Raw genomic sequence first — 72089 nt, 5'->3', positions numbered from 1 at the left:
CTGTGTTTCTTTTTTGTTGTTGTTGCGTCATCTTGCTGTGTCAGCTCTCCTGTGTGTGCGGCGCCATTCCTGGGCAGGCTGCACTTTCTTTCACGCTGGGCGGCTCTCCTTACGGGCGCACTCCTTGCATGTGGGGCTCCCCTATGTGGGGGCACCCCTGCGTGGCAGGGCACTCCTTGCGCGCATCAGCACTGCGCATGGCCAGCTCCACACGGGTCAAGGAGGCCCGGGGTTTGAACCGTGGACCTCCCATGTGGTAGCTGGACACCCCAACCACTGGGCCAAGTCTGCTTCCCAAGTGTGCATAGTATTTCTCTAGCTCTGCAGCGTCTGAGAGTCACCTAGGGAATTGTGACCATGCTGTGCCCAAGGACCAACCTCAGACCCTCCGAATCAGCCCGAGGCAGCGTAGGGGTCCCTGGGAGTGTGTGCTGTTACCCGTCTCCCAAAGTGGTCTTAGGGCAGGAGGTGCGTGCTCCAGACTTAGAATGACGCTGCTGTGGAAACTGGAAGAGGATATGAAGAGGGAAAACGGGAAGAGTGGTGGTGGAACATGGAGTGAGGAAGGGGAGAGGGAAGGGTTGTGGAGGAAACAACAACCAGCCTACAGCCATCGCTGGGATGTAGAGGCTGAGCCAGAGAGGAAATCGTCACAGCTGAGCAGCCAGAGCCGCGCTCTGCAGAATGCCATGTACCAGAGGGCTTTTAACGGGATTTAATGGTGATGATGATGATGATGATGGCCGTGATGGAGGGCGGTCGGCTCTGTTAACCAGCCTTCCAGGGCTGGGAGGAAGGAGAGCCATCTGGTGCACATTCGGTACATTACAGAATCTATTTTGCTTTCACTCGGGCTGCTCAGCCAAATTTATATCTGTTTCTGGCTGCAAAACTTGCCTGGTATTGGACTAAGCCCTGAGCTCTGAGCAGGAAGAATTCCATGCCAAGGACGTGATCAGTTTTCCTGAGCCCAGGGCAAGGCTGAAGTTCTAAGCCTTTCTAGAATTCAAGCCTTTTGTTCTCTGGGGGGTGGGAACCTAGGAGTGTTTCCAAATTAATTTCCAAAGGAAGCTGCGTCCACATCACCAACCTTCTGTCTCCTCCCGCAGGAGAGGACAGCTGGGGCCCAGCCTCACAGCTCCTTGAGCCTCATTTCCAGCCGTCTCTGGCTTCTCAAAAGCAGGGCCTGGGTCTTGTTCACCGTTTCCGGCCCGGGCGCTGAATGAGTGTCTGGTAGGGGAATGGAAGGATGGTTGCCGGCAGGTGATGGCACGTTACAAGGACGGGGAGGTACCACGAGGGCGGCGGGCCAAGACAGGTACAGACAGATCGACCGGCGGTAGGTGAGGGATGACTGAAGATTAGAGATCATGACCTGAGATGTGCCCTTCCTGAGAAGGGACATGCGTCTGCCTAACGCTATGCAGCAAATTAATATCACCAATGATACATTTTTTATAGCTGATGGTCCTTCTGCCGCCATCACGCCAAAACCAGGCAAGCTAACTCCCAGGAAGCTTGGGGTGGGGAAGCTCCGTGCTACTGCAAGGGGCTCTTGGGACAGACCAGCAGGCAAATCTTATCGTTCACCTTGCTCCTCTCCCAACTCTCCGAAGGCACACCGGTTCCCTGAATCAGAACGCACACCACTAAACCTGCCTCTAGACTCTGGAACAATGCTTCGGTTTTCATGCCCCTGCCCTGACTTTCCCCACTTAAAATTCCTCATCAGAACGCCTTCCTTCCACCCTGACGTCCCAGACACGGCTCTCGGCTCCTCAGCCCTGCTCGCCTTGTGTCCCCACAGCTCAGCACAGACAGATGAAATGCAGGATAAAACCTCTTGGTCCGCGGGGCAGGGACCTTGTCTTTTGTGCTTCATAAAATGCTGTGTACACCTGCAGGGCTTTGTAAATAATAAATGGCCATAATAAAGAAGCTGCCTCTTTGGGGTCAAGGGCCCATGTTTGCAGAAACACAGACTCTGCCACCGGATCTGGCTCCACCTGGCGCAGCTGTTGCTGGAGCCTGAGGATGCATTGCAGGGAGATCGCCAAAGGGAAGGTGGCCTGAAAATTCAGGGTTTCAGATAGAATGGAAGGTATGACTCCAGGTTTTCTTGGCCAAGGGAGGTCAGAGGGCAGCCTGCTGACGTCCTACATACTTGAAAAATAAATGCACCGTGGAAATGCAAGATGTCATTACGAATACTTCAAGCTTTGTTGTTCTGTCTAATCTGGCCTTTACAAATAGCACCAGCACAGGTCCTTTTAGCCAAACACATAAATAATAATTTACTATTGGAAGAGAGATTGACTGGTAATAACAGGTATTATTACTGCAATAATGACTTGCGCACTTAGTATAAAAGAGAGGGGAGACCTCTTTCAAATGAGTGAACAAGCTGAAATCGACAAAGGGGGATTCATTGTAGGAAACAGGAGAAGGGCAGGGACCTGCCACTGATGCTGAGAACAGGTAGGGTAAAGCTCTGGTACATTCTGCTGATGTCTCAGTACAAGAAGAGACGGCAGTTCATCTTTTTGAAAAGACGCTGTAAAATTGCCCCTTCTTGTTTCCTGCTGCAGAGCACTCTCAGAGCAGGAAAAACCAGCCCATTTACCAGGCTGCAGGAACGTCGAGTCCATTCTTAATAATAGTAGCCACCATTTATCTAGCCTTGCGCTGCGTCAGGCACTGAGCAGCAGCTCATTCAAATCTCTCCACCTGCTCCACGAAGTGCATCTTGGTGTTATCCACCTTTACACATGGGAGAATTTAGGTGCAGGGTCTATGACCCGCGATGTGGCCAGGATGGAAACAAGACTATTTGAAACCCCAGCCCAAGATCGCCAGCATTACCATCTACCATCTCTACTGCCCCTAGGAAAATTTCCAATGGCTGAAATAATCCATTAGTATCAGTGACTCAAATTTGACACCCTAGTCAAGAGGGAATAATTTTCAATAATCTGATAGCAGTGGCAGGGGTAATCCCAACGCATGGAGACCGGGAAGTTATTTAAATTTGTCTCTGGACTGCCTAATGGGGTTGCTTGCAGCAGATTTTCTTTCTGAATGGTGTTTTTCCAAAAAGGTATTAAAAATAGCCCACAGGCTCTAGACTACTCTGGCTGGGTGGGGAAGATGACTGAATCTTGAAGGAAGGTTGGAGAAAGGGGAACTACTGTGGCATGAAGATTTTACCACGGATACTCTGTAGATCCAAGTTGATTGGATTTGCTCTTTCCAATTAGCAGAGCTAAGTGTGGCAGTGGCTTCTTCATACCTCTGAGAATTTCTTCTTATTTTCAATCTCTTTAGCTTTAAATGAGGAAAGTGGAGGAAAATCAGAAGGGCAGATGCTTTGAGGTTCTTACTCTCTAGCCCTGACCGCCTGCCCCAGGCTTGATATATTCCAGATTGCGAGCTCCACGAGCCATATTAATGAGCAAGCAGTGAGAAGATCCCAGAGCAAGGCTCTGGACAAAAGATACTGCCTCACAAACCACTCACTCAGTTTTTTGTTTTTTGGGTTTTTTAAAATTTATTTCTCTCCTCTTCTGCGTCCCCCTCCCCTGAGTTGTCTGTGCTCTATGTCCATTTGCTGTGTGTTCCTCTGTGTCCGCTTGTATTTTTGTTAGCGGCACCGGGAATCTGTGACTTGTTTTGTTGCGTCATCTTGCTGTGTCAGCTCTCCGTGTGTGCAGCACCATTCCTGGGCAGGCTGCACTTTCTTTCATGCTGGGCGGCTCTCCTTACGGGGTGCACTCCTTGCGCGTGGGGCTCCCCTACGCGGGGACACCCCTGCGTGGCAGGGCACTCCTTGCGAGCATCAGCACTGCGCATGGGCCAGCTGCACACGGGTCAAGGAGGCCTGGGGCTTGAATCGCAGACCTCCCGTGTGGTAGACGGATGCTCTATCCATTGGACCAAATCCGCTTCCCACTCACTCAGTCTTAATTAGTTCTCTGATCCATCCCAGAGCCCTGGGCTGAGCATATTTTGTTGCTTCCCTTCCCTCTTCACAAGCAGGGAGCAAGACGGTTGGAGCAGCTTACAGGAAGTGCAACCAGCGCCGCGAGCTCCCCTTTCATCCTTTGGGTAGCCACGGAACCACACATGTTTTTAAAGTTTAAGGGGCCTAAGGGAGATTGGAGAAGGGGGAAGGATGGAGGGAGAAAGGATACGAGTGTGTGTGTCTGTGGGGCCATGCATGTGGTGGTGCTTACGGTGGCAGTGTGTGTGTACACGGTGTGTGCCACGGGCAAGGTGGTACGTGTGTGATGTGGTGTAAGTGTGTGTGCTCTGTCGGGCAAGTGTATGTTGTGTGTATTTGTGTGGTGGTGTATGTATGTGTGTGCAGTGTGGAACGTGTGGTGGTGTCAGAGTGGGGGTGTGGACGTGGCGGTGGTGGAGGGGTGTGTTTGGTGGGTTTATGTGAGGGGTGGTACACGTGTGTGTTGTGTAGGTCAAGGGTGCTATGTGCACGTCAGTGTGCGTGCACATGTGTTGTGTTGTGTGTGATGTGGTATAAGTGTGAGTGTGGCGTTGGTCAAGTGTGTAGTGTGCATGCAGTTTAGAGCGGCGACGTGGGAGGAATGGCTGTGTGGAAGTGGGTGTAATACAGTGATAGAGGTGTGTGTGCATGCATGTGCACTTGTGAAATGCAAGACAGTGAGAGGGAAGGCATCTCTAATAAAATAAGCTCCTCGAAAAGGGAGTTTTTCTATTCCTTAGTTTTTTGCCAGAAAAACTTCCTTTTTGGCGACGCCTCTGTTGAGAGGATCTCTGACGCTCTGGATGGGAATGGACAAGTTTGGTCACAGCCAAATAGCACATATAGGATATTTTGGGGAGGAGTTTTAAAAAACCAGTGTTAAAAATGCGGTGGTTTTAGCTCCCTTTCATAGGGTGGGAAGGAATATTTAATTTTAAAACACCCCGAGTTTCCAACACTACCCAGCAAGGAGAATGAGACAAGCACACGCCACACTCTTTGTAGATGCACCTCTGCTCCAGCCATGCTTCGTACCTGCCACAAATGTGATGGGATTCTCTTTGTGCCATATTGAAAAGGACTTCTGGTCTACCAGGGTTTAGAAGCTGCCAAAGTTGCCCCTGAGATGGAGGTGCCACCTAGGGGCAGGATGGGACTGGAGAAGCTTCCCAGGAGCCAGGAAATGAATAAGCACAGCTGCAGAGTGTGTCAAGCCCGGCACAGGCTGGAGGAGCTGGGGTCCTAGGCCAGGAAAGCGTCATGAAAAAGGATGGACAACTCCAGCTGCTTCAAAAATATTTCCATTGAGATGCTTTCCCTCAAGCCAAACCCCCCTGCACAGAGGCGTTCCAGAGAAAGGCGATAAACTGATCGTATGAAAAGAAGTTTAACTTCACAAGTCATCAAGGAAATGCAAATTAAAACAATAAGTCAATACCGGCTTGGCAAACGTTTCTAAAATAGTCATGCCAGGGCACTCTCATATGCTGCTGCAAGAAATGTAAATTGGTAGAACCTTTCTGGAAGGCAGTTTGGCAATCTGTAGAGCAAGAATCTTAAAAATGTTCCTACCCTTTGACCCAGGAATTCCATTTCGGAGAATTTAGGACTTATCAGAGCGTAGAGATTTCTTTGCGGGAATGTCCGCTGGGGTGGTATTTGTGAATGTGAAAAATTGGTATTAATTTAAACGTCTAAAATAGGGGACTCTTAAAAGAAATGGTGGTACGTACACAGGATAGAAGGTCATGTAATCATTAAACGTAACATTTTTGGACTAATGGCATGGGTAAGTAGTCACAGACAATGTTAAGGGAAACCAGCCATATACAAAAACTGTATGCATAATGTATATTCCTAGAAAAATGGGCTGGAAGGATATACATTAAAATATTAATAGCTGTTTTCTTGGGAGAAAGATATTATCAGTGATTTTTTTTTCTGTATATTTTTCCATATTGTGCATAATTTTCCATATTGAACATGAAGTTTGTTATAATAATAAAAACAATATATGCAATTAAAAATAAAATGGCTGTGAACAACAATCCCAAAGGCAGTAGAAGAATTCCTTCCAGTAAGAGGGAAGGAACGAACATTGATAAGCATCTTCTATGTGCCAGGTCCTGTACTTGTGTTCTCACCTCCTCCCCGCAGCAGCCTTGGAAAGGAGGTCTCTTCTCATACCTGCAACACTGCTCTTCTCCCTTCATGTTCAGCCCATGGCCTCCCTTCCGATGTCACCTAGAAAACTGAAGCAATGAGGAGAAAAGGTCTGCACCGCCACACCTGTGCCCACTGGCATCTGTGCCATCTGTGTTTTCCCCCACCCTTAGAGATGACTTTCCTGTGCTCCCATCCAGAGGCAACCTCTCCACTTGTACTCTGAGTCTAATCAGCCTTTTGTCTATTCAAGGACATTTCTCCAGCAATTCTCTCCTCCCTATCTTGCATAATCAATTTTCCTTCTCTGCTGGATTATTCCATTAGCATATAAACATGCTGTAATATCTCCCACATAAAAAAACCTCTCTTGACTGACAGCCCCCTCTAGTGACACCCCTTTTTGCAGCAAAACACCTCAAAAATTGTCTATGTTCGCTGATTACGATTCCTCCTTTTTTCTCTTAAACCTCAGCAGTGTCAAGCTGTCACCCCATTCCGCTGACACTGTTACCAAGCTCTCAGCTGAATTCCATGTGGCTAAGTTTAGTGGTCAATTCTCAGTCCTCCGTTGTATGTCCTCCCATGGCCCACTGGGTGGAATGTAGGAGAGTGTGGGCTATGATGTGGACCATTGACCATGAGGTGCAGCGGTGCTCAGAAATGTATTCACCAAGTGCGATGAATGTCTCATGATGATGGAGGAGGTTGTTGTTATGGGGGGAGGAGTGAGGTAAGCGGGGTTCTGTGTAATCTGGGCCCCCATTTCCTCCTCTAATCTCAATTTATCTCTCTCTCACTCTCTGCTCCTGCCACAGCTGTCTCCTGGCTGCTTCCAGCACACATCACAGATGTCCACCTCGGACATCTGCCTGGCTGGCTTCTTCATATCCTCAGGCTTTTGCTCAACCATCATCTTCTCAATGACTATTTCCCTGATCATTCTGCTAAAAACAGCAATTTCTCCCCGATGCCTCTGCTAGCCTTCCCTGCCTCACTTTCCCTGCCTCGTCTCTAGAGCACTTCCCACCAACTACACACGAGGTTGGTTACCTTTTAATTTATTTGTTGTTTACCGCCCTCAGTAGCTCCATGAGGGTGGGGTCTTTCCTCTGTTATATCCCCAACACTGAGACTAATTAAAATGTGTTGAACAAATGAATGAAGGAACTAATAGTGATTGAAAGGACTTACCCTACTCAATGCTTTTAAAATGTGCCACCAATTACGGGAACACAAAGGAAATTGGCCATGAGTATTTCTTTTCTGTTCCCTTTAGATCCTCTAATGAGATTGCACGGTTGTGTTATTATTCCAAAAGCAACAGCTTTCCAGTGTTTAACAATGTGCTAAATGCCTTTGCTGTTTGTTTCCATTCTTTTTTCCCAATTGGATAGGGGATTCACTTGCTGATTCCCCCACCCCAAGTCGACATCGGGAGGCTAATTTTGTCCTTTCGCATTTGGCTTCTCTTCTTGGATTCAGCCAGCCACTCTGTCAGTTGAGCACCTACTGTGTGCATAAGTCCAATGTATACCACAGAGCATAAACCAAACATCTGTACTACAATCTTCTGTTATCTCCACTCCTAGGAATTTGTGTGCCCAGAATCCCAGTGGTAAAGGATGCTCCATCTCTGCCAGGAAGCCCTTGATGTAGCTCGGTGGCTCTTGAACTCATTTGTAGGAGACCTTTATACCTGCGGCAAAACCTTCTCTGCCCCTTTCTCATGACAGTGGTTATATATCCATGGGTTGAAGCTACAGACGGCACTTAGTGTACATCTGGACCACAAACCCCCTATGATAACTCCGAAGCTGCCAGGGGTCCCCAGGCTCCGAGACCCTGGAGTCGCCAGAAGGAACCTTGATCTTAGCCATCGCAGACCTGGGTCTCACTCTTGACTCTGCTCCCTACTGGCTGTGCCTTCCTGAGCAAGTTCAAAGCCAATTTACTTGCCCATAAAATGGAAACATGAAACCTGCCTGGCTACTGTGCTGAGGTTGTGGTGGGGATCTGGAGACAGATGGGTTGTGAAGAGGCTTGTAAAAGGATAGAGGATGCAGTATTGTCAGCCCACAAGTCTTCAACCTCTTTTCTCAACACTCACCGACACAGTTCACAGCCATTCAATCCCCCCTTGGTCTACCTCTTTAGAAATTTTAGCTGAGGTTGTGGTACGGTTGTTGTTGTTTTTTTCTGTCTGCTTCTCTTTATTTTCCAATTTCATTAAACGTATGTTGAGAATAAATTGACTATTTGGCTGTGGATTTCTTTAGGGCAGGGACGGCGCCGTCTCGTCCCACCGTCCCAGGAAGCGCCCCACCATGCAGGCTGGTCCCAGCGCACACCCCCCTCAGAGGAGCCCCGGGGGCTTGGGATCAGAGGGGAGCACCGAGGGAAGGCACCCAAAAGAGGGTCCGCGGGCTAGGTTCCTTCTCAACTCACAGTCTAAGAGGAGTTTTTCCCCTTGGCTTCTCCAAGCCTCACTTCCTCACTGAACATTTTTCGCCAGCTGCTTTCAATCCTAATATTTTGGCAGCCAAACAGCATGCTGTTCTGTGAAAGAGTTGGGAAGCCGCTAATGATCTGATATTAACAGCCTCTCCGCTCTCCCGCGTTCCTGCTCTGGAACCCAAGGTTGGTAATAGGACACGGTGTCTCCTGCTGATCTGCTTTTTGACCCAGACAAGAAGGGCCCCTGCCTTGGGTCCCACGACTTAGAGACCTGCCTCCACATCACAGGCAGAAAGAAACTAGGTCTATGAAGGAAAAGCCCTGTCCCTTGGGGTCTGCTGCTCGACTCTGGCACAGCCTCTCTAGGAATCAACAGCCTTCAGGCCCCCGATGCTTCTCCACATCGCTTCTGTCCCTGGAACAAGAGGCGACTGTGTCTGAAGGAGAATAGGGTGTGTGGGTTGTATTGCTTCTGCCACAGAGATGGGCCTTACTTTAGAATATGTGTCGGCTGGGGAGGGAGTGAGGGGGGTGCTTGCATGGCAGAAGCGCCCTGGTGAAAGAAAAGACAATTTAATTAACGTGCCAAATACTCCCTCTCCGAAAGCAAGAGCCATACTGCTTTCCCGTTGTGATGAATGCCCATTTTCTTGCTTCTCTTTATGCTCCAATTTGAGATTCTGGAGTAACTCACAAATTAGTGTGATAGTCACAATGATTGCACATGGCAGCTGAGGAGCACTTTGCAGTATTAAGCAATTTGTATTACTCTCAAGATACACGTATATTATACAGGTACTTACACGTACACATGTAAATACATATACATTTAAATATACATATACATGCATATGTATGTGATGACCAGGACTTCTCAACTTTTGCACCCCTGACATTTTGGTCAGGTTATTTCTTTGTTGCAGCAGACTGTCTATGTATTATTGGGGAGTTAGCAGCCCCCCTGGCCTCTACCTGCTAGACACAAATAGGACTCCTCACCAAGCTGTGTCAACCCAGAATGTCCCTAGACATTATCAAATGTCTCCCAGTTAAGAAGCACTAGTCTAGACACAAGACATGAAACATGTGAGTGAGTCTTTCCGTGGGCAACTCTATGGATACTGAATACTAGCTTTGTGGGAATAGTTCTATCCAGCTTTAATTAAATAATCTTGATTTAAACATTTTTCATTAATTATAATTTTTCATTTCCCCTTACCTTTAATGGATAATTTTGAATATATTAAAAGAAAAATTACTTTTTGGAAAGCACCCAAGGTATGTACAAATGCTTTATCTTTGCTTAATTATCCTTTATGATGAAAACACATTGAAACTTTGGACGCTTCTAATATAATTACATTTTGTTTTTAATCCAGATCTCCACCATCAATAGAACACAAATGATGTGACTACCTTGATCGTGTAACAACATCGCAATTTTGCTGAAATGAAAGCATGAAAAATCAAATTATGGAATAAATATGAATAATTTGTGAATTATGCATTTTCATTATTTTCCCTAATATCCCTGATCCATCAACAGAACACCAAGGCATCCATGCACGAGAATAATTTAATTCAGTCACCTTTGATATCTGGCTGAATTTTGGTTATATAAAAACCGTAGCTTCAAAGCAACTTTTTAAAAAACTTGGTTGATTTGAAGGTATATTTGTCAAAGTATGAGGCTAGAATATATTATATTGAACAGCTTATTAGCTTGATTTATAACATTAAAACATTCAGACACTTGGTCCTTGGGCCTCCACTGGCCTTTTGCTAGGAGTCTAGCCCTGCGAGGGACAGACCTGGTCTCATCCCCTGACCTCAAGCCCCTGTCCAGTGCTGAAATGACACTGTGCAGAGGCTGCGGCGGGGGCTGGGGAGTGGGGTGGAAAGGGCTGCGACGGTCCGAGATGCCTACAGGGCCCTGGGAGAAATGAGTGAGTGACACAGTTGATTATTTCCTCCCTGGTGGCTTCTCTGTCCCACTTAGATTCCAGGTTCCTCATGCTTTCCCCAGTCAGTGCTCAGAATTCAACCATGAAGCCCAGCCTGACCACCTTCCATTTATTCAATCAACAAGCATTTACTCATCAATTCCTATGTTCCAGGCACTGGGCTAGGCCATGGGAAATAAAACAGTTCCTGCTCTTAAGGAGCTCATCAGGAGAGGCAGAGAGACTTTCTCAGTCCCAGCTTCTTCTACTGCCTTCCTTGTTTCCAGCTCTTTCTGTACTCATGAGCCATAATATGGGACAAAAAGGCATACTTAGGAGTCATTGTACTTACTAATTAAGTTCCATTTTCATGGGCGGTGGACTTGGCCCAGTGGTTAGGACGTCTGTCTACCACATGGGAGGTCCGCGGTTCAAACCCCGGGCCTCCTTGACCCGTGTGGAGCTGGCCCATGCGCAGTGCTGATGTGCGCAAGGAGTGCCCTGCCACGCAGGGGTGTCCCCGCGCAGGGGAGCCCCATGGGCAAGGAGTGCGCCCATAAGGAGAGCCGCCCAGCGCGAAAGAAAGTGCAGCCTGCCCAGGAATTGCGCCTCACACACAGAGAGCTGACACAGCAAAAAGACACAAAAAAAAGAAACTCAGATTCTCATGCCGCTGACAACAACAGAAGCAGACAAAGAAGACGCAGCAAATAGACACAGAGAACAGACAACTGGGGGGAAGAGGAGAGAAATAAATAAATAAATCTTAAAAAAAAAAAGTTCCATTTTCACTTTTTCAGAATCTTGCTTTCTTTGTCCAAAGCAACAATTAGTCTGATGAAGTAATTAGTGAGTGCTGTCAGAGCAGTTTTATTGAAGAGGCATTTATTGAGCTCCAATTACCTGACAGGCATGTCCTCAAAGAACCCAAAGATCTAGAAAAAAAAAAATAGTGCCTGGCCTTAAGGAACTCTCTTCTCCAGTAGAGACGGAATCAGATGAATAATGAGCTCTCTTGTGCTGGGCTTGGGCCAGGTAAAAGGTTTGCACGAAGGAAAAAGACAGTCTAGAGAAGAGGGAAAACATTTCCTGGTGGACTCAGGTGATGCTTCCCCAAGAAGTGCTACGTGAGCTTAATGGTTCAGGATACAGAACACCCCAGAACCTCTCCAGGCAGAGAGGATGGGGTGGGACAGGCAGAGGAATCAGCACTGACAAATGCACCATTGAAAGGAACGTGCGTCTAAGGCAGGCAACCAGGACTTGGTCCAGTGGTAGGTGCTCTCCGGGTTCTAGATTCCTTCACTTGTACCCCCAGTGGTGTGATGGTGCCTTGCTTGTTCATTTTAGAGCTTAGGTTGTTCCTGGAGACATTATGCCCTAGACCAAAAGCAATTGTTCCTGGGAATTCCTGGCCCCAGATGCCGGAGCTGTGCCTTTCAGCACCCTGTAATGTGCTCAGAGACACCCGCCATCTCTGCAAGTGGGGGGGCCCCTGGGGGGACACCCTGGCTAATTAGTTGGTCGGCAGCACCTCCCAGGGTGTTGGAGATCAGAATGTGGGGGCAGGGCGGGCTCATTCCTAGAGATGCCAAAGAATTAGAAGACGTCACTCTTGTCAAGGAGCTCCCACCCTTGTTTGGAGAGAGAAACATGCCTTATGAAATGCGTAAGAAGTTGACGTAGGAACTTGGAAAGTTTGCAAGCAAAGCACCAGCAGGCCAGTCACACAGGGAGAAATCCCAAGGGCGAGAGGGTTGGGGGATGAGGGGAATGGCACGTTAGGGGTGGGAGTAACCCACTCCCATCTCGTAGAGAAGATGTGCGTGGTCTGGTGAGAAGGAAACCACCCTGTCCTGGGTAAGTGTTACAGTTAGGCTATTGTGTCAACTTGGCCAGGTTGTAACTGTGACCACTTGTTTGGTCGAGCAAGCCCTGGGCTAACTGTAATCCAAGGGCATTTATGGGCTTCAGTCACCATTGACTTAACTGCAGAGGTAAATCATAGATAGCTGGTTATAGTTACAACAGTCAGGGAGATTGCCATCAGCAAGAGTGACGCTTAACCCAGTCAGCTGAATGCCTTAAAAGGGAAGTGGTTCCAGCATTGAGAGAGAATTTCCCAGCTCGCCTTTGGACAGCCAACATCTCCCAGAACCCACCAAGAACCTTCACTGGACTTTCATTGCAGCCCCTGGCTGCAGCCTGCCTGCGGAACCTGGACTTGTGCATCCCCACACCTGCATGAGAGACTCTTACAGAATCACATACTATTGACAGATATCTCTTGTTGATTCGGTTTCTCTAGAGAACCCTGACTAATGCAGCAAGCAACACACAAAGTATGGGAGAAGGATATCAGCAGATGTGTCTGGAGAGGCAGTGGGCCAGGAAATGGGGGAAAAGGCTGAAGAAATGAAATTAGGGTTGTGAGGAGGTTTAAATGGCAATCTGAGGGCTTTCCAAAGAAAGGTTGGACTGGCTGCCTTTTCAAGACTGCTCCAATCCTGACCCCCTCCTTGGAGGCAGAACCCCACTCTCCTGGGTGCCCACCTGCCCTGGACCCAACCCCCAGCTTCAAGGGGGATATCTTGATTGGTTTAAATTAATCTCAGTAATGCCAAAGCCCTCGGTTTAGGGAAGGTCAGCGGTCAGGCCCTGGCCAATGAGCCATGCAGGCGACGTGCTGGAGGTCCTGGGAAGAGAGACTCAAGCAAGAAGCAGCTCACCTTCCTGCACAAGACGTTCTGTCTGGATGTAAGCCTGAAACTGCTGTAAGCGAGACCCTGCCCCGGTGGGCCCCTCCCTCCCCCACTTCAGGGTTTCTCATTATGTGAGATGATAACGCTTCCTGTTGCTTGCACCATTTCGAGGGTGGCTTTCTCTTACTTGCAGTCAAGAGCATCATCAAATCGATCTATGAGATCTGTGTATTTTCAATTATCCATGTCAAAAGAGCTGGAAAAAAGGTATTATTCTGGAAAGAGAGCTCCATCACAGAAGCACGATATATGCCAGCGACTACGGTTATTTCAGCGTTTTTGGTGAATAGAGGCCAGGCCGCCCTGTGGATAGGGGGTGGACCGGAGTGTAGTGAGGGCCAGGTCTTGCAGGTGCTTTTACACTCTTGGGATATTTGGCATTCACTGATGGGAAGGTTAAGTTACCCTGGATATAAAGGTAGCAACCCTAGGATTACCAAAGGGGGAATAGTTAGGTTAGTGCAAACAGGGGCTCCGTGCTGCATAGAGATTTAGGTCAAGGGCTTTGGGAACAGACCAACCAAGGTTTGAATGACCGTCTTCCTTCAATGGGAACTTCTTCCTTCAATGGCTTTGAATGAACGTCTCTGAGCCTCAGGTTTCCGGGGGGTGAGCTGTCCTACGCCCCAGGGTGGCTGAGGAACTGATGTGAGCTCTCCCTCCGACGGCCCACTCCTCTCTTGGTCTCCTACCCACACTCACTGAGCACCTGCAAGGGCAGGACCCAGAGCCAGGGCTGGGCACCACACTGAGAAGGGCCACGTCTGCCGTCAGAGTGGCCACGGCCAGCCAGGGGGCTGCCTCAGGAGCAGGTCAATGCCAGGGTGATGTTTAAAGTGCAAAGTGGAGATCAACTCAGGCTGCAAAAGCGACTTTTAAAGAAGTGTTAATCCAGAGAGTATACATTAAACCCCTGCACCAACTACAGTACAAGTAAAAGTAAAAGGAGAGACCTGACCATGTGATAGCCAGGCCCTGAGCCTCAACAGACTTGCACCTCCTACCCTTTGGTTTTTTGGACTTACCCCACTGAGCTAACATGGAGGTGAAGGTCAACCACCACACCAGGGAGCCAAGACTGCCTGTAACTGAAAGCAGGAGAGTTGCATCCAGCATCCATCTGGAATCTAGGCCCCCTCTTGATATGGATGTGGAGTGGACACAGTTATTCTGGAGTCCACAGGATGGAGGAATGGAGTGTGGATTGGAGTGGACTTACTGATATTCTATTCATGAACTATTGTGATTAGTAATCGAAGAAAATGTGGTATTGGTGTGGAGAAAGTGGCCATGGTAGCTGCAGGGGGTAGGGAGTGGGAGGAAGAGATGAGATGTGGGGGCGTTTTTGGGACTTGGAGTTGTCCTGGGTGGTGCTGCAGGGACAGTTACCGGACATTGTATGTCCTCCCATGGCCCACTGGGTGGACTGTGGGAGAGTGTGGGCTATGGTGTGGACCATTGACCATGAGGTGCAGCGGTGCTCAGAGATGTATTCACCAAATGCAATGAATGTCTCATGATGATGGAGGAGATTGTTGTTATGGAAGGAGGAGTGGGGTGAAAGGGGTGGGGGGTATGTGGGGACCTCATATTTTTTTATTGTAATATTAAAAAAATAAAGACAAAAAATAAAATAAAATAAAGAAGTGTTAAGAACAAAAAGGGCTGTGAGTGCAGAAGCTCAGCAAGTTGGAGACTCGGCCGGGGCGTAGGGGACCCTCCCCTTGCTGCCTGGTCCCCAGAACTCGCCAGCTCTCCCTCCATGCTGAGCTGGAGCTGCCACGTCCCCTCAGCTCCTCTGGAGGCAAGCTGGAGGGTCCCAGCATCCCTGCGCCTCCCCAACCCAGCCGTCCTCCAAGGCCTCTTTCTGGTCCACCCAGCAAGGTCATTTCTCAGGGACGGTTTCCCAGCTTGCTTCTGAGGACGTCTGGGCACCTGTCCCAGGTCTTTTGGCCTCCTGTCCCCATGCCGGTCCTGATCCCAAATTTCAGGGAAGCTTCCCCAGAGAACACCTCACGCTCTGCTAAGAGCGGCACCAAGCCCGTGCCTAAGCAACCTTCATCCAAAACGTCTTTTTTCTTGCATGGGAACTGGGCCAGGATTAATTCTCTCCGCTCTCCCCCAAACCGTACCAAACCGTAACCTTTTGTGAAGGACCTAGAGGGCTCTTCGACTCCTCATTACCTGGCACTCTGCAGACACACAGCTCCATCCATCAGACAGTCCAGAAGTCGGCCGCACTGGCCAGTCATTGAAATTAGCTCATTATTCTACTAGTCCAGCTTCAGAGCTGCCACAAGGCTCAGGGGCCCTCTTCAGGAGCCCCCCAAATGCCCTTTCCCTGGTATTCAAAGCCCTTCCTGACCCTCACCTTGGAAAGCACAGGAGGCTGCTATTAAACCCTGAAGCACCTTTTAGACTGTTTCTAGGTAGCTACCATGCATACAGAAACGTTCACACATCTTAAGGGTACATTTAATAAGTTATCACAGTATGACCAGCCATGTAGCCACCACCCAGGGAGGAACTAGGACCTGTTAACTCCCCAAAAGCCTCCCTTACGTCCTTCCCTGTCACCACCCACATGCTCCTCCTCACAGGTGGCTTCTATTCTGATTTTGAATGCCATAGAAGTTTTTTAACTTTCTGTAAATGCAACCGACCTGTGTATTCTTCTGCATCTGGCTTCTTTTGCCCAACATCATGTTTATGAGATTCGCCCATGTCATTAGACGTAGCTATAGCTTATTCATTTTCACTGATGTATAATATTCCACTATGTTACTAGACCCCAATTTACTTCTCTTGGCTGCTGTTAAAGAACAGGTGCTCGAGGAGCTACAGGGAGGGCTAAGTCAATCGGCAATTATAATAGTGCGATGGGAGCTACGAGACTATTTGCAGTACTGTGTAACCTAGTATTGGGGTTCATGAGATTTCCTGGGAGGAAGCGATGTCTGAGATGAGACCTGAAGGCTGCGTGGGAGTGGTGCAGGGGAAAGGGAAGGAGCGGGAGCAGAAGGTAAAGAGATGAAGGTATTGAGGGGGTTGATAGAGGGTTCCAGGCATGGGAAGAGCCCTGTAACAACCTCGATGAGAGCGTGAGGAATGACTCCATCCTGGAGCTGCAAGTAATTCACTGTTCCTGGAGCTAAGAGACAAAGCGGAAGGAGTGGGGAGATGGGTACGAGCCTGACCATGAAGAAGGACCTGGGAGCCTCCTTAGGAAGTTTAGAGTCTATCCAGGGAGGAATTACAATCGCATTTGTCCTTTGGAAAGTGCTACCTGACTGCTGTATGGAGACTAGCAAGAGCAGGCAGGGAGGGGAGATGAGAGCCTGCTGTCGAGGTGGTGGTGGCTGGGGCCAGAAAAGGGCCAGTGAGGGTGGAAGGAAGGCAGGCAACAGGGCTGGGATCAGGGGGTCATGGCCCCAACTTCCGGCCAACTTGTCAGCTCTCTTTGTTGTGCTCTCTCTGGGGCCTGCAAATTCATTAAATGACCTTAAAAGCCTCCAACCCCCAACCCTGAAAGTCTTTTATTCAAACGAGTCAACCGGAAAGTAAGCCTCCCACTGGTGCTTAATTCACTCAAGGAAAGATTAGAAGAAACTGATTGCCACAGTTTGAAAAGTTGCTCATAAAATTCAGCAGGGAGACTGCAATCCTCAGAGACTTCTATTTTTACCAAAAACACACACAGAGAAGTAGAGAATTTTCAAATGAATTAGACATGAGATTGATTTTCTTTATACAAAAGACAAGAAAAAAGCCACAGTGGTGCTGAGTTTGAACACTAACCCTCACTCCAATTTCACCAAGTGGTCTCATCTTGATGGCTCAAGTCAGGTCTGACCTCTAGCCTTGACCCAGGCAGACCCCAGAGCTGGAGCTGGTAGCCAAAAACACCCTATGGTTTCATCAAGATGATGAACAGAGTACACAACCACCAGCCAGGATGTACTCCACTCAGAGAGGAGCTGGCCAAAATGGTTGCCCCAGCCCCACCTGAATACAGAGAACGACTTCCACTAAGAGGGACAATTGATGTCCAGGAGACTTAAAACAGGAGATGCTCAGGCAAGATTGCTGTGCTCTGCCCTGGCCATCCAGCTGGTGGGGCAGAGCTCTGAGCTCAGCAGTGATTTCACACCCATCCTGTTTTGAATTCGTCAAGCGGTGGTCTTTCTCAACTGTCACCTACCACCCCTACCTTTGGCAGGAGTCAACGAAGGATTCCAGGGTTTCCTCGTATAAGCTTCACATCTCTAGCTCTTAGCTGGTGCTCTGTGGAGCCCCAGGGCTTTCTAGAACATAGCTCAAGAGCCACTGAGCAAACAGTACTCTGAACCTCTGTACACTTCAACCAGAGAAGCTCCACTTCTTAAACTCTAATATGAAATAACTTCACACAGTAAATTTGCAGAAATGCAGAGATACCCAAATTTACCAACCATTAGTATTTTGCTACATATGTTATATCATTCTATCTATCTATCATCTATCTTCTAAATCTTTGAAAGTAGGTCACATGTGTCATTCTCCTCTAATGCTTAACACTTCCATGTACAATTCCAAGAACAAGGACACCCACTTAGGCAACAACCTTACATATAATTACCAAGTTCAAGAAATTTAACATTGTTATAAAGCATATAGTCCATATTCTAATTTTTCCAGTCATCCCAATTATGTCCAAGAGAAGCTCTACTTTTTAAAAGATTTATTTACTCTATTTTGTTTTTTTTAATTTATCCCTCACCCCCCACCCCCCTGATAGTTCTCTTGCCTGACTGCTCTTTGTTTGCTTGCCTCCTCCTCCTGGAGGCACTGGGAGCCAAACCCGGGACCTCCCACATGAGAGGCAAGTACCCAACGATCTGAGCCACATTCACTCCCCATAGGCTGCAGTGTCAAGCTTGTGGCATCTGCTTGTTTAGGTGTCTGCTCGTTGCGGCAGGTGAGGCATCTAGCTCATTGCAGCAGGTGTGGCATCTGCTCATCTTCTTTAGGAGGCACCGGGGACCCGAACCTGGGACCTTCCATGTAGTAGGTGGGTGCCCAACTGGTTGAGCCACATCCTCTTCCCAGCACCACTTTGAATTGAACTTGAGACAACACTGCAATCCTTCAGTAAAATTTTGTCACACGAACTTGTTTCTGTCTTATTGGCCACATTACATTTTATTTTATTTTATTTTATTTTTTTAAAGATTTATTTATTTTTATTTAATTCCCCCCCTCCCCTGGTTGTCTGTTCTCTGTGTCTATTTGCTGCGTCTTGTTTCTTTGTCCGCTTCTGTTGTCGTCAGCAGCACAGGAAGTGTGGGTGGCGCCATTCCTGGGCAGGCTGCTCCCTCCTTCGCGCTGGGCGGCTCTCCTTATGGGATGCACTACTTGCGCGTGGGGCTCCCCTACGCGGGGGACACCCCTGCGTGGCAGGGCACTCCATGCGCGCATCAGCACTGCGCATGGCCAGCTCCACACGGGTCAAGGAGGCCCGGGACTTGAACCGCGGACCTCCCATGTGGTAGACGGACGTCCTAACCACTGGACCAAGTCCGTTTCCCACACATTTTAATCATACCTGGAGTTATGATTAAAAAATTACTTCATGTATGGTTCACCAGGTAGGAGAAGATAACCTTTTGAAAACCTTTGTGAAAAAGTAAATGGGGGACTGTGGAAAGATGACAGAGTAAGGATCTCCAGGAATCAGTCTCTCTAACCAAACAAACTGGCAAGAACTGTCTGAATTGACCACTTTGAAACCCCAGAGTCTAGTGGAACACTACGCAGCGTCCAAGGAAGGGCTGGAAGAAAAGGCTGGTAAGTTGTGTGAATGCAGGTGATTTTCACCTTGCCGGCAGCAGCTACCACGCCCCTTCCCCCAGCTTCCTGGCCGGCAGCCTGGGCTCCTAGGGCAGCTTGCCAGTGCCAGGCTGGGATATAAAGACCTAGTCCTCCAAATTCTGGCTATGTGCGGTCTGATCATTGGCTACTGCTTTCCATCCGTGACTTCAGATTGCCAGGCAGCGATTGTTTCAATGCGCCAGGAAAAAGCAGCAGAGGAATCTAAAAGACAGCACCCTTCCTTGAAACCATGGAAAACAGTTAAAGGGCTGCAGTAATGGGCAAGTACCAAATCAGGAAAACACAGCTTCAACAGCCATAGGAGAAATTCCTGGAGCCTTACCGGCCCCTCCCCGACTGTCTCCCAGCACGGTGTAGAATCAGACTGCACTCCAATTGTGGGTCCCTCCCATGTTCCAGAGGGAACAGAGTAGCCCTGATGCACATACTAAGGTGTGTGTATGTCAGTGTCTATCTATTGGGTGTAAGTCTAAAGACTGAAACAGGAAACTGGTCTTGGGCTCATCTTGCAGAATTTGATCTGCAAAAGGAGAAGCAGCTTGCAGACAGCTAAAGTAGTGTAAGAAACTATTGGGTCAAGGTAGCTGGGGGCAAAGGACTATCTACCTTGAGTCATACAGTAACACCAAGGAGGAGGTGAAGCTCAGTTTCAAGGGGAGTGGAAGGGGTGTTTGGACTCCTATTACTATAAAAGGGGAAATCCCTAGGGCCACAAGCAAGCACAAGCCCAGAAAAAAAAAGAGGCCCCATGCAGGCTAAGACAAGACAAAGAGGACCCTGCATTCGCATTCACCTTGCCTGATCTTCATTATAGGACGGCTAAGCTCTGAAGGAGACTGCTAGCCAATTTGCAGGTTGTGAAAGGTTATTTTTGCTTTGGTTTTTGTTAGCTCCTGGCATTCAAGAAAATCTCTGTCATATCACTAGCTTGATATATACTTAAGGAACAGACAGCTCAGGGACTAAATCCAGAGTTAGCACTTTGAAATATTAAAATGTGCAGTGTGCAACAAAAGATTACAAGACAAATAAAGAAACAGAAAATGATAGCACATCCAAAGGAACAAGATAAAAGTCTAGAAGCCATCAATGAAGAGGAATAGACTTTGGACTTACTGGAAGAAGATTAAAACAAAAAAAAAGATCCTTAATATGCTCAAAGATAAAAGGAAAACACGGAGAAGGAACTAAGAGATATAAGAAAAACAATGAATTAATAATATGCAAATCTCTTTGAGATTCTTTTTTTTTTTTAAGATTTATTTTTTATTTATTTTTCTCCCCTGCCCTGCCCTGCCCCCAGTTGTCTGCTCTCTGTGTTCGTTCACTGTCTGTTCTTCTGTGTTCGCTTATATTTTTGTCAGCGGCACCGGGAATCTGTGTCTCTTTTTGTTGCGTCATCTCTCGTGTTTTCAGTGCCACATCTGGGCAGGTTGTGCTTTTTTCGAGCTGGGCGGCTCACCTTACGGGGCGCACTCCTTGCGTGTGGAGCTCCCCTACGAGGGCGACACCCCCGTGTGGCACGACACTCCTTGCGCGCATCAGCACTGCGCGTGGGCCAGCTCACCACACAGGTCAGGAGGCCCTGGGTTTGAACCCTGGACCTCCTATGTGGTAGGTGAATACTCTATCCGTTGAGCCACATCTGCTTCCTTCTTTGAGATTCTTAATAGGAACCAAACAGAAACACAGAGTTGAAAATTCCCTGGAAGGTTACAACAGCAGGTTAGAACTGGCAGACTGAAAGGAAAGACATTAGACTGTGGATCAAAGAAGCATAAAGGAAGACCTCTGTTAAAAGTAAACATATGGGTAATTATAAATGTAGTACTATTGTCTTGTATTGGGGGGGGGGCTATGTAATCCTACTTCTTACTTGTCAAAGGTTCTAAACTGCTAATGTATAAAAGTAATGATAAATTGGTGGTTTTGAACATAAAATGCACAAACATATCATTTGCAACAAATCACATATCATTTGTAACAAATGCACAAAAAAGATAGGGAGTGAAGGGGTGGAGTAACAGTGTATATATATTCAATTGAAGTTAAGTTTTTGATATCAAATCAATATGATTATTATAGATTTAAAATGTTAAAATTTAACCCCCTGGTAATCCCAAGAAAATATATTCAAAAAAGAAATGAGACGGGACTGAAAATGGTACAATTAAAAATCAAATAAATATGAATTAATGGAAGAATTGAGGAAGAAGGAAGCCCTGCATTATCAGTAGTAATACTGATTTAAATGTAACTGGATTAAACTCTCCAGTCAAAAGGCAGAGATTGGTAGAATGGATACCAAATCATTACCCAACTATGTGCTGCTTATAAGAGACTCACCTTAAATTCAGAGACACAAGTAGATAAAAATGAGAAGATGGAAAAAATATACCATGCAAATAGTAACAAACAGAGAGCTAGGTTAGCTACACTAATACAGGTAAAGTAGATTTTAAGTCAAAAATTGTTAAGACTGACAAAGAAGGTCAACGTATACTGTCAAAGGAGTCAATTCAACAAGAAGACATAACACTTGTAAATATATGTGCACCTATTGGCAGGTCCCCAAAATATATAAAGAAAATATTGACAGATTTGAAGGGGAAAATAGAAGAGTCTATATTAATAGAAGGAGAGTTCAGTACACCACTTTCAGTAATAACACATCTAGACAGAAAATCAATAAGGAAATACAAGACTTGAATGATACTCTAAACCAACTAGACCTAATAGGCATATTTAGAATATTTTAATCAATAGCAGCAGAAAACACATTCTTCTCTATGGTACATGAAGCATTCTCCAGAAAGCCTCCTCAACGTTACAAAGGGTATATATGAAAAACCCATAGCTAACATCATACTCAAGGTGAAAGATTGAAAGCTCTCCCTCTAAAACCAGAAACAAGGCGAGGTTGCCCCCTGTCATCACTGTTATTCAACATTGTAGTGGAAGTTCTATCCAGAGCAATTAGGCAAGAGGAAGAAATAAAAGGCATCCAAACTGGAAAGGAAAAAGTGAAACTTTCCTTATTGGTAGATGGTATGTCCTATGCCCAGAAAATCCTGGAAAATTTACAACAAAACTACTAGAACTAGTAAACAAAACCAACAAAGTGGTGGGGTACAATCTCAATACACAAAAATTAGTAGTTTTCCTAAACACTAACAATGAGCAACTTGAAGAAGAAATCAAGGGGAAAATTCCATTTACAATAGTGACAAAAAGAATCAAATATCTAGGAATAAATCTAACCAAGGATGTAAAAGACTTTTACACACACACACTAAAACAAAAAGCCTACAAAATACTGCTAAAATAAGTCAAAGACTTTTAAAAAATGGAAGGATAATAACAAGCAAAACAAATGGAAAAAAAAAAAAAACCCAACTCAGGAGAGTCAATGTGGCTCAGTGGTTGAGCACCAACTTCCCCATTACAAGGGCCCTGAGTTCATTTTCCAGCCCTGGCACCTCAAAAAGAAAAAAGAAAAAAAAAAAAAAAACAAATGACCAACAACATGTGAAAGGATGCTCGACATCACTAGCCATTAGAGAAACGCAAATCAAAACCACAATGAGATACCATTTCATTCTCACTAGAATGGCGACTGCTTAAAAAAACAACAGAAAATTACAAGTCCTGAAGAGGATGCAGAGAAAATAGCAACACTTGCTCATTGTTGGTGGGAATGTAAAATGGTGCAGCCACTGTGGAAAACTGTCTGGCAGCTCCTCAGAAAGTGTAGAATTACCATATGACCTAGCAATTCCACGTCTAAGTATCTACTCAAAAGAATTGAAAGCAGGGTTTGCACGCCAGTACCCAGAGCAGCATTATTAACAATTGCCAGAAGATGGAGGCAACCCAAGTGCCCATCACCCAGTGAATGGATAAACAAAATGTGGTATAGACATACACGGAATATTATTCAGCCATAAAAAGGAATGACGTGCTGATACATGCCACACCACAGGTGAAGCTTGGAGACATCACATTGAGTGAAATAAGCCAGAAACAAAAGGACAAATACGGTAGGATCTTACACATATGAAATAATTAGAATAAGCACATTCATAGGACCAGAAACTAGAATATAGTTTACCAGGGGCCAGGGTTGGGTAGGGAATGGAGAGCTAGTGCTTAAATTGTAGAGTTTCTATTCAGGTTGATGGAAAAGTTTTGATGATGAAATGTGTGAAAGTAGCACAACATTGTGAACATAACAAATGGCACTTAATCATTTGCATTAAAGGGGAAATTTTAGGTTGTACATATATTCCTAGAATAAAAATTTTAGAAAATGAAAAAAAAATCCATAGCAGTGAATAATGAACAATATCGTGAATGCTAATGTAGATCATGGACTATAATAACTAGTGCAATTATAATAATGTGCTTTCATCAGTCATACCAAATGTACCACACAAATGCAAGCTGTTAATAATGGGGGAGGGGACAGTATATGGAAACTCAGGATTTTCTGCATGATTTTTCTATAAACGTACAACTTCTCTAATTTAAAAAGAAAAAGACCGTGATCTTCAAAAGGACTGGAGGGGGATGACAAATTCAAATCTTAATGAGACCAGGCTGGTCCGTAAATGCGTAAAGCAGGCTAGTGTAGGATAGCAGGGCTGGGAGGGTCTTGGGCCAAATGGAGTATGTATGCTTGGTCTAAAAGGGGCCACTGCTTCTCCCCTTCAGCCGCTTGTGGCCGTGGAGAAATAAATTAAGGCGTAAGTTTGCCAGGTCCTCTTTAAGAGAAGACAAATACCAGAATTTACTATGACTATCCTGATTTTTAGATATGGGCAATTAATTCAAAAATTTTTAAAAGACCAAAAGTGTTTGTAGTCAAACCTACGCACAAGCGTTGAGTGCAGCCTGGGGCCCGCAGACTTCTGGCCTGGAAGCATTGAGGGAATTAAGCCAGAAGCTGGGAAGAGGAGCCTTTTGACAGCTGGGGCTCCAGGCATTGAAGGGGGATGGCCCCATCCAGGGTGGTTTGACACACAGAACCTAGGAAGAGAGGAAGAGTTGCAGATTGCAGAGGGCTAAGGCCTGGGGCCAGCGCAGCCCCTCGCTGCAGGCAGGGCCTGGGAAGAGGGATCTGCCAGGACCGGGCACGAGCCCAGGGCCGGGGGCGCTGGAGCAGGTGCCATGCCCGGCTCGGCACTGGCGTGGTGGCGCCGGGAGCTGCGTCGCCGGCTTCTGGGTGGACCGCGACAGCCTGGGCAAGTGTCCTCCACCGTCAGGGGCCGAGGCCCGACCTATTTTCTGGGCCAAGGTGGTTGTCTGATCCGAGGGAGTGGGAGAGAATCCCAGAAAATTGAGCACAGTGGACTTCCTTGAGCCAGATTCAGATTTGTTTAGAAAATAAAGAAATGTGGCATTTCTTTCAACCCAAATGCTTCGCACGGTGGTTCTCAGAGTGTAGAGAACGGACCCCTGAGGCTCCCTGAGACCTTTTCAGGAGGTCCTTGGAGGCAAAAACTATTTTCATGATAATGGGAAGGTGTTATTTACCGTTTTTGGGCTGTGTTGACATTTGCCCTGATGGTGGAAAGCAACTTCGAGTGACACTGCTGGCACGGTAACGTGAGCCAAAGCACCAAACTGCCCTCGCAGTTCCCGTATTCACAGCCACACCCGGGCATAATTAAATGTGCGTTTCACGCTAGAATGTTCTTGACGAAGCAGTAAGAAGGATTAATTGCATTACTTGGACCCTCGAGTACATGTCATTGAATTCTGTGTGACAAATGGTATACATAAAGCATTCTCCTGCATACCAAAGTGTGATGTTTGTCTTGAAGAACTTCTGTTTGATGGTTTGAACTGTGAGCTAAACTAGCCCCGTCCCCTTTTTTTAAATGGAACAACATTTATACTTAGAAGAATCACTGAGAGATGAATGATGGTTATTCAGATCTGGGTATTTGGCAGAAATTTTCTTCAAAATGAACAAAGTAGGCCTGTCACATCAAAGAAAACAACTGACAGTATTTGTTTCCAATGACAACATTTGAGCTTTCAAGGAAAATTTAAGAATTTTTTAAAACCTCACATCCACCACATCGGACTTGACAGTTTCTGATGAGATTAGTGGTAAAATTAATGAAAGATTTTTTTTTGCTATCATATAATGAAATGTGTCAACATTTGGAAGACACGCAGAACTCATTGAACGAGTATTTTCCAAATTACCAATGTGTGATGTTACAAAATCATGCGTGCGTGAAAATCCATTCAAAGTGTAAGATAGACCAAACGATTTTAATGTTAGAGTATGAAAAACTCATTAATATGGTTTCAGATTCCACATCACTACTGATCTTTAAGTAACTACCACTTGTTGAGTGGGTGTGATATCAAATATTCCAAAACATCCACAATTATCTGAAAAGAATCTTAAGATACCTCCCTCTTTTCCAACTATACATATATGGAGGCAAGATTTTCTTTGCATACTTCAACCAAAACAGCATACCTCAACAGACTGAATGTATTAAGGCAGACATTAAAGAGATGTGTAAAAATATAAAACAATGCCACTTTTCTTAATATTTTTGGTTTTAGGAAATTCTGTTATTCTTTATGAATATTTGCTCTTTTTATTAAAGCTTCCTGGATTTCTTATTTTTAGAAATGAGTTACTAATTTTTTAAAATTCTCAGTTTTAACTTTGAGTAAGGTATTAAGTAACCATGACTTGCATAAACAACAGCTCCTGGGGGGCCCTCGATAATGTTTAAGGGTGTAAAAGGGTCGTGTGGCTATGAATTTCGAGAACTGCTTTGATCTAGAACAAGTCTTCCCCTCTGGAGAGCCTGGAAAGACCTCGGCCACTGAGTGGGGGCAAGGAGGGCGCTGCAGTTGTGGTTACGATTTCCAATTTAAAATTCACTTTTATGTGTCTGATATCATTTTATTCTCAACCCCTCTCTGGAAGGGCAGCAGGATCGTCTTTCATGGAAAGAGGATTTGAAACTCTGAGAGGTGAAAATACCTGGTCCCAGGTGAACCAGGCCAGGCTTGGAACCCAGGTCCCCTGACTCCAAGTCCAGAGCTCCTAAGACCACGTGTGCACTTTGCCTCTGTGCCTGAGAGGAGCCCTGGCTGTTGGCTCTTCCTTTCTTTTTTTTTTTTAATCTTTTTAAAAAAATATTCCTTTTATTTATTTATTTCTCCCTACCCCCTCATTGTTCTTTTGCACTTGCTGTGTCTGCTACTCTTCCTTGTTTCTTTTCAGGAGGCACCAGGAACTGAACCGGGGATCTCTTATGTGGGAGGGAGGCGCCCAATCACTTGTGCCACCTCCACTCCCTGCTTTGTTGTGTCCCTCATTACGTTCTCTCTGTGTGTCTCTCATTGCGTCATCTTGTTGCATCAGCTTGCCGTCTTGCTCATCTTCTTTTAGGAGGCACCAGGAACCTCCACTCCCTTTTTGTGTTGTATGTCTTGTTATGTTTTCCTTCTTGTGTCTCTGTTGCGTCAGCTTGCTGCACCTGCACATCACGCCAGTTGGCTGCGTTCTTTAGGAACCCAACCAAGGACCTCCCATGAACGGGAGCTCAATCACTTGAGCCACATCTGCTTCCCCTTCTTTTCTGATATTTCCCCGGACTTGGTCTCATGGGCAGTGTGAGGCTGGCTTAAAAGAGGAACAGAAATACTATTCCCAATCCAAATAGTCGGTGCTGGACTGGGGCTGCTCCACCTTTATGCCCCCAACTGCAGTGGCCCAAGCACCTGCTCTACTTGCCCGAGCAGAGTCTAGCCCCTCTCGAGGGTCCCTTGGGTGAATTCTGGGAGCCCCCCCGCCCCAGGAACACTGCACGTGGGGCCCCAGGCCAGCTCCCAGTTGCAGTAACGACACGGGGCTGCCCTGAGTGGCTCTTGCTCTGGCTTCCCGGGCCCATTAAGCGGCTGGAAGAAGCCTCCCCAAGCTGCCAGCCTCAGCACAGTACTAAGTCCTGTGAAGGCGGAGGAGGATGGCCTCTTCCCTCTCCCGGCCACTCTGTCACCTGGTACTAAAGCATCTCATGAATTCTGCCATGAAAATAATTTCCTGGGTTTCTATTCCGTACCCCTCTAGAGCAGGGGCTCTTAACCTTTTTTGTCCCACGGACCCCTTTGCCAGTCAGGCAGAAACCACAGACCCCGTACTAAGTCCACCCTCTACTTGTGTATTATTTAATGAATACATCACACCGCACCAACTCATCCCCACAAGAATAACGTTGTTGTTTGTTTTTTAATTTAAATTCAGGCTCATTGGCCCCTTGTTAAGAACCCCTGCTCTAGAGATCAAATGCAAGCCTTATGGGCTGGTGGAGAAGAGATTCACTGAAACCCCTTCCTCCTTTCTCCTCCAACTTATAAAACAAAGCCCTCAAGCCTGGGAATGGATGCCCAGAGAAGGAGAGGGATGGCAACCCTTGAAATAACTGGGCCCCCTTGAAATAACTGGGACCCGTTCGGTCCACAGTGCCCTGTGATGCACATAAATGGAAACCGACCCTGTGAGATGATCTGCGATGCCTGCCCCCTCTGTGTGGTTTTATCGCTCGCGTGCGCTGTGTCAAGAGGAACAGAGTGAGCGAAGCTTCGGCCTGGGTGGTGGGGGGGGAGAGTGGCGAGAGAAGGCCTGCAAGGTTTCTTCTTCCAAATACAAACACTTTGCTTCTGGGGTGCACCGCCTGTTCTTTTCTTTCCTGTTACCTGCTGGAAGGCGCGGCTCACTGACTGGCTGTCCCCTGAGCTGGCCCACTCTCAACGGCCCCTCGGGCAGAGCACTTAGCTCCTGCTTTGAGGCCCTCAAGGACTCTCGCCCAGGCCACACCGGCGCTGGGGAACAGTCTGCTGTGGATAACCCGCTCAGCTGTTCTCTCCGCCGGGGCCTAAACGGAAGCGCCAGCCTCAGTGGAGTCTGCCCGTTCCCGGAGTCAGCGCTGGGCCATGGACATGCCCAGCCAGGTCCTGTCAGATGGACAGTTCGTTTCAATCCCAAAATCCCTGGGAAGGCTTCGGGAGCTCATTTTCCTGTCCTTGGATATTCTGGTCCTGTGGCCCCAGAGGGGCCGGCCCGGTGGCTGCGGTCACCAAAAGCGGAGTGTGCGCCCAGGTGCCCAGCCCTGGGTCCCCTCCAGCCGCGCCGCCGCACTCCACCGGTGAGCCACCCCTGGCTGCCGTCCACGGAGGACAGATGGCCGAGAGACGGAGGTTTTTGGATTTTCCTGACCAGATTTCTCTCCCCTGCATCGCAAAGCAAGCCGAGACTTTAAGAGTCATCCCCAGAGTGACAGGCTGTCTCCAGGGCCTGCCTGGGTAGACAAAAACCGACCACAGCGGAATATCAGTCAGGGCCTGCCTTTTCAACGGCCAGTTTTTGTTTGCCAGGCTGTCCATAAGGAGAGGGGCAGGCTTGGATTTTCACCGCTGGTAGGAAATCAAGGAGAGAGGCCGCCAAGAAGGGGAGGTCAGGTAAGAGCTGAGACCAGCCCTGGGCACCGGACAGGATGGCTCCCTGGTGCCTGGGAGGGGGACCAGAAGGCCCTATGGTGCTGGGGGGAGGGGGGACCAGAAAGCCCCATGGTGCTGGGGGGAGGGGGGGGACCAGAAGGCCCCATGGTGCTGGGGGGAGGGGGACCAGAAGGCCCCATGGTGCCCAGGAGGGGGGCATAAGGCCCCAGCACCAACGCCCTCCCTGCAGTGTGCCGAGCGCCCACCGCGCGCTTGCATGTGATGGCTCACTCCTTCCTCGCAGCCCCACTTGACTGAGGACATTCCTCTCTTCGTGGACTAAGGGCTCTCTCCCTGGAAAACGCCTCTGCTCGCGTGGTTTCCGTTACCCTCCACGATCAGGCACTCCCGTCCTTCTGAGTCCCCAAAGGGCTTACGCATTGCCACAGGACCTCTTCAGCCTCCCACTCCCCACCCTCTCCAGCCCCCGCCGCCCGCGGCCGTCCTTGTCTCTGGGGATGGCACTGCCACCTGCCCAGAGGCCCGGGCAGAAGCTAGGAAATCGTCACTGGGGCCCTTTTCCCTTTCCCGAGCTTATCTCACAATCACCAAATCCAGCCGCCCCTCCCTGTGAAATACCTCTTGGCTGCATCCAACCACTCCATCCCCACTGCGGCCACACAGGTTCAGACCACCGCACCACGCGGCTACCTCCCGTGGATCCCTCCCCAGTCGGTTCTGGAGGGCAGCCAGAGGTCACTCTAAGCCATTTGGCTCTGCTGCTCTCCGGCTCCACACTGCAATGGCGCCCCATTGCTCTGAGCCTGCCTTAGACACGTCCCTTGGAGATTCAACTCCTGCTGCCTCTCCGAGTCACGCTGCCGCTCCAGTCCCCGCACACCACACTCCAGTTAAACTCGACTAGCTTCATTCCTAGTTTTTATTTCTTTCTCCAAACCTTTGGAGCCTGTTTCCTCTGTCTGGAAACCTCTTTCCCGTGCACACTGACCCCTGCTTCATCCCACTCTCACGGAGCCTGCCCGATTCCTACGGCTTTCTGATTTCTGCTGAGATGCCACTTCCACCAGGAAGCCCCCAACCCCCCTTCTAGGTGCACCCCTGTCACTCTGTCCTTCCGCTTATCCCAGCACTGCATTTTCCTCCACTGCACTGGAAACTCACCGAGGGCAGGAGCAATGCCTGGCTCACCGCTGGGTCCTCAGTGCCAGGCGCACACTCGGGCATACAGCAGGTACTCTTTCATTGGGTGAGTGGATGAAAGAACAAATGAACGAGTAACTTGCCCAAAGCTGCTCAGCAAATACATGGTGGACTTGGGATTTTAATCCAGTTCTGTTGGACCTCAAAGCCTATGGCTCTGCCTTCCTCCCTGATGATCTAAGTGCCATAATGTGGATTATTTAAAGCAAGGCTAGATGACCTCTGGAGCTAATAGAGTCTCATGTGAACAACTGCAGTGAACTTTTGAGAGTGCCTTGAATCTGACATTTTGAAATCATCTTTCAGTATGCATCATCAGAACTCGCTTACTATTCTGCTCTAGCAAACAGGTCTCCTCCTGCTCCATTTGCAAATTGCCCAATTTAGGCCTCCAAGGTTCCTCTCTCTCCTGAAAGCAATGCCTCAGCTATATCGCCATTTCCTTCCTTGTATAGGCGCGTGTAATATGCCCCAAAGAGCTGGAAAGAGACGAAGCCATTACGGTACTTTCTTAGGAAAGGAAATTGCTGTATTTCTGTCGGAAGATTGTGCCAACTTGTTGTTGATGCAATGCGGCCAACTAGTATTGCAAAATTCAATCAGCCTGGAAGATTTCAGCAGAGGCCAAAGAAGGCCAGCAGCAATTCCTGTAAACACAAATCACAATATTTGCACTTATGTGTGCCACAGATGGATTACATTATCTTTCTCTGCTTTATCTGGAGAAAGAATGGCATGTACCTGGGGAATACAGAGACTCAGAAGGTGGCCTCAAAACCCTCAGAAGTGGGCTGGATTAATCTCCTCCTGCAGGAAAACTGGCTCCAGTGGAGCAGGGAACGAGCCCGTTATACCACAGCGCTCCCCTGGGGTCTCCGTGTGCGGCAGCCAGGCCCTCCTCTAGGTGAGAGCCGCGTGTGATCCCAGGAGATTCCATGAGTTTCCCACCGAGACCTTGGGAAGGGACCCCCTCTGAAAGTGAGCCTTTCATTTGTCTTCTGAATCCTCAGCTGCTCAAATGAAAGCACATTGAAATTGTCCTCTTTGAATCTGATTCGAAATAATCTAGCCAAATGGGGGATCTGGAGATGAAGTAGCGTTGGCCATAAATCGATCACTGTTGAATCTGGGTGATGGTTACGTGGCAGGGGGTAAGGGGAGGGCTGTTCACTTTGCCATTCTGTATTCTTCTGTTTTGTTTTGAAAATTTTTCATAATAAAAGTTTTCTTAGCGCTACATTTGAATATAATCTGGTACAAATTTTCTGAGGAATAATTTGGTACTACGTAGTCAAAAGCTTTTAAAATGTACAAACCCTGTGACTGAGAAATTTTACCTCTAGGAATTTTCCTCAGGGAAAATCATGAATGTGCAACAAGATTTATCTACCGGAATAGTCTCTTCATGGCCGTCTTGTTTACAGTAGGGAAAAAGGAAATGACCTAAATGTTCACTGAGAAAGATTATGGCACATATTATGATGGACTATTGTGCGGTCATTAAAATAATGTTGGGTCTGGTGGCTGCGAGGAATAACAGGCATTTTATACAAATGATGATGGAAGTAAATTAAGTAACTTCTTTGGAGAGCAAATTGGTAATATCCACCATCATTTAAAATGTGAATATACTTTGACCCAGCAATTACATTTCAAATAACTTTCCCATTGTTAGATAAAAGTGTTTATATTAGTATAATTGCAGCATTCTTTATAGTAGGAAAATGGAAGCAACCTAAATGGTCAACAAATGAAGACTAGTTAAATATATTATAGTAGAGCAGAAAATGAAATTCTTTGCAGGCATTATTTGTATGGAATAATAATCATAGCTAATATTTTGGAAGCTTACTATGAATAAAACACTGTTCTAAGTCCTTTTTACATGTTAATTGATTTAATGTGCTGATATGAAAACATCTCTGTATAAGCTAGCCACTGCTGTGTAACAAACTGCTCCAAACACTTAATGGTATAAAACAATAAACATTTTTTATTTTTCAGTTGACCTTACTCCTGACCCTGTAGTTGACTGTAGGTGAATAGGCAGCTCTGCTGATCTTGGGTGGGCTCTTTCACATGTTGGTGGTCAGCCAGTATAGGCGCTGCTTTAAAATTGGCTTGGCTGGTACAATTGACCTCCGTGTGGACTTTCATCTTACAGGCTAGCCTTGGCTTGCTCATGTGGTAGAAGAGATACTAGAAGCATGCAAGAATTCTTGAGGCTGTTTGGTCTCCGTTGAAAATCTGTTGGTTAGTGTAGCCACCTGCATCAATTATCTGAGCTAAATCTTCTGCATAACTGGCAGTAGCTTCTGCATCAGCACTTGCTGCCTCACCTTGTACTTTGATGATTTGGAGATGGCTTCTTTCCTTTAATCTCATGAACCAACCTCTGCTTGCTTCAAACTTTCCTTCTGCAGCCTTCTCACCTCTCTCAGGCTTCGTAATATTGAAGAGAGGGCTTTGCTTTGGATTAGGTTTTGGTTTAAGGGAATGTTATGGGTGGTTTGATCTTCTATTTAGACCATTAAAACTTTCTCCATATCAGCAAAAAGGCTGTTTTGCTTTCTTATCAATCATGTGCTCACTGGAGTAAAACTTTTAATTTCCTTCAAGAACTTTTCCTTTGCCTTCACAACTTGGCTAACTGGTGCAAGAGGCCTAGCTTTTGGCCAGTCTTGGCTTTTGGCCTGCCTTTCTCACCGAGCTTAGTCATTTCTAGCTTTTGATTTAAAGTGAGAAACATGCAGCTCTTCCTTTCACTTGAACACTTAGAGGCCACTGTTGGGTTATTAACTGGCCTAATTTCTATATCGCTGTATCTCAGGGAATAAGGGGGAGTCGGGGCAATGGCTAGTCAGTGGAGCCATCAGAACACACATAACATTTATTGGTCAAGTTTACTATCTTATATGGGCACTATTAATGGCACACAAAAGAATTACAACCATAACATCAAAAATTGCTTTGATAGACTAGCTCAATGCAGGGTTTCCACAAACCTTCAATACAACCAGGAATGCCCATAGCATGAACTCTGACATGTAACTATTAATACAAAAAAGCCTGGATGACGCATGCCAAAATATTTATATTGGGTCATGAGATCACAGGCAGTTACTTTTCTTCGTGTGGTTATCTATACATCCTCATTTCCTTCTAATTTACATTTATTATTATTTTCTTCAATCAAAATATAGAAAAGATAATCCTAAAAACTGAAAGCTAAGCCCCAGGGCATCTCAGAAACAACTTCAGTTCTCACATTCTCGGCTATTTTTTCCCATAGGCTGCAGAACACATAGGCAAGGATGATAATTTCTACAATAGTTTGGCTGGTCATGGGGAATTTGTGTCCAAGTTCAAGCCCAACTTTTAATCATTCTCGCCTTTCCTCCTCCCAATACCGTGAGAACGGAATTATTAGCCCCATTTAACAGATAAGGAGCTGGAGCCCCACGGCAGGGCTGAAGTCGGGTGAGGCGCTCTGCAGTCCGGTGAGGCGCTCTGCAGTCCAAGTTCAGGCTACGCAGCTGTGTCCCACCCGCAAAAACCGTGCGGCGGGGCATAGGCTTCCCTGCGCTGACCAGCGCCCCCTTCTGGGTGTCTGGATTGTCTATTGGAAGCTGCTTCCTTCTGCATTTTAGCGAGAGAGAGACATTCAGCAATACGATGGCTACACTCTTGGTTGTAATTGTGCTGAGTGCTGCAAAGGAGAAGTACAGGCTCCACAGGAGCTCCTGACAGGGAGGAGACCTGGTCTGGCCTGGCCAGAACCAGGCGATTGTGGCCATCTGTGTAGTACCCTGAGTGTCCTGCATCACGTACAATTTTGAATGAACATCCTTGAGGCATTGCAGAGAGAGGGGCACCAGCCTAGCCTTAGAAGTTCCTGTTTGGGCTCAGCTTTACTGCTTGCTAGCTCTGCGACCTTGGGCAAGGCACTTCCGTCTCTGAGCCCCTGGTTTCTAATCAGTAAAAACGAAGGTGTTAGATAAGCCAGTGGTTTGCTAACTCTCTCTCTCTCTCCTCCCTCCCCGCTGTGTCTCTCCCCACCCCCCCCACACACACACAACCTGAGACACACATCAGAACTGAGCTGTTATAAAATTTGTCTGCTGGGAAGTGGACTTGGCCCAGTGGTTAGGGCGTCCGTCTACCACATGGGAGGTCCACAGTTCAAACCCCGGGCCTCCCCGACCTGTGTGGAGCTGGCCCATGCGCATGCTGATGTGCACAAGAAATGCCCTGCCATGCAGGGGTGTCCCCACGTAGGGGAGCCCCCCGCGCAAGGAGTGCGCCCCATAAGGAGAGCTGCCCAGCATGAAAGAAAGTGCAGCCTGCCCAGGAATGGCGCCGCCCACACGGAGAGTTGACACAACAAGATGACGCAACCAAAAGAAACACAGATTCCCGTGCTGCTGACAACAACAGAAGCAGCTAAAGAAGAAGACGCAGCAAATAGACACAGAGAGCAGACAACCGGGGTGGCGGGGGAAGGGAAGAGAAATAAATAATAAATCTTCAACAAAAAAATAAAAAATAAAACCTGTCTGCTTGCCCCTTCCCTCCCCACCTTCCTTCTTGACCTCTGTGGCAGTCCCTAAGTCCCCTCTAGGAACCCCAATGATCTGCAAGGATCCCCAAGGAGTTTGAAAACCTCCGAACTAGGTGATTTCTGAGATCGCTTCCAGTTGTAAATTGTGTAATAGTAACGTGGAATTTAGGACCCCACACCCATTTTCCATCGTACGTGAGTTTGGAAGGCAATAATAAGATTATGATGTGACAATGCCTCTGACTCGGGCATTCATGCCAACTCCAAACTCCTTCTAACGTGCCTTCCGGGACAAAAGAGGCTGAAAATCTAAAAATTATATGTCCCAGCTCCTTCGCAGCTAGGATGTGACCCAGGTCCTCCAAACCAAGACGCCCGCATGGACGTGGAAGGCAGAGGCGAGCAGTGTGGGTCAGCTGTCGTGGGCAGGGAGGCCAGGTCTTCTGGCCACGCCATAGCAGAGCAGTCTGGCTCTTCTGGGGCAGCAAAGGGGATAGATAGTTCTGTCCCTAGCATAGGTGCTGGGAGGGGGGCCAGCAATGGTAGGAGGGGGGTGGGAGGTTTCCTTTTTGAACAATGCAGGGGGTCTGCTTGGTCACTTCTGTTGGGTGCATTGATTCCTGGATTTGTAGCACCCAAGCTTCTGGGAATTCTACAAGCTAAACAATATCCTGTAACAAATCTCCTTCTGCCTAAACTAGTGAGGGCAGATGCTGTTGCCTGGATACAGCGGCCAAGAAACACCAAAGCAGATTCTTTAATAGCTCTTACCAAAAGGCCTGGCCCTTATCCTTCTCAGGTGCTTCCTCACCTCCGGCCTCTCTACACTCTTCCAATCTTTCCGGGCTTGACGCAGCACAGTCTCCTGCACACACCGTGCTGGTTACACCTTTGAAGGCACAGACTGCGATCCAGAGAGCCCTGAGTTTGAATTCCAGCTCTGTTGGGTCAGACAGGACAAATTCTTTAATCTATGATGCAGATTTCTCATTTGCAAACTGGAGCTAACACTGCTACCAACTGCAGAAAGTTGTAGTGACGCTCAAATGAGGCAAGGCTCGGGATGCTCATAGCAGAGCAGCTGGCCCTCGAGAAAGGCTTGGACCTTGGAGCTGTGGCTGATGTTGCAATTACCTTTGGCTTCAGCGAGCAGCACCCCTGGGGCGCGTCCATTCTGATCACGGGTGGTGGCAACTGCCTACATTTTATATGTGACACAAGATAGGAAGAAGGCTCTCTCTCTCTTTTAAACTTTATTTTTAAAGAAATTTTAGGTTACAGAAAAGTTATGTCAAAAATACAGGAGATTCCCACATACCCTCCTGTCTCCCCTTCTCACACTTCCCTTATTAATAATAACTTTAATTAGTGAGGTGCATTTGTTACAATTGATGAACACATATTGAAGCATTGCTACTTACCATGGTCGATGGTTTACATCAGGATTTACACTTTGCACTGTACAGTTTTTTAGATTTTGACAAATGTAATGGCCTGTATCTGTCATTGCGATGTCATGCAGAACAATTCCATGTCCCAATAATGCTCCATGTTATGCCTATTCTTCCCTCTCCCTCCCCTTAGAACCTCTGGTAACCATTGCTTTTATATCAGTGTTACAAGTTCTTTCATTACTAGAAAAATAATAAGTCTCCTTTAGTTGATAGTTGCATTCCCCCTTACATTTATTCACTCCTTAGTCTTGAGGATTTGAGGATGGCGATGCTCACTCTGTTTCTGATTGAGAGGGGGGCTTAGATCCCACGGGGAAGATGGATGGAACTGTCTTGCTTGCAGTTGTAGATACTCTCTGTTTTTTGAGGATAGGCTTTGTCCATCATCATCCTTGGTTAGTTTTCCTGGGCAAGTCTGATGAGCTGGAAAGTAGGTATTGGCTGTGACTCTTCTGAGATTCAGGGCTCAACTGGCAAAAAACAGCTGGAAGATTTAAGTGCCTGGGATGTACATTTAAAGAGTATAATGTTAATTATAGGTTCAAGTAAAAGAGACAAAAGAACAATTTGTAGGGAAATTACGATTGAGTCTAACTCTGTTTCATTAGGGAGATAGGTTATCATATATTCCAAGGTAAAGCCCACAGATGGGGTGACAATTTCCTGGGGTTGTCTGCCCTGCCTCTAGTGTCTAGATGTCTCAAGAGCTCTCAGGAGCCCTGCTTGAGGTGCTGTTTACTATGGCAGTCAGTAAGATCCTCCTGAGACATGCATAAGTATAACCTCTGGAATGACCTCCCAACTCACTTTGAAATCTCTTAGCCATAAAAATCTTTCATATTTAATATTTTCCTCTTTTAGTCAAGGTCTTTCCAGATACATCACTAGGTGTCACTTGGTAATAATCCCTCAGTGCCAGGGAGGCTCATCCTTGGGAGTCATGTCCCACATGGAGGAAGAAGGCAGTGAATTTATATGCTGAGTTTGACTTAGAGAGAGGTCACATCTGAGTAACAAGGAGGTTTTCAGGAGGTAAGTCTTAGGAAATATATATTACTAGACTAAGTTTTAATTCTACAAGAACAAGGTTCATAAATACAAACATCAATATCAAACACCTGGCATGTCAATCTGTCCTCTTTCGCAAGGCACTGCCTATGTACCCTAGAGATTTTTGCCACTCTATTAGAAAATGTAGCAGGACACCCCAGGCTGGGAACTGAGTATTTTGTTAGTTATTCTGTGGGGCTCCACCCACTGAAGAAGGGGCCCCTTGGTTGTAGTGTCCAACCTGAAAGTCAGGTCTCACCTCTGTATCAGTCAGGATTGTTGGCTGTAAGCAACAGAGACTGGCTTGTGGTCATTAGGAGAAATGGGCATCTATGAGAAAGATGTAGGTGACTTTGGGAATCTGTTGGTGGTGGAAGAACCAGGCTTAAGAAAATGTGAAGAATTTAAACATGTCCAGAGAGTCAAGACAACCATCCTTTAGCAGCCTCCCCTCTGCTGTCACTGGAAATGAGCTCTAGCTGTCCCTTCCTCTTGGCTCACCTCCTCCAGATCCAAGGTCCCAGCAGGTGTTTCTGAATGACCAGCCACATCATGTGCCAGCACCCTGAAGCCAGGGCACGGGGAGACAGACCACCTGACCCTTAGGTTCCTGATGCAAGAGAAGGGCTTCACCTTCCACCAAGATGATACTCTTTGGAAATTCCCAGAACCAGAAGGGGGAATTGGATGATGGCCAGGAAACAACAACAACAATCCCCTGCAATCCCCAAAGTCTGTTAGGATTCTTCAAGAGAACAGGAGTGTCTCACTGGAGTTATTGTGAAGGACACCAGGCCTCCCAGGCAGCATAGAGCTCTTGATTCTGCAGTGACCTTCGTGCCTCAGGACTAGTTGAGGTCATTGGAGAAACTGTTGCTCTGAAAAATAGACCCCAGACTGAGGAGGTCTGAGAACCCTGCTTATGAGAGAAATGCACAAATTCCTTTCCACCGGAAATGCCTCCTTTGGCCAGCTGCTTTTCCCTGGGATGGTGTGGAACATTTTCTGGCCTCACCACCAGTCTGATCAAGCTTTGTAATAACCCTATTTACCACGGAGCACCTGTCCCATTTGTCCCTCTTGTGACACATTTCAACTTGGGGGTCTTGTCACCCTAGGACCAACCTCTTTATAGGGTACACTGGGTCTTGTTATTCTCTAGACAACTGGTATTGAAGTCACCTGAAAGTACTGATGTGTGGACATATTTCCTCCTCTCAAAATCAACATTGAACGCAATGCCCCAAAGAGGCTCTCAAAATGCAATGTTTCCCATCTCAGGCTTTTCAGGAGGGATCAGTTTCATATTCGAGCAATTTATTGGAGAACCTATCACCTGAGCATCCTCAAATTAACCAATTACTGAAACAATTCACCTTCTTTTGTGAATGTTGTTTTCAGTTAACAAAAAAAGAAAAAAACGACAACTTCTAGAGGAGGCAAATTCCATAAAACTTGTTCAATCATTTGGTCACATTAAGTAGAAAATCTTATCCCCTAACAGAGACTGTAACAGTCAGTTTCATGGATTAAACAATTCGTCTGTAAAAGAACTTTTCTCCCTGGAGAATGAATAAACTCAATTGGGTATGAAGTTTTAAAGCTCTGCTTGAAATTTTCAGGAAAGTCATTTTTGCTACATATATACAATTTCAATTCTCCAGAATGAATCATAAATTTTTGAAAATTCAAGCTAAAAAGCCATGGCCTCTGTCTTGCATACCATGGCAGAATTATCTTTGAGGAGCTCGGAATCTTGCAAAACAGAGATTTAGAATAACTGTTTCAAAGGGCCACTCCCGATTTAGTAAGCATATTAACTAAATTTAGCACTTATTCAAGCTCTTTCTACCATCGAGGTTCAACTTTTCTGAATCTTGGCCATGTCAACATTTTTTCATGATGATGTCATTTGCTGGCACAATACCTGACACACATACCTGGACACAAGGAAATGGGTAATAATAAAGAAGAGTAAGTAGTAATGAAATAATGTCGCCTCTGAGCCTCACCGACCCAATCCCAGTGGCTCCACTCCCTCAGGTCTCTTCCTTCTCCTGCCCCCACTTTCTGCCCATCACCAGGCTTGCCCCCAGCATGGGTGGCGAGTCTTGTCATCCTGGTGGAAGTCATCCCCGGCAGGTATCATTGTCCACATCAATCCTTTCACCCACCTGTAACCCCGTCACACCTCTGTGCTCACAGTCGCCACGCTAAGATGGAGGAAGTTTCCTTCTTCATGCCAGGGGCATGAGTTGTTTAGGGTCCTTATGGGAGATTTCACTCTCATTTCTCACAGCTCCCCTAACCTTTTATATGATTTGCTCTTCCAAAGGGATGATGTGGAAAATATTGATAATCATCATCACCATGTGGTCAACCCTTTTTGTGTGCCCTGACACAGCGCTAAGCACTTTCCATGGCTTGTCTCCACTGAGCCTCCCCGCGGCTTGCTGTACGCTCTTGTTGGCTGTGGCTGTGGCTATGAGCAGGCACTTTGGAATCAGGCTGCCTGGGTTCCAATTCCAGCTCCATGATCTTGGGCAAGTTCAAAAGCCTCTCCAAGTCTTTGTTCATCACCTGTAAGGTGTAGATAAGCTTCTACCTCAAAGCACAGTTATGACCATTAAATGAAAGGGTACACAGGAAGCACCTAGCAGAGTTCCTAGCACAGTCAGTGTTCAATCAACTTACCAACGGTTCTCCTCTGATTGTCCCCACTATGTGTCCCTCAGATTCCCCAGACTCAGCAGTCTCCTGGGCTGAGGGCCACTACAGCACCGAGTCTTTCCCCTGTTCCAGCCCTCCCTGTCCAATTCCCAGGACTGAACTGTGACACTCAAAGTCTCTTCAACATCCAGATGAATTCCATTCTTACCCAGGAGGATGGAAGGGCAGCTGCGCCCCTCTGCTCTGCCCTAGTCACCATCCCCTGGCTCAGGGGAGCCCCTGTTGATCACCATGACCAACGCCCTGAGCCAGGCTCACAGAAAAGGTCCCTCTTCTCCTCTGGTCTGAGATTACCCAAAGTTCTTATGAAATTCTTATCAACATAAGATACTTGATTTCGGGACTGGATATAGCTCAAGCAGTTGAGCACCTGCTTCCCACATATGAGGTCCCAGGTTTGATCCCCGGTACCTCCTAAAAACAAACAAACCAACAAACAAAAAACCAACTGTCACTGGGGAGCAGATGTAGCTCAGTGGTTGGGCACCTGCTTCCCATGTATGAAGTCCTGGGTTCATTCCCCAGTATCTCCTTCAAAAAAACAAAAACAAAAGATAATTGATTTCACTTCATACTTTCTTTGTTCTTAAGAGAATGGACTGCTTTTCTTTTCATTCTTGGTTTGGGAAGAGCCAACTCATCCTGATACAGGACTGTGTTCCCAACTAGTGGTCATTAACTTTGGGAGGTCTCAGGGTTATGGTCCATTTGTGCACCAGGCTGAAAATATCACTCATCACTCTTAAACAGTACGTTTTTAGGGGAGCAGATGTGGCTTGAGAGGTTGAGCACCCGCTTCCTGCATGGGAGGTCCCAGGTTCGGTTCCTGGTGCCTCCCACTCTGTTTTCAGGTGTGTTCTAAAGAAGATGAGCAGACAGACAAGGGAGCCATCTCTTGAGCAGGGTGGGGGAACAAAATTTTTTTTAAAAATTTATGTGGATGCTGTTGTGATAAATACAATACAAAATACTTCATTCTAGCCTTTACGGGATTCAGAGCAGCTTTTTGTCATTGCTGAACAGAAATTTTGTAATCAGTGGATACTGAGGAGACAGCTCTGATCATGTGAGGGTGTTCAACATACTTCACATGAAAACAGGGGTCTTCTTACTTTAAAAAGCTGGAAACTGCTAATTTCGTGGAAAGAACACTAGAAGAGGAGTCGGGTACATTTTCTGGGAGTATGATTTTGCACAAAACATTTGCCCTCCCTAGACCTCAGTATACTCATCTGTAAAAGGATGGAGTTGGAAAACGTGGCCTCCAAGTCCCAGCACTAAAATTTTATGAGTCTAAAATCACATCCTATCTAAATGAGGATATTTTTTAAAATAGTAGACAGTTTAAAGGATGCAAACTATATAGGTATTCTCTACACCCACATAAACGAATGGCACGTCAGTATCTGTACCTCCTCCCCCCACGGCTCCCTCCTTGTCTGCTGTCTTCTTTAGGAGGCGCTGGGAACCCAACCTGGGACCTCGCACGGGGGTGGGCGGCACCCAAGCGCCTCTTAGCTTTTGTGTTATACTTCCCTTTGTCTGGGATCTGGGACCCTCCTCTAACGCCTTCACACGCCCCTTGGTCACTGGATGGGCTCAGAGAGCCCCCTCCACCTTCCTCCATCCGTCTTTGAAGATTTATTAATGTCGTATTTTCTCAGCGATTGCCAGGTGGCCGTGACTCCCCGCTCCGTTATTCTCCGTTTCCCTTGCTTCGTTTTCTCTTCGGTGTCCGTGCCCTCCCACACCTCTCCTTCAACACACCGCCTTCTAGTACCACGCTCTTAGCACTCTGTCCTGAGCCACGTGGGCCTCTGTCGCCCTTTCACCGCGTTAAGTTCATCAGTGGGAGGTGCAATTTGCAAACACGCCGGCTGCTGCTTAAATATTTGCCACTCTCCTACAAGCCTGTATCTCAAAAGACTGCGGCCCTCGCCGCGAAGCAGCGCTTCCACCTGCAGGCCGCGCCGCGCCCGCCTGACCCGCGCCCTGCTCCGCCTTCCCGTCCCTTCCGGCTCCGCCCCTCCCCTCCGCCCCTCCCGCCGGCTCTGCACCGGCCAATCAGGACGCCGCGCCACGTCAGGAGACCCAATCAGAAGCCGCCTCTTCCAGGCCTCATTGAGCCTCCGCGGGCGGGGGAAGGCGGCTCCCGCCGATCTCACAGCAGCTCGGGGTTTTCAGCTTCGGAAGGAGACTTTGTAGCCGGGAGAGCTGCGCACCCTACATCCTGCCTTCTCTTGGGTGAAGGTAGAGAGGGATGTCTTAACTCCCAAGGTGCTAGGGCACTTGAATTCCTCTCTGATTGGAAAAGATTCTTGCTGCCGTCAGCAAGACGCACGTGGCTTCCCTCTCAAAGCTCTGGCTCAGTTGTGAGCCCAAACTGCCTCCCCTGGATTATTTTAGAATAGCAGAGGCAGGCTGGAATTTTCCATTAGACTCGGCTAAATACTAAGGGATAATCAAAAGGAAACCTGCAAAGAAAATATCAGAAACATTTTTCGAATCAAGAGTACAAACTACAGAGTGCATATCCAGTCGTTGTTGTTTTATAGAACCCAGCCCATTTCCTATTCTAACTCAAGTGGTTACTCTCTAACCCCAAGAGAAACACAACCCTATACGTCCCTTACGTGCCGGTCTTGCTTCGCAGCCTCCGGTCTGCCTCTCCTCTTCTGGATAAGGCAGCCTTGAGAATCTAGCACCGTCTAAATCCACTGCTGGGTTGTGAGTGCAATGATGGGGATATGCACAGAAAAGTGCCTCCTCCACGAGATTGAGAGGTCAAGGGAGAATTTCAGGAGTATGCCATGGTTGAGCTGAGATGTGAAAGATGAGTGTGATCAGCTAGATTTTAAAAGAGAGAGAAAAAGAGATAAAAAGGTTGCTGCAGGCCGCAGGGACAACTTATACAAAAGCTTGGAGGTGTAAAATAGCATTATTCCTTGGGGAACCACAAGTGGCTCTATTTGGTTGGAACAAAAGATGTGCGGAAGAATCTCAGAAGAGGTGAGAGGGTTGGATCTTGAAGAGACTTGTGTACCAAGTGAAATAGTGTAAACTTTACCCTGATGAGTCTGGGGAGCCAGTGAAGAATTTTAAGCGCAGGATAGACATGATCAAATTCGTGATTTCAAAACTCTGGCAGCAATGTTGTCTTTTATTTGTTTATTTATTTTTAAAAGGAAAGTACTAGAACAGGATTCAGTCGGGAGAGTGAGAATAGGTGAGTAATGATGAGGGCTTAAGCTTAGGTAGACTCTATAGTATTTTATGACCATTTAGATATGGGAGTGGAGGAAGAAAAGGAAAAGGAAAAGTCTAGAACACCTCGCAGCTTTGGGGTTGAAACAAGCAGCTACATAATAACAGCTCTCTTAATTAGGCACTTTTTGTATATCATGGTAAGGCCTTCATGCGATTTCCTTCTTTCATTTTACAATTTTTTGTTGAAAGCCTACTGTGTGCCAGGCATGGTTTTAGGCACTGGCGATGCAGCAGTGAAAGGAAAAAAAAGGCAAAACCCCTGCCTACATATAGTATGTAGGAGAGTGATAAGTAATAGAGAAGAAACACGAAGCAGGGAAGGGGAGAGGAATGTCAGGAGTGGAGAGAGTTTGAAATTTAAAGAGGGTGTCTAGGAAAGACACTAAAAAGTGACTTTAAAAAAAAAGATTTATTTCTCCCCCCACCTTGTTGTTTGTTCTCACTGTCTGCTCTCTGTGTTTGTTTGTTGTGTGCTCTCTGCGTCTCTTCATCATATTTTAGTGAACCCCAGGAACTGAACCTGGGACCTTCCTTGTGGGAAGGGGCACCCAATTGCTTGAGCCACATCCACTCCTTGCTTGTTGGGTCTTTTGTTTTGTCTCTTTGTTGCATCATCTTGATGAATCAGCTCGTTGTGTCAGCCTGTCACATCAGCTTGCTGTCTTGCTCGTCTTCTTTAGGAGACACTGGGAACCAAACCCAGGACCTCCCATGTGGGAGGTGGGCCCCCAACCACTTGAGCTACATCCTTTCCCAAATGTGACTTTGAGTAAGGGTCTTGGGTAGGTGAGAAGTGAGGCATGTGGCTATCTGAGGGACAAGCACTTTGAGCAAAGGCCCTGAGGTGGAGAGAGCCCTGTCTGTCCAAGGACCCCTGAAACAGCCACGGTGGGTGGGTGTAGTGGGAGTTGGGGGTTGGATAGAGAGAGATGAGTTTATAGAGGCGTGGGGGCCGGGTCGTGAGGCTCATGCAGACTGAGATAAGGACATTAACTTTTTCTCTACTGGAAATGGGAAGCCTCTGCAAGGGCTCGAGCAAAGTAATAATGTGACCGGACTTGCACCTTCACAGGATCACTCTGGCTGCTGTGTTGGAAATAGACCGAAAAGGAGCAAAGCCGGAAGCCAGAGGCCAGCTAGAGACCCCTGCAAAAACACAGGTGAGAGACAACAGTCTTAAACCAGAATGGCCGTCATTTTTGATGTAACATTTATGTAATCTAAAGCTTCTTTAAAGAGAAAAAAACTGACCAAAAAAAAGAATAGAAGCTGCAATAAATTTTTTTTTTTTTAAAAACCCCTAACAACCAGAATGACCATGACAACTGTGAGAACTGATAAATTCCAGGTGTATTTTGAAGGTAGATCCAGCAAGGTTGGCTAATGTTCTAGATGCTGTGTAAGAGAAAGAGATACAGGTGAACCAAGGACTTTGGCCATGGAGTGCCATTACTAAAGCGGAGAAGACTGCAAGAGGGGCAAGCGGTGGGGAGGGGGGTAAGAAAGGGCTGTGTTCTGGCACGTTCATTTTGAGATGCCTATTGGGCATCCAAGTAGAGATTTAAAGAAGACAGTTGAATATATGAGCCTGAAGCTCTGGAGACAGGTCTGAGCTAAAGCTATAAATTGGAGCCATCAGCAGAGAGATGGTACTGAAAGCCACAAGATTGGATGAGATCACGGTGACTGTGGAATCCGACAAAGGGTCTGGGGTGGGGAGTGGTTCTGAGGAAACTCAGCAGTTCGCTGCAAGTCAGCCACTTCCCTACCAGGAGAGATCAGCACAGGTTCTTCAGACCAGGGGGCATGCACCCTCAGACAGGAGAGAAAGGACTACTTCTACTGACAAAGGAAGCCTGCTAGAGTTTAAGGTCGGAGGTCCTCAACTGCATCGGAAATCGCCCCTAAGTCCCCATCCCAATTTTCAGGATTCCTTTTCTTCCGGATCAATGCCCTGACTTTAACGCAAGACCCCACAAAGTGGTCAGTTCTATTTTTTTCCCCAAGATTTATTTATTTATTTCCCCCCTTCCCTTCCTCCCGCCCTGCTGTTTTTGCTGTCTGTGTGGTCTTTTCTCATTTTCTCTCCTCTGTGATTCACCAGGATTCAATCCTGGAGACCCCTGATGTGGAGAGAGGTTCCCTGTCAATTGTGCCACCTCAGTTCCTGGTCTCTGCTGCACTTCACCTTGACTCACCCCTTGTCTCTCTTTTGTTGCGTCATCATCTTGCTGCATGACTCACTTGCACTGAGTCACTGGCTCGCCACACGGGCACTTGCACTCCCCACGCCAGCACTCACGCGGGCACTGGCTTGCCATACGGGCACACTGTCTCTTCTTTTTCACCAGGAGGCCCCAGGGATCAAACCAAGGTCCCCCCGTGTGGTCGGCAGAAGCTCTATCACTTGAGCCACATCCGCTTCCCTGGCCAATTCTTTTTTTTAAATAATACCTTTATTGAGATGTAAGTCATATACACATTCACCCATTTAAATACACCATTTAAAGTGTACAATCCAAAGGGTTTTTAATATGTTCACATAAGTGGGTTTTTTAAAAGATTTATTTTATTTATTTAGCCCCTCCGCCCTGTTGTTTGCACTCACTGTCTGCTCTCTGTGTCTGTTTGTTGTGTGTTCTCTGTGTCTGCTTGTATTCTTTTTAGGAGGTACTAGGAACCAAACCTGGGACGTCCCACGTGCCATGAGGGAGGGAGGCACCCAGTCGCTGGAGCCACCTCTGCTCCCTGCTTGTTGTTTCTCTCATTGTGATTCCTTCATTGCATCATCTTGTTGCATCAGTTTGCCATGTCAGCCCATCGCATCAGCTCGCTGTCCTGCTCCTCTTCTGTAGGAGGCACCAGGAACCAAACCCAGGACCTCCCATGTGGTAGGTGGGCACCCAGTTGCTTGAGCCACATCTGCTTCCCCACATAATTTTGCACCCTTCTTTTCTGATAAAGAATGAAAACAAGAGATGATGAGTTGCTGGGAGAGGATTCAGATCCATACTCACACATGCACTGTGCAAGGTGCTGTCATGTATGAACTCATTGGCCCATGTCTCAGAGAGGGGTAGAGATTAAAGAATCACAGTCTGACAACTCAGAAGTAATTGATGAAACTGCTCAAGCTTTTGGCGTGCATACTCAAGCACCGCAACGGGAATCTGTGGCTCTGAGCAACATTTCTGAAAATCCTTCTTTCCTCTCTCACCTTCTTCCCTTGGCCCTCACTAACCCACCCCATCTCTCTCCTCCCAACTTCTTGAGAACTTTCTCCCCCAAAACCTCAGCACAGATTCTTGCTCTTCCTCCCGTACCTTAAGAGAAATCTGATGGCACAGCCTCCTTCACTGGGCAGGGGCAGAGGGCAGCTTGGAAACAGTTATGCCTCAATAGTTGCATTGGCATGACAAGTAGTCTCCCCACTCACTAGATAAAGAAAAGGCAGTACAGAGCGGGTAGCCTGCCCGTGGCCACGCAGCCGGTGGGAGAGAAATCATCCCTGAGCTCTGCCCCGAGCTGCCAGAACTCCTGGAGCTGACACCATACAATTTAGGGTTTCATTTTAATCTGCCCCGTGTTATTCTTGTTTTGTTCTCTGCCTGGCTTGTGTTCAATTGAAGTAACTTTCCTTAGCCTTGTGTTTCTAGTATAATTATCCCACCACTGTCTCCCTTAATTATGTGGTTGCTATCCTTTGACTCTTATTCTCAGGTATCTGTATCATTTATTCTGAGTTTCCTCCAACCCTTTTTTTTTTTTGGAAGGACATGGGGTATACATAAATACAGTAGCAGGTCCACGTGTATTCATGTTAGACCCCCAAATAGATTATGATCCCCTGAAAGACAGGGCTGGTGTCTCAGGCTCACCACACAGCCCAGCACCTGGAGGTAGGTGGTGGATGTCCCACCAGCACTTGATGGTGACTGGAGAGTGTAGGAACTGGCATTCATTGACTACTCAAACCCTTCCAGATGCTCCACAAACAATATTTCCTTTCTGTACACAAGAAACGGAGGGGCTGTTAGCCCGTTTTTAATGGGGTGACCAACTTGTCCCCATCTCTCAGGACTTTCCTGGTTTCTGCATGGAAAGTTCTGCATCCTGGGAAGTCCCTCCATCCCTGGCAAACCCGGGACTGTGGGTCACCCTGCATTTTGGAGAGGAGGCCCCCGCGTCTCAAAGAGTCTTTATCTTCCCCCAACTTGTCTTGCAGATTTGAGTCAGCTCTGCCCAGCGCATAGAAGTTTACCACCAGAGAGGTTATAGCAAAGGAGAAAACTCAGGTGAGGCTGTCCAGGGCAGCAGGTGAAAGGCCTGCATACCCCGGGTCCCCGGGCACAACTGCCTGTGCACAGAAAGAGGGGCCTGAGGGGGCGGAGGCGGAGCTTAAAGAGCTGGGGGTGCCGGGCTGGGCGCTGGGTGGGTGAGGTTGGCAAGGGGCAGGAAGGCAGCCCAGAGAAGCCCCTCCTCGGCCCCGGCGGGCAGCCGTGAACCTTTTGCTGCAGCCGCCACCGGCTTGTGCACCTGCCGATCACATCCCAGACTTGACCGAAGTGGACTGCATCACCGGGCGTGAAATTGGTCCCTTAGAGTGTAACAAACGGAGATTCAGATCCGAGCACTGTTCCCTGCTTACTACTCACAGGCCAAATATTTACAGAAACTGGTACAGCGTTTCGTTCTCAGCCGATGGCCGGGAGGCCGAGCGCTGCCCCCGCCGTCCTCCCCTCCTCCAGAATCGCTCAGCCTTGGAGGAGAGCGGAGGGGGAAGTCAACCCCATCATTCTTTCGCAACAAAAAGATTTCGGAGGCTCTCTGGGAATCGTCCCCCTTTCTACATCTCTGCCTGTTCAGTTTCTCTGCCTCCGGATCTCTTCCAGATGATCTGCGAGTCACAGAAATGACCGTCTGGAGGGTCCCCACTGTGCGCGGGGTCGCTGGCTCGCCGCCGGCGCGGGGATGACCAAGCCAGGTGGCCTCCTGCCCCCTGAGCCCCTCCCGGGGCCCCTCGCGGCCTTGGTGCTGGGCACACACGGCTCACAGTCCCGTCTTAAGGCATTTGCGGAGGAAACAAAGGAACAAACCTGCCCTTACGGTTTCTGGTGCTGATGTGGTTAAACAGCAATTTTTGGGTCCTTTGAAAGGCCCGGAATGGTAATAAAGTGGAGTGACGTGGGACATGCTCACCAGCTCTCAATCCAAAAAACTGTTTTCAAAATAACCGAATGGTGGCGAAACAAGTTTTTTATGGCTTCGTGTGGCTCAGCCCGGTGAATTCGGCTTCCCACCCTTGATGCTGAGCCAGTATGCTTTTCGGGTTCCACTTTTTAAAATAACTTCACCCAAACACAGCACATTTTAAATGATATGTCCGATAGAATACTGCAGGGTTTATTAGCTAAACAATCCTGTGACTCCCCATCTCGAGCTGTATCTGCCATGATGATTGGGGTCTATGGTTTTTTGGACAAATTTTCATAAATCAGATTTATATATAGTCACAGAACGCGGATTACATTTATGCTGTTATTGGGAGTGAATTTAATATCCAGCGAAAGCTTTCAATTTTTAAAGCTCAGGGCTCATTTGACTCAGGAAAAGCAAACTCACACCTCAAATTGCGTTGATTTGCAACTTTTCAGCAATCACAACTCTAGAAGTCAATTTATGGGTCTGGATTGGAGGGTTTGCTGCTTTTAATTAGGTGTATAAAATATTGCATTTCCCATTACAGCCATGTGAGGGCCCAACCCTGCTCCTTTGCAGTCCAGGATAGATCATGCACTTGACTATTAGCAAATCCACCTTTGGAGACTTCCAGATGGATGTGATCTATCAGGGATGATCAGAGATCAGTGTTTCAGGTGTTCTGTACTGTGGATAAAAGAAATTTGGCCAACAGTTTCTCCATATCAGGTAAATAAATATTTGCTTTAGGGAACATGGTATGACAATGAGCTCCTAAAAAGATTTAAAAAAAAAATTTTTTTTTTAGAATCCACTGGAAAGAGAGAAAAATATATCTAAGAAAAAATACTAAGGATAGTCTAGGAGGTAAGAAAGGGTAGATAAAATTACCTATAGCCCAGCCCTGAGTACCACCAGCTGCTCTAAACATCTATCTTCGTTTTACTTTATGAAGGACAAAAAAATGGTTTTTTTAAGTTTCAGTCTCTGAGGTCAGCATCTTCAAGAAGTCATCAGGACATCAGGACCACTTGCAGCTCCACAGAACAAGCTACTGATCTGCTTTGTGAACTGTGGGTCCACCTGGCTTAGCAGCGGATTCACGCTGAAAAACAACGCACATCCGAGCAAGCTTCCCTCCGAGAAAATGGATGGTTATTGTGCTTACGGAAAAGAAAAGAAGAACAACGAAACACAGAAAGAATGTTACTTCCCAAAATAATCTCGTATTTGTCCCCACTCGTTCTGTGGGGAGGTGGGGGGAGAGCTGGCCTACAAGACGGTTTTTTAATCTTTCCACCTTCCCGCTACAGCAGGCACTATTCCATCCTTCCGCCAAATGGCCCAGTCTCTTTCAAGGTCCTTTAGAAATGGTTCCCACTGTCAAAGCAATTCTCCAGAACCGAATATCAGCAACTCTGTGGCTTCGTGGGATCGTTAATAGTGATGAAAAAGGCCCCAAGTTTTCCTTTAAGATTTCAAAGAGAGCGTTTCACATAAAGCTGCCATCCAGGTTAAGAGACCAGGACTGAACCCCAAAGTCCATAAATGACTGACCCTTCAGATCAATCATATTGACTTGAGCCGGGAGAGAGCCTGGTGTTAAGTGATGCTACGACTCTGGTTCATAGAGAAGAACGCTGGCCAGGAGCTCTCATGAGCCCGGGGCTCAGGGTGAGCTGAGCGGCTGAGCACGGCCTCGGAAAAGAATGGGAACTCTGCTTTGAGGGGATGGAATTGGGCAATGGCCATTTATTAAAGACCTGGTGTATTTCGGGCTGTGCCAGGCACTTTACCTATGTAATTCCTTTTAATCTCAGCACAAAATGTGATTTGCTCCAAACAAGATGGACAAAAAAGAAAAACACTGGTCTGCTCAGGCCGTAAGAGGCTTTAAAAGTGCTCCATGCGAACTCTAGCACGTGATGCTCTGCCCATCTGTCTTGCTAACAGCTGGATCCCTAGGGCTTAGTGTGGCACCTCACGCATCGCAGGTGACAGATAAACTTTTTTTATGGATTTATTTATCCTCTCCCCCCACCCCCCCATTTTGTGCTCGCTGTCTGCTCTCTGTGTCCACTTGCTGTGTGTTCTTCTGTGTCTGCCTGCCTTCTCTTTAGGCAGCACCAGGAACCAATCCTGGGACCTTCTGGAGTGGGAGAGAGGTGCTCGATCTCTTGCGCCACCTCAGCTCCCTGGTCTGCTGTGTCTCTTATTGTCTCTCCCCTGTGTCCCTTTTTGTTGCGTCATCTTGCTTCTCCAGCTCCCACAGGTCAGCACTCCCTGTGGGTCAGCACTCAGCACAGGCCAATACTCCCCATGCACCAGCTCTCCACGCGGGCCAGCTCATCTTCACCAGGAGGCCCCAGGAATCGAAGCCAGGACCTCCTATCGTTTGCGCTACATCCCCTGCATAAATATTTTTTAATAAATGCAAACTTTAAACCCATTCCCCCTCAGATAAACAAAATCCTCCATCTTCCTTTAATGTGATATAATTTCAAAACAAATATCTTAAGGGAAAATAAATGAATATAATGGAAACTTTGATTAAGGTTTTCCAAGTTACATGTGTCCCACTCTTTGCCACTGCCTCTGAGGCGCCCTGCCTCACTGGCTGAAAATTCCTGCCTTAGAAGTAGCCAAGCCTGGAATTCCAAAATGAGAGGACAATCATAAGGAAATAACCAGAGATGTAACAGGATCTCTGTACAAAGATATTTATTGTAGGTTATTTATATAGCAAAAAAGGAAAAACAATGACTGGAGATGCTCGCATCAATTTTGTTGGCATCTGTAGAATAAAATATTACACAGCCACTAAACATCATGGCTTAAGGATATTTAATGTCATGGGAAAACACTATATAATGTTAAATAAAAAAGCAGGACACAAAACTGCTTGCGTGAATCCCACTGCCGTAATTACGTATTATACGGGCACAGGGAAATGCTGGAAGGAAGGACACCAGATCGCTAGTCTTGAATATTTCTGGGTGGCAAGAATATTAGTGATGTTTAGTTATTTTTCATGCTTTTCAGTATTTTCTATTATTTTTTATAGTATAGATACATTGTTTACGTAATTTTTTAAGTTTTTTTTTTTTTTTTAAGAGGGATTTGATAATAGGACCATGGAGAAGAAAAATGTGGAGCTGACGTCTCACTGGTGCCACAAACTGCTCTGGGGACATGGCAGAAGTTTTTATATGAATTATGCTAGCTAATGTTTTGGGGGATTCTCCCCCAATTAGACTCAGCCACTTTGCTGATTTTACTCAATAATGTTGTCTTCAGAGCTTTCTGTGTTACCTCAGGCACTAGCTTCTCTGAAACTTACCTTTGTGTTCTGGGGGAAAGGCTTCAGCAGTGAGTAAAACACTTTTGTTACTCATGTCGTTTATTCACTCAAAAATCCTAGTGCACCTTCCGTGCCCCGGGAACTATGGCAGGAGCTAGGAAAAAGTCCATTTCACGCTGAGCTCTTTATATCACTCTGTACATAGCGGCTTGAAAAGCTAGGTCTCTGAGGGCTATTTATTTCTTCCCAGGTACTCTCACATTGTGGGAGCGTGCCAGTAACTACAGTCAAAAAGGAAGGTGCACTTAGAAGAGAATTAATTGACTCAAAAAGCCTTGGTTTGTGGGCAGGTCTGGCTGATGGAGCTCAACCTGCGCCAGGACCTGCCTGGTTCAGGAAGCTCTAGGCCAGCAAGCACCTGAAAGAAACAACAGACCCTCCCTGCAGTCTTGCCAGGCTGGGTGGGCCGATTCTTTTGGAGAGGAGCTAGAGGGGAGAGAGGGCGAAGTGAAGAGGGAACGAGATTGTCAGATCCAAAGGAAAATGTCCTTTAAAAATCATCCTGCTTCTGCCAAAATGATATTAGCTATGGTAATAATAAGCAAACAAATAATTACGTACAGACAGCTACAGAGCGCAGTGGAGGTGGAGGGACATGGGCCCTGGCTTGAGGCAGAGCTGCCTCGGCCATTTACAGTGTGACCTTGGGACGGTTACTTAACCTCTCTCAGGCTCAGAATCCTTGCCTGCAAAGTGAGGATACTACTAGTCCTCTTGAAAGGTTGTTTTAAGAATAAGAAATAATGGGAAGCAGACTTGGCCCAGTGGTTAGAGCGGCCGTCTACCACATGGGAGGTCTGTGGTTCAAACCCCGGACCTCCTTGACCCGTGTGGAGCTGGCCCATGCGCAGCGCTGATGCGTGCAAGGGGTGTCCCCGCGTAGGGAGCCCCACGCACAAGGAGTGCGCCCCGTGAGGAGAGCCGCCCAGCGCGAAATAAAGTGCAGCCTGCCCAGGAATGGCGCCACACACACGGAGAGCTGCCACAACAAGATGACGCAACAAAAAGAAACACAGATTCCCGTGCTGCTGACAACAGCAGAGGCAGACAAAGAAGAACACGCAGCAAATAGACACAGAGCAGACAACCAGGGGGGGAGGGGGAAGGGGAGAGAAAGAAATAAATAAAATAAAACCTTTAAAAAAATAAGAAATAATATATGCAATGTGCAGTGTAATCCCTGACAAACATTAGGCATTCCATGACAGCTGTAAAGCCAGTCTCACCCTGCACCACCCAGCTGCCTGCAGCTCTAGGAGTTTTTAGAAAGGGGCGGTGTGGGTTTGAACAGCTGGCCGGTAGCTTGGAAGGTGGGATGGAATGCAAAACCAGGGGCAGGGTTGAGGAAATCGTTCAGAGCCAGGGCTTGAACCTCAAATGAGCGCGAGAGCGCCCCCTTCAGGCAGAGTTGGGTGTGCTTGCTAGGATTTGGGGGCAGCTTCAGGGAGCCACACCGAGCCAAAGGAAAACCGTGGTTTATGTTTTCCTGTTTAAAATCATTACTTATTGAACCAGTTTTGTGCAACACTTACTAAAATTACTATTACTATATTTAATTAGAAGATAGACGATTTAGGGCAAGTTTTAAAGAAACGCCAACGCCAGGGTTTAATTAGGTGGTTTTCTCATTCATCTTCATTACTGCATTTTTCACCCAAAGTTTAAGCAGAACTAACTCACCCTGAATCTTTCTTGGTTTATAATAACACACACTTTGCCAATGCTCAAAATCACCTGCATCGTTTCTTTTTCTTTTGGTCATGGGGGCTGGGGATCGAACCCGTGACCTTGTATATAAGAAGCTGGTGCTCAATCACTGGGCCGCTCTGTGTCCACTCGCTGTGTGCTCTTCTGTGTCTGCTTGTGTTCTCTTTTAGGCAGCACTGGGAACCGATCCTGGAACCTTTCCCACAGAACACAAAGAGAAGTTTCAGAGAGGCTAATGCCTGAGGTAACAGAGAAAGCTCCCTGAGTTGGTTTTTATTTGTTTGTTTGTTTTGCTTGTTGTTTGTTTTGTTTTTTTTCCCAGGAGGCACCAGGAACTGAACTTGGGACCTCCCATGTGAGAGGCAGGCACTCAACCGCTTGAGCCACATCCGCTCCCAGCATCATTTCTTTCTTTCTTTTTTTTTTTTTTGAACACTAACTCTACAGAAACATTATGCTAAAAGCTTGGGAGGATGCAAGAAAAGTATAAAGCATGGGTTCCTGCCCTCTAGGACTTTCTAATCTAGTTGTGAAGAAAAAATACACATACATAAGATGGTTAAGTCACAAGCAAGAAAATAAGTGTAAACTTATCCATGACAGGGTTCATACTTCCTTTCACTCTACATACCCAATCCCCAATTCCTAGTCCAGGTATACGACAATGTAGAAGCTCGGTGGATTGAGGAATTAAACTGAATAACATGGCTGATACAAAAAATAAACACTGGGTGACTCAATTCCACACCCTTTTCCCTGCTCCATTTTTCTCCTTAGCACTTGCCACCTTCCAACATGGTATATCATTTATTTATTTTATTGTTCTTCTCTCCCCCACTGCCCCAACTGTGAGCTTTCTGAGGGCAGATATTTTATCTGTTTTGTTCATTGTGTATCCACAGAGCATGGGATAGTGTTAATATTTCAACTTTAGCAAGAGGGTATACACAGGTGAGATTGAGGTTCCTGGAGTTTTATGGAATTTTAGGGCCAAGATTAACAACCCCATAGGATGATATACTTTCCAGAAATGTACTATGGTATTTGTTATAGCTTTGTTTGTAATTGTGGCAAATTGAAAACAAATTACCTTTTTCTTTCCTTTTGTAGGAGGTACCAGAGATTGAACCCAGGACCTTGATATGGGAAGCAGGTGCTCAACCAATGAGCTATGTCTGCTCCTGGAAACAATTTAAAAGAGGGAATGGTTCAATGAATTGTGATACATCTCTATAATGGAATATCATAAGTCCAGTAAAATAGCAACATAGATCTATATTCTTTTGGAAAAATATCAGAAGTGATCAAATAGTATCACACAGTATAGTCCCATTTAAAAAATTGTTGGAAGCTAGAGGTTTATGGAAAAAAAAATTTGGAAGGATTCCCACAGAATGGTATCACCAAGTGGTATGATTAAGGGGAGACTTTCACTTTCTTCTTTAAAAAAGTCTAATTAGTAAAAATAATATTGGGGAAGCGGACTTGGCCCAGTGGTTAGGGCATCCATCTACCACATGGGAGGTCCATGGTTCAAACCCCGGGCCTTCTTGACCCGTGTAGAGCTGGCCCATGCGCAGTGCTGATGCGCGCAAGGAGCGCCGTGCCACGCAGGGGTGTCCCCCGCGAAGGGAAGCCCCACACGCAAGGAGTGCGCCCTGTAAGGAGAGCCGCCCAGCGCAAAAGAAAGTGCAGCCTGCCCAGGAATGGTGCCGCACACACAGAGAGTTGATGCAGCAAGATAATACAACAAAAAGAAACACAGATTCCCATGCCGATAACAACAGAAGCAGACAAAGAAGACACAGCAAATAGACACAGAGAACAGACAACCTGGGGGGAAAGAGGGGAGATATAAATAAATAAATCTTTAAAAATAATAATAATATTATATACGCATTATTTTATAAATAAAAGGCAAAAAGTACTATCATTTCCCCCTCCCCCACCCTGCTGTTTTTGCTGTGTCCATTCACTGTGTGATCTTCTGTATCTATTTCTCTATTTGTCTTTTCTTCTTCTTTTTTTCCTCTAGGATTCACCAGGATTTGATCCTGGGGACCTCTGATGTGGAGAGAGTTTCCCTGTCACTTGTGCCACCTCAGTTCCTGGTTTCTACTGTGCTTCACCTTGACTCTCCCCTTTGTCTCTCTTTTGTTGCTTCATCGTCTTGCTGTGTGACTCATTTGTGTGGGCACTGGCTCGCTGCATGGGCACTTGGCTCACTGCGCGGGCACTGGCTCACTGCATGGGCACTGGCTCACTGCATGGGCACTGGCTCACTGTGCGGACACTGGCTCGTGGTGCAGGCACGCTTTCTCTTTTTCTTTTTCACCAGGAAGCCCCAGGCATCGAACCCGGGTCCTCCCATTTTGTAGGCAGAGGCCCTATCCCTTGAGCCACATCTGCTTCCCTCATTTCTAAAAGAAGCTGTCTGGGGATTCCATCCTGCACCAGTCCCAGGAGGTGGAAATGAGCTGCATGGGTCCCGGACGTGCTCCTGCACTCTCCACCTTCCCACATCCTGCCTCTCCGTGTCCTCTATGATAAAAGGTACATTGACTCTAACCAAGGCAGCCAGTCTGGCATTAACTCACAGGGATACTGATTTCAGATGGCGATCAGGTTTAACAGCCAGGGGTCATTACGGAGCGTTTCCTCTCCATCTTTCCTCTTGATGAGGACTACCCTGCTTGCCAGCTCACCTTCCACCAGTGAAATCCCCGAGAGCTGTGGTCTGATAGCAAGATTCTGTGCCCTAATTCAGGAGCTCTGTCCTCACATCCCACCCTTCACCCCAAAGGGTCAGATAGACAGGGTAGTCACAGGGTTGGCAAGAGGAGAGCTAGATCTAAGCTTTGCCTGGGATGAATATCCCTGGAAATCACTGTGCTTGAGGGTTGGGGGAAAACTAAAGCATGACGCCCTGGTGGTTGCCCTGTTGGTGTAACGTAAGTGCACCCACTGTGGACTCCAGGTTAATTACCATCCCCTGGACTAGGGGGGAAAAGGGATATTTTCTTTTTTTTCTTTTTTTAAAGATTTATTTATTTATTTCTCTCCCCTTCCCCCTCCCACCCCAGTTGTCTGTTCTCTGTGTCTATTTGCTGTGTCTTCTTTGTCCGCTTCTGTTGTTGTCAGCAGCACAGGAATCTGTGTTTCTTTTTGTTGCGTCATCTTGTTGTGTCAGCTCTCTGTGTGTGCGGTTCCACTCCTGGGCAGGCTGCGCTTTCTTTCACGCTGGGCGGCTCTCCTTACAGGGTGCACTCCTTGCGCATGGGGCTCCCCTACACGGGGGACATCCCTGCGTGGCACAGCACTCCTTGTGCGCATCAGCACTGCACGTGGGCCAGCTCCACACGGGTCAAGGAGGCCCGGGGTTTGAACCACGGACCTCCCATGTGGTAGACGGACGCCCTATCCACTGGGCCAAGTCCGCTTCCCGGATATTTTCTTTTTAGATACAGTATTCACTGGTCCAGAGCTCTGGGGTGGTGAGTGGTGTGGAGTCGTGGGAAGAAAGTAGAACATGGACTTTGAGGATCAGGTTATAGACTTTGAACAAGGCCTTAAGCTTCCGTTTTTTCATCCATAAAATTGTGTTATGAATATATACTTGATATCATTTTAAAGGATGCATGAGATTACAGGTGCCTAGCCAGCACAGGGCCGTAGCAGGGGTTCACTCAGTGTTAAGCCTTCTCTCCATGTCTGCTGGACCTCTCCATCTGCCTGGGGATTCCTCCGTGGGTCTCCAGACCGGGGCGATCTCATCCTGGTTTCTCACAGCCGGGAATATGAGTGCTTGATTTATTTATAGGAGACCCCTAGCGTGGAGATCCTGCTCAGCGCCAAGCACGTTCTGGTTTCATCGTGGTCTCACAGCTCAGTGTCATTGTACGACTCTCCTGGTTTACAGATAGGGCTCACAGAGCTATGTGCCTTGCCCAGGATCATGGAAGTGACCGAGTGGGCGTTTGAATGCAAGTCTGTCTGCTGCCAAAGCCCGTGTCTGTAAAATTAGATTACTTTACGTAGAAGAACTAGTATGAGACCCTCTTAATTTCTAGGCAGGTCAAAGTCCCATTTTAGGTCAGTCAGGACATTCCCTGGAGTCTGTTCGGCCGAGGTCTGAGACTGAACACGTAATAATAGCTCACAATTTTGGGCAACTTACTGTACACTGGACTGAGGGCATCATGTGGATTCTCCTTAGTCCTCCCAACAAATCCACAAAGTAGGCATCGATACTGTCGCCATTTTACAGACGGGGCTCAGCGGCTTGCCAAGGGGCAGGGCTGGGTTTGAGGGACTCACCACTGAACTACTCACCTCCCAGGGAAAGATGCATCCTGAGCAGGCTGGTGGCAAAGCCCCTGCCCCGGTCGGTGGGGGAGAGGCGTCCCACACGCCCGAATCCCCTGGAGAGGCGAGGAGATTGGCCAGTGGGTGGGCAGTGGGTCCTCCCTCCAAACGCCTCTGAGAACTAAGCAGCACTTCTTCACCACGTCCAGGGATGACGAAAGGGTGACTGCTTGCCCCGTCCCCCGGTGGCCTGTTCTCAGGGCTCACCCCCAGGGCCGGGAGGCGGCTGCGAGAGCCCCCGAGCCCTCAGGAGGAGCAACCTGGCCTCCAGGCGTTGCCTACTTGGGGAGCAAGGGGCTGGGCCAGTGGGGCCAAGGCGGGCAGCAGGCTCAGAGCTCCCGGAAGGGAGCTGGGCAGGAAGGGGGTCTCAGAGGCTGCAGCACAGGTGGCGGTGAGGAAGCGGGGTGTCGCACAGGCGGGGCTCCCGGTGTGAGCAGTGGTGGGGGAGGCAGGCAGCTGGCTCAGGAACTCGAGTCCAGGCAAGGTTCAGAATCAAGAGAAACTGAGTCAGCCGGGCAGCCTTCCACCAATGCCGCCCCGGGACTGCTCAGAGGAAAGCTGATGTATATATTCCTTCGTAATTTAAACCCCGATTTCCAGAGAGTATTTGACCAAGAGGGAGATCTAGTCACGGGCTCTGAAGGAACAGCTCTTAAACTTTTTGTGCCCGTAACTCACCAAGCAACACTGTTGTACGTGTGGAGCAGTGATGCAAATTTTCTCTCACGAAATGAAAAATCGTTGTCATTCTAAGAAAAGACACAAATAAAAATAATGCATACAGGAGAATTAAAAAATACAAATTAAATTTCACGGGATTTAAAAAAATGATATAAGATGATACTTCTGAATTTTCCATTACTGAACAGTATAAAATGATTATTTGTTATAAAATAGGGAATTATTTTTGCAGAGGCTCACTGCACACAGTAAGGTTATTCAGGGAGAATCATCAGCATCCAGATACATTGTTTAAGAAATGCAGCTTCTAAGTGAGTTAGCGCCAAGCCCAAGCTCAGTGCTCTGCAAATTAGACATACAGTTCTGCCGTAAGGAGCAGGACTTGTTCAAGCAAGTCTAGTTCCCTCACAGTGGAACTATAGGATTTATTCTTCGATATTAGTATATTTATCTATAAACTATATATGTGCGTCTTTATCATTACATTTAGAGTGAGGTTTTTCAGAAAAGGTAAAGGTAGTATCCTGTTGAAATTTTCTAATTTTTTGTTCTGGATAATTTCTTTTTCTATTTTCTCTCTTTTTAAAATTTTTTGGCGAATTTCTTGTCTGATCTGATTAGCTGGCCATTGTTTCTAACCTCATCCTGTGGCTGACAATGAGGTGCCATAGGATTAGGGACAGTGACATTTTCTTGTTGCTTACTTGGATTTTCATTACTGGTGGTGCCTTCAACAAACTGTTTCCCGGCAGGAATCTTCTTAAGCCACTCCTCCATTTTGTGAGAGTTCATTAGTCAGGACTAAACAACACAATCTGCACATCCTCTCAAGGAGCACGAATAAGCTGCAATATCCTGAAAGCAGATGAGTGAAGGAAGGCATAGGTGTGTGTGTGTGTGTGTGTGTGTGTGTAACTCACAACGTTCCCTCGGGATACCCCTTGAGTATGTGCCATGGCTCCAACAGACATACAGTCCAAGAAAGCATGTGTGGACCCATCTGCGTATTCAACTTAAGTACAGGAAAGCACATGTGGCTCAAGTGATTGGGCTCCCGTCTACCATATGGGGGGGAGGGGAAGGGGGAGGGAGAGGGGGAGGGGAGAGGGGAGGGGAGGGGGAGGGGAGGGGAGGGGGAGGGGGAAAACAACAGATAAATTTTTTTTTAAAAGATTTATTTTATTTATTTCTCTCCCCTTCTCCCCTCCCGCCCCAGTTGTCTGTTCTCTTTGTCTATTTGCTGCGTGTTCTTCTTTGTCCACTTCTGTTGTTGTCAGCGGCTCAGGAATCTGTGTTTCTTTTTGTTGCATCATCTTGCTGTGTCATCTCTCCATGCGTGCAGCGCCACTCCTGGGCAGGCTGCACTTTCTTTCGCGCTGGGTGGCTCTCCTTACAGGGTGCACTCCTTGTGCGTGGGGCTCCCCAGCGCGGGGACACCCCTGCGTGGCGTGTCACTCCTTGCACGCATCAGCACTGCGCATGGGCCAGCTGCACACAGGTCAAGGAGGCCCGGGGCTTGAACCGCGGACCTCCCATGTGGTAGGCAGATGCCCTAACAACTGGGCCAAGCCCACTGCCAAAATAAATGTTTTTAAATTTTTTTAAGTAAAGCTTAATTCCTTTCTTATTCTGGATAAAGTATTTGCTGACATTCCAATATTTATTCCTATATGCTGTATAACATCCCCTTGCGCGCACTGGCTGACCCCTCTGGGATATCAGAGGGTAGAAGGCATCCTCATAGGCTAAGAAACAGTTGGGTTCCACATGTCTTTGTAGATGTGGCCCTCATGTATGTATGTTTGTTTGTTTGTTTGTTTTGAAGTACTAGGGCCAGGGAGTGAAACTGGGACTGTGTATGTGGGAAGTCAGAGCTCAACCACTGAGCCACATCAGCTCTCCTTGAGTTGTCCTTTTCATTTGTTTGCTTGTTGTTTGCTTTTGTTTTTGTTTTTGTTTTTAGGAAGCACGGGAGAATGAACCCAGGACCTCCCATGTGGGAAGCAGGCACTCAACCATTGGAGCCACATCTGCTCCCCTTGTGGGGTTTTGATTCTTCTGGGACTCAAGCAGTTTACAAAAAGACTTCAAACTTTGCCTCATGGTGGCACAGCCTCCTTTGGAGAGATTCTAGAAGGGCAGAGAGGTGATTCATAAGATTTTTCATCACTCTTCTCTTTCACCAGCCCGAGGACAGCCTCTAAGCTGATTTCTGGTCATTGTAAATAGAAACAGTGATTGTAGACTAAGTGATTTCCCTGGAAAAGTATGAATACACTCTTAGGGATAGTAATAATAACCTGTGAGAATCAAGAGACCTGGAAGTAAGCACTTAGGACAGGGCGATTACTCAATTAATCTATGTATTATTTTACGAGATAATAGAATTGCTCAGTCAGTGAACGATTTGGTAATTGTATTGTACACAGTCCTTTGTAAATGGCAAAAACTGTTAATTTATGGTTTTGAACTCCCCAGACCCCACTGCAGAAACTAATCTCAGGAGAAATACGGAGACTTACGAGCCTGAACAGCCCCATTGCCGTGCTGCGGTGTGGAAAGCGCGCTCTGTTGGGGCTGGCGTCTGCACTTAGGAAGTGGTTTTTAATTAGAATGCATGTTACCCAGAAAGTATATAATTCTATTTCCCCCAGGCTTGCACCCCAGTTCTGGGGTCAACCTGACAACATCATCTCCAGTTCATCTAGTTTGCTACAGCCACTGTTATTCAACTCAATAGTCCAACCAGTAGCCTAAGAGCCAGCAGCTCCTACCCTGAGAACCCAGAGGCTCTTCACACCCCACTGACAGCCTCTTGAGCCTCCGCTGAGTGTTGGCTCCTCTCTCAGCCATTCATTCATTCATTCACTCAATAAACAAGGATTTTCTCTTATGCCTCCTATGAACCGAACATTATTCTAGCTGCTGGCGATAGAGCAGGGAACAAGGCGAGGCAAATTCCTGACTTCATGGAGTTTACACCCTAAGGAAAATAAATAAGGAAAAGAGTGTCGGTGGCAACCAGTGCTGGAGAGAAAAGTAAAGCAGACGAGGGGGATGGGAGGAGGAAGGGCAGTTGCATGTGTTAAAAGGGTGGTCAGTTGAGGTTTCACTTTGGTGCCCTGTGCACAAAGACCTGAAGGAGGAGGGGAATGGAGCTGGGCAGATGTAGGAGTAAGAGCTTCCCAGTGCGGAGGCCTGTGACAGGAGGGAGGCTGTGACCAGTTGGTGAGAGCAGGAGAGGATGTGGTGGGAGACGTGATAATCGCCTACTTGAGAAAGGGAGTTTGGAAGCAGGGAAACCCAGTCAGGGGGCAGCATAGTAATCCAGGTGAGAGAGGATGTGGCTTGGGCCAGGTAGTAGTGGGAAAGTTGGCAAAAGGTGGTCAGATTCTGGGGATACTTTTCAGAGAGAAAATTCAGGATTTGCTGATCAATTAAATGTCAGGAGAGAAGGAAGTGCCCGAAAATGTAGTTCTCAGATGAGATGCTTCTCCTTTAGCCTCTTGATGAGAGTTATGAAATTTCTGTTCCTTTCAGCTTTTGCCCTAAACCAAAGCCAACTTTCTAAAGATAGCCTTTCTTTTTTAACCATTGCTCAAAATGCATGCATTTCTTGAAAAGTAAGTGTATTTGAAGTTCCCAAATACTTTTACAGTACATAAAACATCTGATGGGTGCTGATTCTCTGCAGTGAATATCAATCTCTAAATCTCCCTGCTTCCCACAGAAATTCTATCAGCAAAATTAGAATAGCAATTTCCTTCCTTCTCGGTTGTCTGATTAAGGTTTCATTTAAGCCTTGGGCTTCTTTTTTGAAAGCCCTATAAACATTTTACGCACTTACTCATATATTACCAAAGCCATTCTGAATTCAGCCTACAGTAAAATTAATTACCATGTCATGAGGCTGTCACATTTCAAGAGAAATCATAAATATTTACTCAGACCTGATTCAATGTCACTTTGAAATGAAACAATATTAGTAGCAAATTTCTTCGTATGACAGTACATTCTTTGGTTGGAAGATTTCCATGTCAATACATGCATAAAGTTTCTAGAAGACCGTTTTCAACACGCAGAGAAGACAATAAATCAACATTCATATCTCTTCAAAAATCCATAACCCGATAAAATCCACAGACTTTTCCAGTTGCCCCTGGGACCGTGTGCTGAGGCTGGCAGCTGCGGAAACAGAAGCCAAGACTGAGAGAGAACGGGCTCAGGCTAAGACCGATAGGCGAGCTGCGAAGAAGGCAGGAAGTGAAGTCCGTTGCAGAAGAAAGCAACGCCGTCACGACAGGCCAGAGCTAAGAAAAGCAGGATTTTGGTGCAGTCTGCTCCCTGAACTCATATCCAAAACTCAACAGTGTGGCCGACCTGAGGCAGGCAGTGAGGTGGCCTGAGAGAGCACACCGGTCGGCGCGGGCTCAAATCTCAGCTCGGCCCCTTGGGCCCTGTGGGACCTTGGGCAAAGTGGTCTCCTGTGACTCAGTGTCCTCATCTGGGGTGGTGGTGAGGACTCAGTGCCAGGGGCTTAACACAGGACCTGATACACAACAGGTTCTCAATAATGTAACACAGAATAATACAGATATAGGGTGTGTAATAGACATATAACTAATAATGACAATATAATATGGCCTTTACATTTAGGTCTGAATGGCTGACTTTGAGTCCCTAGCTCTGCCCCTAATCACCTTACCTCTCTCCCTCACCTCATTTCCTGGGCATTGGCAGTCTCGCCCAGAGCTTGCGAGGGTGAAATCAGATCACGAGAACGCGCTAGCCAAGGATAAGGAGGTCTGCACACAGGAGGGGTGGCTTCACAGGATGTCCCTCCCCTGTTCCTTTGTGTCTACCTCTCTATCCCGGTGGCTCTGAGTGTTTCTCGGGGCTTTGGCTGTCACGGTCCCGGGTCTTGGACCTGGCCCCAGCCCCGCCACCCCCAGCAGCGGCTGGTCAGCAGTAGAGCTCCCTGCCTGGAGCCCGTGTCCTTGACCGGAGCCATTCCTTCGTCACTGTCTCCTGAGGAAGGACGCGGGCCTTGACGAGGCTGGAGCTGAAGTGTGTAGGTTGAACTTGCTCACACTGATAATTTAGGTCTTTGTGCTCTGGGCTCAGATGACTAAAGTAACAGCTAAAAGAGGAGATGAAGAGGCTGCCGGGCCGGGCGGCATGACGAGGCTACACTACATGTGGGGGAGGCAGCTGGGCAGGCCAGAAGCGTGCCTCTTGCTGCGCTATTGTCTGGCTCCGCCGTCTTTGGCAGAAGGAGGGCTCCATTGCCATTTCTTCCTCCCCAAGGACACGAAGACTGAGTAGCTAAATTAAAAAGGAAAACGAGTCTAGGGCCGATCACACCTGAAAGGCAGATCAGTGGAGAGCTGTGGAACCCTACCTCTTTCCCTTCCGTTTATTTCCTAAATCGAGGGCTGGGATTTTTAGGAATTTTTGTGGCTTTTTTCCCCTCACTTTAACCACTTCATTGAGAGATAATTTATATAGCTTAATAATTCCCCATTGTAAGTATGCAGCTGAATGATTTTTAGTTAATTTATATAGTATGTAACCATCATCACAATCCAGTTTTAGAACACTTTCTTCACTCCAAATAGAAAGTTTTTGCTCATACGAAATCAATCCACACTCCCACATCCAGCCCCAGGAGTGATCTATTTTCTATCTCTATAGGTTTACCTTTTCTAGAAATATCATAGAATTAGAATCATGCACTGTGTGGCTTCTTTTTGAGATTCTTACACATTGTTGCATATATCATTGGTTAGTTCCTTTTTAATGGCTGAGTAGAGTTCTGTTATATAGATATACCACATTTTATTTATCCATTCACCAGCTAATAAATATCTGGATTGTTTCTTAAAATTCCAAGTAAAGGAGGTTGATCTCATTTCTGTGAAGACATTCTTTGTTAATCGTTACCAGAAATCGTCCTTTGGAATAAGCTTGGGTGAAACAGATCCCTCAGGGCCTCTGTGAAAACAGACCCTCTTTCAACGTAACAGCAAAGATTCCGTCATAATTCCGTGCTCAGGCATGCCTCAGCAGAGGCGAGCCCAAACACTAAAGTAGGGAGATCACTCACTGTCCAGTACTTGTTTTCCTGGAATACAGGAATTTTCCAACTGCAGTAGATACGTAGGGCTAACGACCTCCCCTGGATGATTGCAGGTCTCGGTTTGCACCCTCATCCTCAGCCAGTAGTTTTACAGCAGTGCAGCCCTGCTCATCACAGGAGGGACCAGAACAAAGACAGCCGGGGGGACTGGCCTGTCGCCTCACACTCACCAGCTGGGGAGTGAGCCATATTCCAAAGGAGGAGGAGGAGCCAATGGTCACAGCCAGGAGCATGGGCCGCACTCCTGTTTACCACCCTGTAATTCCTACCTCTGGAAGTACACTCCCATTAGAGAGCCTAATTGCGTCTTGCCATTCTGTTTTGTGCTTGACCCATGTGCAAGCCCCTCCTCCTGGTGGGCAGGGAGAGGGGGTTGCCAAGGAAAGCCTTGAGATGCCTAAGGAGGTTAAAGTGTGGGGCCAAAGGCAGATCAATAGAGACCCATCCCCAATCCTGGTGACAGGACACAGACTGTGCCGCTAGCGGACCCTTCATTCAGCAGGTACTTCGATTGGCACTTGTCAGCAGCCCTGCTAGGCTGTGGGACAGAGGGAAGACCTGGTTGCTGGCCTCAGTGAGATCACTCTGTTACTGGATTTTGTTGATGTCCTTGGCTATGCTGCAGAAACGAATTTTTCAAGAGCACCTCGGGTGAGTTAGGCCAGTAATTTATTCAGGTAGGGAGGGACGAGAAATGGGAGATCAGGTGTCCTAGGTAGAGAGGAAGGGGTTGAGAAGTGACAAAAGCGGGCTGATTTACAGGCTACAATTTCCCATTATAGATGATAAATGCCCAGGTTTATTTGCGTGGCCACATGGCAGAGGAAAAATGGCGACAGCGGCGCTCAGAGAACGGGTCCAGAGATGAGATAGCTGAGAGCGAACGCGCTCAGCCTCGCGGTCTGCTCTATGAACTATTAATTATCCCACCCCTTGGCTAAAGGCAGGGGAGGGCTCCAGCTGTTTGCTGTTCTGATTGATCACCCCACCCATCAATCCCCCAGTGAGGGCCCATGATAACGTCCTTGGGGAACATCCAGGGCTTTCCCTTGTTCCCAGAAGAAGGCTTTGTCCCGGATGGCAGAATCCTGGGGGTGGGGGCCTCCAGCAGCCACCTTGGGGGGTTACTGATGTCCACGTGGACTCTCTGCCAGGTTCCAGATCCGCCTATTGATTCCCTATCTTTCTAGCCTGCTTCAACTGTCCAAAAAGAAAGGATAACTGATAAAGTGAGTGAATTGTATATGAAATGTCTTATCAGGGCCCCATTAAAAACACCCTGAGAGCATGGATATGAGGGCTACAGGAAGTGTTACAGAAGAGTTCACCTAGGGCAAAAAATAAGAAGCCTGACAGACGACAAGGGGGAAATAAGTGAACAATATTTTGACAGACAATCCAAGGCGATTTTGCACTGTCAGTAATACCTAGCCAAACCAAAACATGGATTTCCTCCACAACCAAAGCAGCACAGGTCTGAGACCTGCCCAGAAGCCCTAGAGAAAAGAATGCTGGCTAGTCAGAGGGGTCAGCCTCTTGGCTTCTTAACCACGTTTGGTAAGCCAAGCCAGCTGGCCACAGATGATGAGGAAAGGGATTGACTTTACAGCAAACTTAGGAAAGTTACGTCTATTCCACTAAGGACACTTGTTCCAGATTAAATCATGTCCCAACAAAAAAATATATTCAAGTCTTAATCTGCATTCCTGAGGAAGTGTATCATTTTTTAATAGGAAATTTAGAGATGTTGTTTTTGTTAAGATGTGGTGAAATCAAATTGGGGGGGGTGGCCCTTAATCCATAGGACTGAAATCCTTATAGGCAGAGGAAATTCAGACGCAATGAGTCAGCAGAAGACAGAAGTCAGCGGAAATCAGAAGCACAGACATAAGGAGAGAGATCACCACGGATGGAGGATGCTGGAACACTGCAGCTTCTGAGAGGAAGCAAGCCCTGCCGAGACCTGGATGCTGGGTTGTTAGTCTCCAAATGGTAGAGATAACAAATTTCCTGTTGTTTGAGTCAACCCATTGTGTGGTATTTGTCAAAGCAGCACTGGCCAACTAACACTGAGGTATGATTTCTTGAACCTCTCCAGGGAAGAAGCCACATAGAACATTGCTAAAAGATTAGTTCGCAGAGAGACAGAAATAGAACAGCAGCTACGTAGGGCAGGGAAAGCATAGAGAGACTGAGAGGTGATGAGGCTTTTGTTTGTTTTCTGTTTATTATTATTATTGGGATAATGAAAATGCTATAAAAATGAAGTGATGAATGCACAACTATGTGACTGCACCGAATACCATTGATTGAACACTTTGGATGGATTTATGCTTTATTAATATGTATAAAAATTGAGTTGTTAATAAAAAACAACCCTCATGCTTGCTGTGACGCCAAGTAGTGCTGACTAGCCTGGGGATAACATGGGGTCAAGTTCTACAGCCAGAAGGCTTTCTTCCCGTTGACCTGTTGCAAGAACAGGAGTTAAGAGTGGCTTCTTTGGCAAGCTTCTGGGTAAACACGGCGACCAGGATGCATGCTTCCATCTCTGTTCCCCACCAGATGTCCATTAAGATGATAGTAAAGTATTTTTTTAAAAACTACAAAGACTAAGGGAACAGGAGAATAAATTCATCAAATAATAAATGTCTATAAAATTTTGGAAGCTGAGAAACAGATGGATCAGGAATAACCGGGAGCAAAGCCAGCAGAGAGAGAGAGGAAGTCAAGAAGAAGCAAGCCTATTTGTACTGCAGATCCCTAGAAAGTTTCAGGAATTGTAGACACCCGGTGCCTCTAAACATAGTAGTACAAGGAGCTGAAAACGAGAACAAGTGACTGAAAGGCTAAAAGAAGCAATTAGACTCACCCATCCTTTCTCCTACCTTGCCTGCCAGACAGTGACTCCTGCTCCACCCCAGCAGCAGTCTGGGAATTTACTCTCTGAAAAGGTGAACCATCAGGCTCCAGAGGTGGGGATACGAGGTCCAACTGAAGATAGCAATTAGCTTCTGTACTGAAAATGCAGATTGTGTGAAAGCCTGCTTTCTGCAAACCCCAACCTTCTTTTCCCACTCTGTTCCAGAATGCCAGAAGCTAGACTTCTATTCCTCCCTGGGGGAAAGTGACCAGCTCAAGAGAAAATGCCTACAGATACTGACTCTTAGGAGATTTCCAACAAAACAGCCTATTCCGCATCTGATCATCCCTGCACAGTAAAGCCCACTGGAAAATAAGCCCCAAGAATGAACACTGAGCTTTTACTCAGCATTTTAGTGTCTTACTGTTAAAAATGCACAAGGATCACCAGATATTTGGAGAATGCCCATGATTCAAAAAATATCAAACAAAACCAACAGATAAAAGAAACCTGGAAAAAGAAGAGACAACAAAGGAAACAGAAGAAAACATTCTAAAATCTGTAAATAATATCCGGAGACAGATAAGGTACGAAACTGTATCCACGAATTTAAGGATAGGAGACTCTAAAAAAGAAATATTTAGAAAATAATAAAAGCTCTTGGAAATTAAAAGTGATAAAATGTTTATAGTCAAGAGAAAGCATGCAAGGTAAAGTGAGAACATTTCTCAGAAACTGAATCAAAGACAAGTTAAATGCAAAATGGAAAAGAAAAGAAAATCAAAGATCCATCCAAGAGGGTCAACATTTGAATAATAAGGCTTTCAGAAAGAGAAAGCAAAGAAAATAGAAGGGGGAAATTTACTAAAGGAACAATACATGACAATTACCAAAACAGAAGGATATGGGCCTCCAGGATATGATAAGTCTAGAAAGGGCTTATCAAGTGTCTAATGAATGAAGGGAAAAAAACCCACACCAAGTCTCATAATCAAGAAATTTCAGTACACACAGGAAAAAGAGTCTAAAAGCTTCCAGAGAGGGGGAATTTTTTATAAAAGATTATACACAAATTTCTGAAACTGATCGGGAATCAGAACAATGACCTTCTCAACAGCAACAATACAAGCAAGAAGACAGTGGAGCTAAGCCTTCAAAATTCTAGAGGAAAGTTATTTCCAATAGAGAACTCCACGTCTCTCTAGGTTATCAATCAAGTGTGAGGATAGAATAAAGACATTTTCAGACATGCAAGGTTTCAAAATTTACTTCCATGCACACTTTCTCATGAAGCTATGGATGTCATGCTCCACCAAAATTAAGAAAGAAATCAAGAAAGAAGTAAACATAGGGTCTAGGAAGGAGGGGCTTATCTTAGTCTGCCAAAGGACTGCCAAAGCAATCTGAAGAAATCTGTTTGCTTTTATAAAGATTTTATTTGGGGTAAAAGCTTACAATGCCCCGGCCATGAAAAGCCCAACTCAAGGCACCATCAGAAGTGCTTCTCACCAAAGTCAACTACTACTGATCCTGACATATTGCCATGCAGTAAAGCAAGATGGCTGCCAACCTCTGCTCAGGGTTCTCCTTCCCTTCTGGGCTTTCTCTCTCTACGTGCAGCTGCTAGCTGGCATAGGACTTGTCTTTCAGGGCTTCCTATATCAGTCTCAGAGACTGTTCCACTCTCTTTGCAAGGTTAGCTGTAATGGTTCTTCTTTCCCCAGGGCCTCATCCATTTGAAGCTCTCCTTTCTGTCACATGGCAGGATCAAAATTGACAGAGCTCTCTCTTCTTGTTTGTCTGGCTGTCCATGTGAGTCCATTTATATCAGACCCAGCAAGGGGTAGGACTCAACCCGAGTCACCCTTACTTAGTCTAATCAAATCCCTAAACTGATCTTATCAAGTAAGCTAATCAAAGCCCCCTCTGCTGAATTTAATGCAAGCAAAGGGTATCACTCCCAGAGGAACAGCTTAGCTTACAAATATAATCATTCTCTTTTGGGGATTCATAAAACAATCTCAAACTGCCACAGGGATAAACACCAAATAGAGGCAAAGGGGATTCCCAAGATATGGTGATGAGAATTTTCAGGGCCACAGCTATACCAATCCAGATTCAAACAGCACATGGGATTCATTACGAAAAAAAGAAGAGAGGATGGGAGGAAGAGAGAATTAATAGATATAGGTTCATATATTTAGAGACTTTTCAATTCTGTCAGAGTGCTTGGGGATTAATTGGTGATAGGTACTAAACAGTGCACTAAGAAAACTAAAAATGGCATGATTTTTAACTTCAGGAAAAAAAAAGATGTAAGAGGAGGGCAATATAAGTGGAGTTCACCACGTAGTTGGCTGTAACTAATAGCCGTAAAAACTCTGAATATTGATTTACAGAGTAATTGAGCTGTGTTGAGAGGAGGGGGAAGTAAAGGGCTGCTAGGGAGTGGCAGGAGGGAGTTAAGTCTACAGGTACCACTAGTCAATAGGCAAACAGTAAAAAGTCAATCAGTTAAAAGGTTGTAAATCTTTGGAAATGAGTGGAAATGATGAGAACACATCATGGTGCCTGTGACTAGCAGAGGCATTACATGGGTATGACAGTGGCTGAAAGGGAACGTCTAAGGACGTGTATATTACTAGAAGGAAAGCTAAGAACTGTAACATGGGACCATGTAAGATAGTAAGACCTCATGTGAAATATGAATATGGGTGATATTGCATTGCAAGGCTATTTTTACAAGCTATAAATACAAATAAACTAGAGAGGGAGAAATAGAATAGCAGCTATGTAAGGCAGGGGAAGAATAGAGAGATTGAGAGGTGATGAGTTTTGTTTGGTTGGTCAGTTTTTGTTTATTATTATTATTGTTATTATTGCTGGAATAATGAAAATTCTCTAGAAATAATTAAAATGATGGATGCACAGCTATGTGATTTACCAAATGCCATTGATTTTATACTTTGGGTGGATTTATGCTTTATTAATATTTTCAATAAAATTGACTTGTTAAAAAAAGAAAATAGAAATGTAAAAAAAAAAATTACAATTCCTGGGAACCCTCAAAATCCTAAATAATTCTGTATTTTCCATAACACTTAACTTCCATATTTTAAAAATGATGAGTAAATACTTTTAAAAAAAGAGTAAAATAAGAAAAAATAAATTGATAAAAAAAGAAAGAATGAAAGATGATTAGTAATAAATATGGAAATGAATACCAGATTAAACACTCAGCAAAATTGGCAGTGGTGTTACTCAAGAGCCGGACTGGTTTGGGGCATGGAACAGAAAATTGCTGCTTTTTGTTTAAAAACAAAAACAAAAACACCTAACTGTAGTTTTTAAAATCTTTTAGACTATGTCTGTTTGTTACGTTGAGGCAAAAGGATTTAATGTAAAAGATAGTTTAAAAGAAAAAGTGGCTATGCCCTGGCTTAAATTTCATTTCTTCCACATTTTAGCAGTGTGACCATGGGCAAGTGTTTAACCTCTCCGAGCCTCAGCCTAAATAAACTAAGGGACATGAGATAAGGCTGGCGCATAGATGGTGCTGAATAAAGGATAATTGCTTTTGTGGGAAGATGCCTGTACTTTCACTAGCTTTCCCTGGCAGCGACCCAGGTATTACTTTGATTTTGTTAGGATTATTGTGCTGATAAAATAGAGCGGCAGAAAAATTCATTCTCTCGGAAAAGAGAATTGGCCCTTTTAATATTTTATCCCTGATGTGCTCTATAAAACAAGCACACTCCGGTGTTATAATTAAAACTCCTTCCAGGGAAGCCTCATCGGTCCCAGAACAGGGGTCAGTGTGGCCCCCGAGCAGGAGCCCACGTGGAGCCGCCCGCCCCAGCTCTGCGATTCCCTCGCCGTCACTTGCTGTGCACAAATGCCATCGCTTCAAATGACCTCGTGTGTGTTTCTGCCTCTCAGAAAGCTGAATAAAGACACAAAAAGGCGCAGCGTGAGAGGCCCCAGGAGAACTAGCGTTCTGGAGGTGCATTTCCTGGGGGACAGAGTGCAGGAAATCGCCACGTGGGAAGGTAATTGCGCGGGCGAGGGCGCTGCGCCATCAGCAGAACACGTCTGCATTTCCTGCAGGGTCACGCTGTTTGCCCAGGCTGTTACCAGACGCTACCTAAAGCAGGGTCTTCGTGGGAGGTCCTGGTTTGGGATTCTGAGGAATCTGCAAACTCCCTGAAATGGTTTACAAGCTTTTGTGTGAATATAGTTATCTGAGAGGTATGTGAATGCTCGGAAGAGCCTGTGCCCTTCGAAATGTGGCTGAGAGCTTCCGCTGGGCTGCCCCGTGTATCACAACAGTAACTAAGTATTATTGTTACCGGATTTTGTCTAGGTTCTCGGCTGTGCTGCAGACATGAATTCAATAGCACTTGGGGTGAGTTAGGCCAGCAATTCATTCAGGCAGGGAGGACGGGAAATGGGAGAAAATATCAGACCATGGGTCTCAGGTAGAGAGGAAGGGGCTGAAAAGTGGTCAAGCGGGCTGATTTACAGACTACGATTCCCCATGATAGATTATAAATGCCCAGGTTTTACTTGCGTGGCCGCATGTCAGAGGAAAAATGAGGGGAGCGGTGCTCAGAGGGCAGGAACGGGGTCGACAGGCGAGAGAGTGCACATTCAGGTCTCACCTCTGCTTTTTGAACTGTTATCCCACCCCTTTGCTAATGGCAGAGGAGGGGCTCCAGCCCTTAGCTGTTTTGATTGATTACCCCACCCGTCAATCCCCATGGGGCTCCAGTGATAAAGTCCTTGGGGACAATCCAGGGCTTCTCCTGGCTTCCAGAGGAA

At 46.6% G+C, this 72089-nt stretch overlaps 1 long non-coding RNA gene across 2 annotated transcripts; it reads left to right on the top strand.

Annotated features, from left to right (window-relative positions):
- The first annotated feature begins 28366 nt into the window (after window positions 1–28366).
- On the top strand, window positions 28367–63210 carry LOC105746567 (uncharacterized). Of its 2 annotated transcripts, none has more exons than XR_009187089.2 (5): window positions 28367–28691; window positions 44026–44113; window positions 47179–47248; window positions 53391–53464; window positions 60230–63210. It is a non-coding gene; the product is annotated as an uncharacterized lncRNA (long non-coding RNA). The 2 variants fall into 2 exon arrangements; XR_009187088.1 differs by lacking the exon at window positions 60230–63210 and adding an exon at window positions 54331–54776.
- Window positions 63211–72089: the final 8879 nt, after the last annotated feature.

Source organism: Dasypus novemcinctus, chromosome 9 (genome assembly GCF_030445035.2).
Source record: "Dasypus novemcinctus isolate mDasNov1 chromosome 9, mDasNov1.1.hap2, whole genome shotgun sequence".
Taxonomy (NCBI): domain Eukaryota; kingdom Metazoa; phylum Chordata; class Mammalia; order Cingulata; family Dasypodidae; genus Dasypus; species Dasypus novemcinctus.
This window is presented reverse-complemented; position numbering and strand designations above follow the sequence as displayed.